This window comes from Anopheles cruzii, chromosome 2 (assembly GCF_943734635.1).
Source record: "Anopheles cruzii chromosome 2, idAnoCruzAS_RS32_06, whole genome shotgun sequence".
Classification (NCBI taxonomy): domain Eukaryota; kingdom Metazoa; phylum Arthropoda; class Insecta; order Diptera; family Culicidae; genus Anopheles; species Anopheles cruzii.
Window position 1 is genome coordinate 51982338 of NC_069144.1, and position 68508 is coordinate 52050845.

Consider the following 68508-nt stretch of genomic DNA (forward strand, 5'->3'; position numbering starts at 1 on the left):
GAGAGAAATCTTCTACTTTATAACGTTCCGTGTCCCTCGCGTGGAATGTGAAGCAGTGGCGGTGCGCACGCCATTCAGTGGGACCGGATCTGTACTGTGTAAGTAACGGAAATGAAGTTGTGAGAAAATAAGATTCAAATTTGTTATGAAAAAATAAGACAAAAAGCCGCTGAATGAGGGAGAAACACAGACCCATGAAAGTTTTATGCTTTCGACACTTTTTGCCCCGTTCGCAAAGGCTAATGTGCGCGCGAGAAGGTTGTATAGTTTTTGCAAAAGCTTCCCCATTTGTTTCCGGATTGTTTTTCACTATCGCTTTCAGAGTTTGGTCGGCGATTCGGGTTTTTCGGCGTTGGATGTCCGGAGGTCGCACAAGCCAAAAAGGGTGCTATCTAATTTATAGTGTTCATAACCTGGCGAATGTCACGTGCTTCGGTTGCCGTCGACCAAAGTGTCGGATTGGATTAGACGATAATTCGAGGTTTCAAGATAGTTCAGTGATGGGCGGCGTCTTTCCAGGCGTAAGCTGCCATGGAAATTATGCGTTTTCCGGGCGTATGGTGCATTGGAGAGAGTAATTCGGAGTATAACTTTTCCCACCCATCGGTCCGGGCAAGATTAAACTGTCAAGCTTAACGGGAAGTTTGAAAACGGTTATCGTGGTGGGCTTGGCTGAAAGTTTTCCCTTCCAAGCGACATTTGCACTAATGCTCCAGTGGCTGCTGTCGTTTCTCGAAAAGAAGGGCACGATTTTAATTATGCTTTTCACCCTTCGTTGATTTAATGTTTTGCCGGAAGCCACATGGATCCAAGGTATTCCGCGGAGTTCCTTTTCCGCGAAGTTCTTTGCTCGCCCATCGCTTCCATTGGCACATTTTTCCCGGAACTAGCGCTGGTTGAAGGTTGTGATTTTTTTCTCGATACAGCTGGGGTTACATATTTTATGCAGTGCGTATTTTCAAAAACCAATAATCAATCAATAAAGTGTATTTGCTTCCCTGACGAACTCGGCGGGCCCAATCACCGATAACTGCGGGGCCCTTTAATGATGGAAGATTCGCCCTAAGGTGCGTTCTTCCACAAACCATGCCAACAAGGACGACGGCTGGTAAACGGGTACCGGAGACGGCAATCGCTTAACCGCAACCGCTGGAAGGCACCAGTCAGCGAAGCGCGACGCTTTTGGATAGACTCTGATTGAGGAGCCTTTATCACCGCTGGGGAGGCGCATACAAAAACGGTGCCCGTCCAACTTCCCGAAAGCCTATAATTGGATCACTTGAGGGAGAAACTTTTGTCCTACGTTGACGACGGACGTCCTAGCCGTCCGTTGACGCCCCCGTTCGGTCGTAGCGCTCCGCATCACTGCCCCTCGTCCAGCGTGCGCCAATCGGCAAACATAATCATTCTCGAGGCGTTCGGGACGATGGAAATCCTGAGTAAACAGCAGTCTTCCCCGTAGTTTATGAGGAACCGGCAAAAGAAGGCGCACCGTTGTCTGGGTGAGTGAATGGTAAGTGGAAGAGGTCACTTCCATACAGAAAACGCACCGGGAGGGTCCGAAGTGACGGATGGTTTGTCTTGTTTATGGATTGGAGTAGGAAAAATCGTTTTCCTGCTCATCGTCGGTTGGTACATTTCGCATTGCGGAGCCATTGCGTGAAGAGGAGTTAGGAGCTCTCGGAGCTCATGGTAACGCCTTTCGATTGTGACTAGTGGCCGACCGACACGTACTGGCGACGGTGTGGTCCCTGTTACGACTTGAGACACCGGTGAGAGAGGGTTAAACATGAGCTGAACACGTAGGCCAACCTATGAAGTTCCTTTTTCCGACCAACTATCGACCAGCAGATGATTTATACCGTGCTGTAGGGGAGTCTGGAGTTCGGAAAGGCAACACCTGTCAACATGATTTGCGCACGCCATATCCACATTGCTATTTGTTATTAGCTTGGCCATTTTTGCCAACTTCGTAGTATCGAACTGTGACGCATAAAGGAGGATTTAGAGCGTTTAGAAGTTCAACAGGATGTAATTTGAAGTATTTAATGGGCATTTAAGCAATCGAGACTGGTGCTGTGTCCAACACACAGTCTCCTACGAAAACAGTGGTGGTTCGAACAGCGCGGGAAGAGGGGCAGCGCTGAGTCGTGAGTCAACATTAGCACACGGAACCGGGCGGCGGATGGGCCACCGGTTTGGACCAACAGAACAGAGTCAGCTAAAGAAACAGTTTCTCCAACACTCGGACTCGGCGTCCGCACGTTCGAACCTGGCCGGTGATGATTTGCAATCCAACGGTCCGGAATATTTGCCTTTATCTACATCAATCATCCGTTTAGCCCGAAGGCCAGCCGGCGGTTACATGCCGGTGTGCAAGGTTTTCCGTCAGCCTCAGCGAGCGGGACCTTGGGCGCCGGACCAGAACCGCTCGGAGTTGTTTGGGTTCGAAAAACTCATTTGACTGTTCGAGCTTTGGCTGCTGCCAAAAGGTCGTGGGACGAGCCATGAATTTAAATTCGCTTCGATCTCTGTTCGATGACCGTTAGGAGACGACAGTTGGATTACGGAACCGCACAAAAACGGGACTTTGGAGTTTGTTTTCCTTTTCCTTGCGAACGCGAAAGGGCGGGCTTCTTCCCGGTGATCGGGAATGGAACACGACCAATTGGAAACGGTCTTCCGTTGTTTAATTGGTGGAAACTGGACTCTTCGTTTAGTCCCGGCACCCCCCAAATGAAGGGCGGGACCGGATGCAAAGTTGATAAAAGCGTTTCTTGCGCTTGCGATGCCCGGGGAGAACCACTTGTGCTGAGTTCAGGGACAGACACCCCCACAAGCTGGCCTAATTTTACGGCTTAACTTTAATGGCCGATAATTGCCGGGCTCTGGGCTTCCTTCTGGTGGGCGAAAGGTATGTTTTACTTTTGCAAAGCGCAACCTAGCATGCTTCCACTATACACGCCAGGCAGACTGGTTCCGGTTTGGTGCATGCACTGCTCCGGAAGTGGTGTTTTGTGGCCGTTACTTCCGGCGCTTCCGCAAGGGCTTCGTTGAATTATTTATTCGCGAACCGTGAATTAGATACATTCCCGGCGGGCGCGTCGAACGGGAAGGTCCCAATTAAGTGGTTGCAACTGCTGCTCGCCGTGGCAACTGAAAGGGCGACAGACGACGGCGAGGATAAATGCGTCCCTCCGGCCGGCCTGGTAACGTTCCGCCGTTGGCAGCAGATATCGATCCGCGAGCACCTACTTTCGCGAGCATTGAAGTGTTTGTTTTCTGAATTTGGCTTTGCGGTATGTTCTGCCGCCGCCGCCGGTGGCGCCGGGTTCTGTCCGGGGTTTGGCGTAATGATTTTCATGTGCCTGTCACGGATGCATCCGAAGCTGGTCCCGGTGGGTGACGACTGCCGCACAGCGGCCCGTTGGCCTAATGCGGCAATTTATCATAATTAGAAGAATAAATAGAACACTCGGGTAGAGGAGGCCCGGGGTTCCTGGGCGGGAATTCCGAGCTAATCCGTCGGTGTCTGGTGCGTTCCTGGCAACGGGCATAGTTACGCAAGCTTGGCCCGAGTGTCCTGATTCGTCCTCGAGCGGAATGCATCGGTACGTCAGTCGAGCTTTGAACGGCGTTAGTTATGCGAATGGGACAACACGCTCATTGTTTCCAGGCATCGCGCAAACAATCCAAACTCGTCAGTTCGTACATCAAAGGAGTGCCTTCGGTACGAATGTGTGGCGCTGCCGGAGAATGTTGGAATAATATTTCACCGCGTTTAATGCGTCACGTAGCCGAGATTATACTGTACAAACTGCAAGAGTGTAGGGAATGTATCAATGGTTTGGCCATTCAACATTTATTATTTACAAAACAGGTTAAAGGTGGAAAAAGGAGTACGATACTGTACAAGCGCGTACCTATCTGAAGGAGCTAGCTGTTTTAAGACTATTTGTGGGAACTTTATGCGAGAACTTTACGTATGTTAGTTTTAAATCAATGATGAATACATGTTTAAAATCGTGTAAAAGAATACCGTGTGGTGTCTTCCGTTCTACGAAATTAACCATATCAGGTTGAGTAATTTCAAATACACGTGACGGAACGGATAAAAATATCATCTTGTCTAATGCTTATCGATCTACCTTACTGAATTTAGTATACTTAATTGTCCTTTATAATGTTTAATTGTCAGTTGAACGATGAAGTTCGTTCGTTCATTCGATTTTTTCGTACATTATAAATAGTAAACATCTCTTACTCTTACAAACATTTGTTTTGTCTAAATTCAATATTGGATGGAACGAAGGTTGCGAAGTCGGCGAGTAAAAGTGAGAAGACTTCCGTCCCTTTACTGTCAGCTGACATTTATTTTTCATTTTCAAATATATTTGGTCAAATGCCGAAAGCGATTGATGTTCGCCGCAAACGTGTCGTTTTCAGTCATTCAAATAAATTAGCTTTTTACAGTCTTGTGTATGCTGCTGAAATGACTGGGCTCGTAATTTCAAAGTGCGTTCTAGGAATATAGAAAAGCTTTTGGACGTTATATTTAAACATACTAGGAAGAACTATAAAAAACTCAAATGCGTTTTAGCATGGGTCTTCCTAGTAGGAAAACATCATTAGCCCATCACCGGGTAACGAGTTGTCAAACATTCTCTTCGTCTATTGAAAACCTGATAGAATTCTGTGAATTCCGAAATTATGTGAAATTGCCCGCTAATTGTCCATCAACAAAAAGTTGCTCAAATCTCGTGGATTCAAATCTGACCTCGGCAGAACTTCGAAATCAGCATGTTTACCGTACCGCAATAGCAATGGTTCGCCTAACCGTTTATTGATTTCTAATACGGCCCGTTTTTGCCATCAGGTATTGGTGCCGTCAGCTAATTCAAACACTTTTGACACATTTATAGCTGGTTCCACATTGCGTAAAATTGCTTGGATTGGGCTTTTCCACGCTAGGCGTTGATTACTTACGTTTAACTTGTTTGCTGTTGGCTAATCGCTTTCTACGTTTAAAAAAATTGTAACCTTCACCCCAAACACGTGCTTGTTTTCGTTCCCATTTTCGTACCGAGCCACGCCGGTTGTTGTTGTTGTTTCGCATCCCTATTTGTTTGCCTTGAAGAACAACAATGACCGGGGCATACGAAGCGGAGCCAATACGCTCCGTTTTGGGAGGTAACGGTGCCGCCGCCGCAAGGTTACGGGCGACAACTGGTTGGTCATCGACCGCCCATCCTTGCCGTGCGGTGTGTGTGTGTGAATGTTTTCGCTCCGAACCGAAAACCGGAAACGAATGAATGGAGCAATCCCACGGAGCCCGGCACGGAAATCCACGGTTTACCGCACGGATCGAGTTTGCATCGGTTTTTGCCGGGCGCGCCGAGCATGAATGAAATCGTCGATCGTCGGATCGTCGGATTGTCGATCGGTTGTGTCGCGCACCAGATCCGACGGAGTCGCGTCGCAGCGGCGTGTCGCGCGATTCGAGCGAGCTTTTCGCCTTAGAGCCGGTGCTCTAATTTTTCAAGTTCACGGAGTGTTTGTTCGCGCTCACGGTTTAGTCATCGACCGGTTTTTGTGGGTCGAAAATCCCCGTAATAACGACAAACATTCCTCCCGTGCCAGCTGATGTTTACAAGTGCCCTCAATTGATGTTTTTGCGGCCTGTTTTGGAAGCTTCGAAATGGGCCTAATGTCGCACTCGTATTATTTTGTCCAAGAACGTCCAGCAAACGGCCGCGGCAATTGGTCAGTGACGGAAACGGGCGCACTACCGTTTGCGAGTGTCAAATGGCAATTTAATTAGCGTTTGGCCATAGCTGTCCTGCGAGAGAGAGAGAGGGAGAACGGGTTGTCGGTGCGGTCATCAAATCAATTACCATCGGCGGCATCACTCGACGCAGGGCCCGCGGATCGCCCGCTGTCCGCGGTTGACAGATCTTGCGATGGGACTCTGGCTTTGACAACAGGACGAACGGGAGCACTGAATTCGTACCGCGCATGTTGTGGGGCACATTTTTTCTGTCTTCTCCAGAGCTGGCAACACTAATTTGTCGCCAATTGGACGTCTGTCGTGGCGTGGCGTGGCGGCGCCGCACATTAGCGCTAATGCCGAATCGAATATCGCGCTAATCAGAATCGCCAACTGTTTGCGTCCCGTCTTTGAATGAAATGTTCCAACACTGGCCGATTCGCGCACGTCACAGGACTGCACTTTCGTTTAGCACCTCGTTTGTACCGGCCCGTGATGCCGCCATTGTGAAAACTAGCGACCAGCGAAGAATGGTTTCATTCAAACGGTTTTCGCACGGAGGGGAACACGGGCTGCTGCCCCTTTCTGGGAAGCTCCCATTTAACGAGTTGCGATGAGTGCGCCCCCACGACAGCTCAATTAGCTGGAATTCGGGCGCCGAAATCGACGCGATGTATGACAGCAAAGATTATGACCAATTTGGCAACCCCTCTGAGGGGTCATAATCGAGAACATTTAACGTTCGCTGATGGCACCGGACCAATATCTTCTTTGTAACTCGGCTTTTGTCGTTTATATGTACGATATGAATATCGCTTGGAGCATTTTCGTTTTTCGCAAGCATTTTCGAAGAAACTCCGGTCAAAAAAGTCACTCGTTGTGGTGTGCATTGGCTTCTCTTGCACGACATTTGGGTTTTCCAAACCCCAAATACGACAATTATGTTTATTAACATAACCATCGAGGTGGAAATCAGCTTGAATGAAATGAGCTTTTCAAGTTTCGCACAGTTTAAGTTGAAGAATCACCTCTTTGGAAATAAGCTTTCAATATTTCACATATTTGACGTAAATCGGACCTTTGGAAGTATCTGAAATAATGTTTTGAATTTCACTCAAAAATAATGGATTACTTTTTCCCCAACCTTATATTTCCACATTTCTTTTACTAAAGTTTTTACTAAACTATGCAATTTCCAGAATGAAGTTTGACGTTTTAAAATCGACGGCAAGTATTCGGTAGTTTAAAATCCTAGCCACTAGACCAGCCTATGCATTTATTTCCCGTTCAACCCGGTTTCCCGGTAATGACCGACTTTAGCCTTCAACGCCAACAACGGCGACAAACGTAGACGAGAAATAGATGAGCCGTTAGAGTGCCGAGTTTAGGCACAAAAATGTTTGCTAATGGCCGAAGAAACACCGCACTCACACCCACCAGTACAGGGGTTACCGGTCGAAGCAGCGTCAAATGAGCGATCAAACGCTGGATCGTTCGGATCTTTCTACGCCCAAAAGTGGCACCCTGGAGGTCTTACGCACGTACGTCCGATAAAGAGCGGTGCGACTTCTTCGCCGTATCATCCGGTCGTCGCGAGTGTCTCGCGAGTCTCGCGACCGGCGGCCGCAGCTTGCCAAGGTTGCCGCAAACTCGTGCGCGGTCCACGACCTACAGCTGAGCTCTCGCGTGCGGCACCCTTTCACCTCCTTTCCGCACCGAAACCCGGTCACCTGGGCAGGTGACGCTCGGCACGTGAGTGACGCGTAGCGGTACAAGCGAGCGTGGCGCTCGCATGCATGAAGCGCATTCGCCGGATCACGGATCGAACCGGTTCAAGCTTCCTCGAACTGCATCGTTCCGCGTCGTGGTGGATATTCGTTTCGTCTTCGCCCCAGACCCCGTGCGCGCCTGCAGACCGTCGTACCGCTGGGTGTTCCATGTGGCGGTTCCATGTGGCTCATGATAGTGGCAGGCGCGGTGCCCGCGCGCATTACACCTTTCGCACGGTGCCAGGCGCCAAACATGGTGTGAATCGGTTTGAATCGGTTTCTGGCACTGGCTTCGGGCGCCGTCCAAGACAGCGACCGAGCGAAGAAAGGGCACAAGAAAAGCGCAAATTGGAAAGAAACGGACCCGCCGTGTTAAGTATAGGGTCGCTTGGCTCTACGACGGTGGCTAGATTGGCGATCGTAGTGCAGTCGACCCACGACGTGACACCGTACGCAACGCATCTGACCCGCGATCTTCTGCGTGGAACCATAAATTTGCCTTCCACCGCCGAGCTCGGCCAGAGTGGTGCGAAAGAATCGGGCGCGATAGGAAGTGTGTGCCGTAGTGACAGAGTTGTTCCGGTTCCGTTTTGTGTATCCGTGTGTATTCTGTGACCAGTATCCGTGGCCGCGAATGCATCATCTGACGCCCTATCTGGCCGCCGTAGAGCAGTTACCGAAAATTGTTATCAATTTTCGTGAATCTGCGCACCGGAAGCGCCAGTTTCGTTGAAGGTGAGACGACCGCGCTTGCACTTATCCGGATTGTTCCGGCGGTAGTACGTTGTTTATTACGGCCAGCTTCGGGGCCCTACGAAGGACTTTTTAATTTAACGCCCTAATGTTGAGCCACCGATTAGTTGGTGCGGTGGTGCTAACAAAGCTGCAAAGGCCACCTACCGCGAAGCACCAACAACGTGCCGACTATTTGTTTTTGCTCAAAACACCGGGCCACCGAGTGCGTTTCGAGAATGTTTATGAAAATTAACGACCAAAGTTTCCGTGTTTTGTTGCTTCACGTTTAGCCGCGCAAGACACGCCACATTCCGCGTGGAATTTACGAGCTTGCATGTCGATGACTGTGTCGCCTCCGGCAAATGATTGATGAGGCGTAAACCAATGGCAGCAGCTAACCAAAGTTCAATTGCCCCCGGGTCGGGTGGGAAATGGAAAAAAGCGGCAACAAATAGCGAGTAGTCCGGTAGGCCGAACCACTCGAGCGGCCGAGGCTCGAGTAGGGTTTTAATTAGTGCAATAAAGGTCCGTGACAGTTGAGTGGCACAGATAGCGAGCCTCAAGCGAGTCGAGCAGCATATCTCTGGACATCATAGCCTAGGACTGGAATTGGCCCGAAACTCTCCGGCAGCCTGCCGGAAGTACTTGAACACCGATAGCCGCGGATGGGGATGGTTCCATTCATCATCGCCTTTCGCTGGCTGGCTGGCGCCGACGAGGAAATTAAAATTCGTCAAGAAGATAGCGCCACGGGTCCAAAGTTCACCGCGAAACCCGCAAACAGTATATTCAATCATTGCGCCATAAATTTGGCGCCTCCTAAATTAAACGCTACGCAAAGTGATGCAAAACATTGAGTTCATTGGGGCAGTGTTTGATAAGACGCAATGCTTCCGTTATCGGTCCCCGCGATCCGGTGGCGATGCGTGGAAAAAGAAGATACGCACCCGCACGAAGTGCGCACTAGTAGGACATCCTTCCAGGCAGGCAGAGTGTCTTTTGGGACCAAGTCCAGTTCTGGAGTGGTCGGAAGGCCAGCCGGACGCGCGATCCGCTGCCGATTGTGACAGTCAATTAGTGTCAAACCCATTAACGGTTCACGCGAGAGAGTTGAGCGTCGAGTACGTAACACTTCAAGGAGCCGAACCCGGTAACGAAAACAGTCAGGCGTCGTCCAAGTGAAACATTTCTCATCGAACGCCGCCGCCAATTGGCTGCGACCCTGGAAGCTGTAATGAGCGAGCTGTACACAGCGAGCGCGTTGTCCGCGTTGCATCGTCCTCACCATCGGCTGGTACCGGGGCGGCTGGTTAGGACCGCCCGGTAGAGGTTCGAACTAGATCTATCCTCCTCTAACTCAACCGATCCGGCTCACCGCTGGCCCCGTTCCGGCTGTGAGCGGCGCGCACGCGGGAGCCCTTCAGCGGTGTTAAGGTTGTCGGCACGCCATGAGCAGCGAAGGACCAGGACAAAGCGGAATCGGTGGGCCGGTGGATGAGTGTGGAAAATTTCGAAAACCCCGCTAATGACCCGGCGGGGACCCGGTGCACCCGGCTCAAAAATTGCCGCGGTGCCCGGGCGCAAGGTCACCGGGCACGGGGCCAGGCGAGGGAGTCTCCGGCCGACGATTCCGGTCCGGTTTGGCAGAAAGTTCAACACGCGCAACCAACACACGCGCACACGCCAACAATCCTGCCACGCACCGGACGTACTCACACCAGGGAGCGCGGGCCGTACGTCACTGAGGAATGCGTCGGGTGGGGAGTCGTTCGCGGCGCGATCGTTCTGATGTGCTGATGTGCTTCTGCGGGAAGCATCGAACACTCGAAAGCTTTTCACAGCCGCCGGTAGTGGGAGTGGGGGTGTTGGGCGGGGGAGGGAGAGGGCGCGAAGCGACACACCAGGCCGACAGCCGTTCGCTAATAAATGGCCGCGGTTCAATTTGTTGTTATTGAGTTTCGAATCTCGTCTCGTGCGGTGCAGACACGGACGACGCACGGAGCAAGCGAAGCGCAAGTTAAGCGAAAAGAGTGTCCAGTGTCCCGGTCCCCCGGATGGCGTGGCGTTAGATTGAGCCATTGTTTATGAGCTTTTCCCCCGGCCGCAATTCCCGCAGTGGATAAAGTGTTTGTGTGTGTGCGTGCTTTTTTTTCTCGTTAAAAGTTGCAAGTGCACAGAACTATATCGGACGCAGGACCCTAGTCTAGCCGGAAGAGAGCGGCTAAGCCAGCTTACGAACGATTCGTTTTTTTTGGGGAAAGGTTAGCTTTCTCTCCCTCTCTCTCTCTCTCTTTGTCTCGCCCGTGCGCTCGGCGAACGACGCAAAGGACAACGCGAATGCAATATAGAACGGGCAGCTTTGGACTTATCGTGCTGCTGCAGTTTAGAACGTTTCTTAAACATCGTGCGTTGGCCCACCGGAAGCGCCAGTTCCGTTGAGGTATGAGCCACCATTTACTGCAGCGTAGTTTTACTAAATATTATTGCATAATTCCCAATCGCACAATACGGCACTAGGTGGGCCAGGCAATGGCAAGTGCCAAACTTCGACACTCAGTTTACGGAACCCAAAATAATAGGAATTCATGTATACTTCAAATAATCTTTAATAACTCTCCTTAATCGATGCCTTTAACTATATCACGTGATGCTAAGTTTGGAAGTGGCGAAAAGTTCACGAAATGATCACGAAAATGTGAACTTCTTCTTGATTCAAAAACCAAGAAATATACATGTCCACAAGTACGGTATTTTTTTACTCCCAGCATCAGTCAAACGTTCATTATTATGTGATGATGATGATAAGTCCCACCTCTTACCTCTGCATAGGTTTGAGAAGGACGGATTTGAGATGTCATGACAGTCGAAGACAGTTGGAGTACTGGATCAGACAGGGAATTTCCAAGTTCTAGGATTGATTATGGAATATCTAGAAATTACCAAAAAGAAAGAGTTGCCTGAAATGCAACTTGTGGCAATGATCTGACCGCAGCCAGACCGATCGAATGCCCATCTAACGTGATGCCATCAAATCAATGGCTGCTGGTCAATTATTGTCACCGTATCTGTAGGTTTCACGCGGGAGACAGCGATACGAAGGTGTTGCGCAAATGCGATTTCTTCTTGCGGCGTGCCGTAGAAACAACGCTGCGAAAACGCGTTCGATAGTATGCCAATTGTTTTGTCGAACTGAATCTGCTGCTATCTAACACGAATCCGTGCAGACACACCCCGTGACGAACATTTCCGGAGAGTCCGCGGTCGCTTGTTTGAGGCGCGACCCCGATAACGGCACCGTGCGTCTTGCAGAACAGCCGCGGGTATCGGATATTTGTGTCTTGATGCCCAGTGACAGGTACTCCTGTTTTCGCGGTCGCCAGTTTGGGTGACTCACCTCAACCCTTCGCCGGTGCTAGTTGGGGAATTCCCGTATGCTAGACCGACTGGTGCCTCTCGACTTTCTACCGGAGCTGGATCATCGACCCAGCCGAAGGCTGTTGACGACACTCTGACGACTGGCTATCAGTCAGAAAAATACCCTATGCTACGATATGCTGGGCCGGGCTGTGTTTTCTTCCTCCGCCCGCGTTGCGTTGTGGGCCTCTTCACAACCCGCCACGTAATGATGGGGCGATTGTTTGGTGATAAGTCAATCAACAACGGAGCGTAGCTCGCGAGATGGCGCTCTGGAGAGGTAACTTTATCTAACCCACGCTCGGTCGGGTCCCCGAAAGGCGTCCGACACGAGCGCGCCGCGAACCTGACTGCCTTTCTGGAGTTTGAACTGGATCGATCTTCTTCGAACCCACCCGATCTGCAACAATACTGGACCGCTCCGGGCCCGATGACGACGACGGGACGATAAAAACCCATTTGTTGTGATCAGCAGCAACCACCCGTATCGAAGTGGGCGATCCACGTCATTCGCGGTAATTGAGGCCGTGTTCGGACAGCATTGTCCGGGGTGGGTGCTTTGCTGGGAAGACATGACAAATAGCAACTAGCCCGGGCCCCGGGCCGGGAAGTAGATAAAAAAGTTGCCTATAAACGGTTTCGCTCCAGATCGGAATGCCATTAGTCCAAGGCCGGCGTTCATCGAAGCGTTGCTGCTGGAGCTTTGTTTTGGACAATCGGCAAATGTGACACTCGGACGAAATAGGCCTACGGGACGGCTCGTGTGACAGACTTCCACCCCGTGGCTCCCGGATCAGGCCTCTGGCAAAGAATCTTCCCCCCCCCCAGAGAACCGGGCCACCGATCGCACCGTTCGAGTACGCGAAGGCAAACCAAGAAACCTCGGTGACCTTACGATTTTTAACCCCCTTCGTCCACAGGAGGAGAGTAAGCGCTTACGAAGGCCGCGCACATCGTCGTCGGTGGAAATGTAAATCATTCGCCCACGGACACCGTACCGCATTCGAATTCGAGCTACTGACAGCTTTGGTCCGAATACGTACACGACGCGACACCTGCCAGCGACACCCGTCTGCGAAACGACTTGCTGACAGCTGGCTAGCCTAGAGGCCTAGAGTACCACCGAAGGATCCGCCACAGCACCGTGTTTGCCGCAGTACGCCAGATCGCGTGCCCCGTTAGCTCCGCCCCGAGAGAAAGACAGCGAAACAAGATGGTGGCGCGTGGCCCCAATTCCTTGGCGTTGCGCCGAGGTACACCAATCATGATGATGATGACGGTAATCTTCGTTACGTTTGCGGTCTCGGTACGATCGGCATCACTCGGTGTCGGCGGTGTTGTTGGTGTCGGTAAAGATGAGCCGCCCGTGGACCACACCTTGGAAGCTGGCCCCGAGCTGGCCCAGTTCACCGTGTACGACTACCTGGCGGTCGGCGCTATGCTCGTCATATCGGTGGGCATCGGTAAGTGGATATGCAGGAAGCGAGGTGTCAGATCACGGGTGTAACGCGATCGCGATCTCCTCTCGGCAGGGGTCTTCTATGGATGGTTTGGCAAGAAGAAAACGGCGGACGGGCTGGATGCCGGTGGCAGCTCCGGCGACTTCCTGCTCGGCACCGGTATGAGTCTGTTCCCGGTCACGCTCAGCCTGACCACTAGCTTTATTACCGCCATCGAACTTCTGGGCAACCCTTCGGAGATGTTCTTCAACGGCACGCAGTTCTCGCTGATCGGTACGTACTGATGGGGAGATCCAGCCCTAGGAGCTCTCTCATTTTACCGACCGGTTCCATTCCCTACTTCACAGTGATATCGATGGTCCTGGTCGTGCCGGTTGCGGTTAAGGTGTTCTATCCCATCTACTACAAGCTGGAGGTTACCAGCTGCTACGAGTACCTCGGGATGCGCTTCGACAAGCGGATCCGAGTGTTCGGGGCCGTACTCTACATCCTGCAGGTAAGTCTAGTCACTTGGAATCCAGGGATGACCTTCCGCCGCGGGTGGCTTAGCTCGCCGCCGTAGCGGTTTCCGGAAGCGGGATTTTGTGGTCGCACCCTCTCCCATTCGCCTCGTTCCTTACTCCGCCCCCAGCTAGACCACAACCGTTCACGCACTTCACGTTCACCAATCTCACAGTCGCAAAGTGTCGGATCGTTTCGATTGTTTTGCGGGTTGCGGAACAGTTGCGTCTCGCGTAAAGGGCGCCCATTTAACGAGTGTAAATGCGCACTTTCCTCCGCCCCCCGGGGTCTGGCCTTGAACCCCCCTTCACGCAGTCACTGCGCAGTTGTGACGTTTCAATGTCGTGTGCAGCTGTGCGCGCTGTTCCAGGTATTCGCACCTCGCAATAAAAAGCTGTGGCTGTGGAATCCTGGGCCATTTCACCTCGGGCAAAACCGGGGACGCTGTACTGTAGGAGTTTTATGGGTGTGTGTAGAAGCCTTTTCCGCTCCACGTACCCCGAGCAGCAGACCAACCCTTTTTCGTTGGGGGCACTTTCCACCGGGAAACTGCTGGGCTGCTTCCAGCCGAGAGAGGCTTCGTACGGGAAGCGTGGTCGTAAATTGAATTCGTTCGGAGTGGCCCCAGTTGTGTGGTGTTACGAGGGGTGGTGAGGGGCGAAAGGTTCCGTAGGGTGCACTTGCGCCGATGCTTTTGCGTTGATTACATTTGATCTTGTCTCCGTTCTCGGCTGGGATGGCCGGGGGAGCTCTCGTTAAACCGAATCAAGCTGAAAACCACATTCCAACACACATACGCAAACACATTTGCCAGCTTCGCAGTTTTGGGCCACCCGCGCCGGAAGTCGGGTGTCGGAGGTGGGAAATTTATGTGCTTCCCCCGGCTCACCCTGTCCCGCGGTTCCGACCCCAAATCGCATCGCATTTGCATTTCTTCTTTCTTCGGCACTTATTTATGCTCCCGGCTCCCATGCGATGGTGGATGGCGGCGAGAGATAAACGCATCGCATTTGAAGGGTTCGACTCGGCCCCGGAACCCGCTTGACACGAGCGCCTCGCCACTGGAGGTACTTGGCTTTTTATTTCCTGGCGGGCGGCGGAAGTTCTTTAGCTCGTCGGCGAAGGTCGGCCCGGCGAATGCATCGGCGAATTTACGGCGAAGCAACCGAGGCCCGGGTGGCCGGCTCCCGAGAGCTGTTTAGTTGGAGTAGAAAATTAAATCGTCCTGCCCGCCCGAGTCCGTCCGCCCGACGAGCATATGGGTGGGTGGGTTGCTCCCGGGTGCTCGTCGGCCATTTTTTGCCGGTTCCAGTCGCCGGTTGCTGACTTGGGGTCGGGAACCGGCATCGTAAAAGCTCACATTAGGGGATTAGGCGGATTTTTTGGTTTTGTAATTGTATCGCCTACGCTCAGGCCCCCGGTTTTTTTATGAGTGATTAAGGAACGTGGATCCGGTTCGGACCGGGGTTTTCCGGAAGCTTTAATTTGTTTTGTGGGGCTTTTTGCACACTATAAAACCCTTGTAAAGTCTGCCAGACGGAAAGGCTACACCAAACGTGCCACGTGACAGCCGAGCACACGCCTTTGCCTGGGAAGCTGTCTCTTCTGTTCAGGCATCGTTGGGATAGAATTACTATTGTGGTTGAAGCCAACGAGTGTGTGTTGACTATTTTGGATCGAGTTTCAAGCCTCTCGTTGATTTTCGCTCCTTATCCGGACTTGTCTCGATGGGCTTATCCGTAGATCATCCGTCTGCGTTGCACCGATTCATCGGCTAAAGCCGGTGCTTAATATGGCTCTGTCCGTTGAATTTGCCCCGAGCAAAAGTGAGATATCGTCTTCTGATTGCTCAAGCGACAGCGACACAAGAAATTATAGCAAATGTTGACCAAAAGGGTGACCAAGTAGCCATGTAGAGCTTTTACTTTTTATCACGATTTATTTTGTTAACAACTTTAATCGTCAGAAGATGTTCCAAAAGTGCAAACAAAATTTGTTCTAAAATTCAACAATGTACCAAGAATTATTAATTAGCTCCATTACTGTGGCATACATGACTTGGTCGATGTCCCTGGGCTAAAGGGTCAATTTTATAGGAACTTGTTCTGTTTCCACTTCTAGTCAATTTTTTACCATTTCAGTAAATGGCAGACTGAAAGGGATATTGCTCTGTTGCATAAATTTAGAGAACATGCTTGCTGACCTAACACTTTTGCAAAGAAGTGAACCATTCCAAACCCTGCCCGCGTTCGTGGCACTTTTCCATTTACCGCCCTCAGACAGCGAGTGTTTGATTGGCAACATCATAAGTCAGATGTGGCGCAAAGATTCGGCGGCACACCGGACCATCAATTCGTCTCCGCAATGCTGGTTGGTCCCGAGATAAAACGAGAGAGAGAGAGCCAACCGCATCCGGGGGGTCCAGGGATTTAGGCCTAAGTTGTATATCCGAAGGATCCACAGACTGACATCGGGATTTGAACGACAAATCTCGGTCAAGGAATCTGTGGCGCCCTGCCCCGTGCCGGTGCCAGGTGTCCAGGGTCGGCAGTGGGCACCTGCTCCACCTTGCCCCACCTTCGCCGGGCCCGTTGCGAAAATGAACAAAACCCCGAAAAAGGTCCACGCAAGGGACTGGGCGGATATTGGTGATATTTGTTGTTACGATTATTAATCGAACAATTTGTGTGTTTCTAATTTCTCGGGGAACTCGGCGACCTTCGTCAGTGCCCCTCGAGCTGTGGCCCGCACGTTCCCGGCAGACGGGGGCAGGACGGGGCGATCGGACCGAAGGCAGATCAAAGTCTTATGGTCGGTCGTGTAACTCGAAGTTCGGGGGATTTTCCGGAACAGAGAGACAACGGAGCGAACGACGAAAGGGTCCGAGATTAGAGCGGGAAAGGTAAACTTTATCAAAGGTGGATTAACTAGGGGCTGGGTGGTTGGAATTTAGTTTGATTGAATTTTATTCCCCGGTCCGATTTCGGCTCCGGAGATTTCCGGAGTTTGGCGGGCCCGGTAAGATAAGAAGGCCAGGATTGGGCCGTTTCGAGGTCCTGTTTGGCTATGGTCGGTAGTGCTTGCGGTGCTGTTCCGGGGACTGAAGCTTCTCAGGCTTATCCCGGTTTGCTTAGTAATTTAAGCATTTTCACTCGCATCGCAAACATTTGCGCAGGCTCCCAAACAAAAGCTTCAATCTGCACGCTGCAGAGGATTAGGAAATAATTTGTGTAGCCTTGATGCGTCCGGACATCGGATAGGCTACCACTTTTGCAGGCCAAGGCTGCAGCTCTCGTACTCTTTTGATGCATTTCGCTAAGGTCCACAAAAAAAAAGACTCAGTTTGATGGGGCAGCCATGATGGTTTGTGTGCCGCTTCCCGGCGGATGTTCTTCCACGCGGATCGACACAATTGCTGTAAACATCGCTCGTAGCCTTAAACATTGCTAATCCTTGCCGTGTCCGGGAAGTCAACCGGTTGGGGGGTGCTCCGGCGGAGCTAAGAACACTTACTCGCGGCATCTTACGAACGGGATGTGCACCCTCCGTAACACACACCAAGCCGGAAGTGCTTGCTCTAACTCCTTCGTTTGCTTCTCGTTCTCTCTTTCTTCCCGGTGCACACACAGATGCTGTTCTACACCTCCGTGGCCGTGCTGGCGCCCGCCATCGCCCTGTCGGCGGCAACAGGTCTGAATCGGTACATCGCCGTCGTCCTGATCTACTTCGTGTGCATCTTCTACTCGTCGCAGGGCGGCATGAAGGCGGTCGTTATCGCTGATACGTTTCAGGTGAGCGTTTCTGGTGCAGCATTATGTTGCTAGCCCGGGGTCGGTCCGCCGGCTCCGGGCTCCGGGACATGTACTCCGAATACCGTTGTAACGGAAGGCGACCATATAGGACGTTCGCTTGTTGTGTTACATTCACTTTGAAGCGAACACCGGACGTGGGCGCGGTGTTGCCTTACAAGTCGGCAAGTCGAAGTCCGCCACCAGCAGTCTGCCGGAGTCTTCCTTAGAAAAGCATTCTCCTCGCAGCGAGCGTGGAACGCTAAAGGCAACATTTGTGGAAGAAAACAGCCCAAAGAAACAGCAGCAGAAGTTCTTTTAGGAGCGAACGGTAGGAGTTGCTCTATTATCTCAAGCAAAACAATCAAGAGCGGAACCCCGGTCCCGGTGCCGGTCCGCAATGCACAAGGCGGGGGAAACAATGTCAGCTCCCGGGGCCGGAGAGTGATCAAGTGATTGTCGTTTTATCTCCGACGGGCGCCAAGCTGCACCTTTTTATTTGACCGTCAAAAAGACTTAAAGGCTCTCTGGTGCAGGAGACAAACAGATCGGAACGAATGGATGTCCTCGAGGTCGGCGAGTGCATCATCCCAGGAGCAGGTCGGTTGTGTTGGTGCACCTTGAACGTGACTGCGACGTCGAGTCCTAGAGGACGCGCCGTTCCATCAACGAGACCCGGTGGGGGATTACATTGTTATTAAGGGGCGAGTCATTTGCTGGCGTCGGCGGCGAGCTCAGCTTCAAACGTTCCGAGACAGAGCTGCTTGATGTGCGCTGGGAAATGAACACATTTTTCATGCGCTTCCTGGGCTCTCCCCTCGACCCCGGGGTATGCCCGCCTGAGAAGGCCGGAGACACAATAGAGCTGCACAAACACACACACACACATACTGGATAGAGACTATCTAAAGTCTTGCAGATCTTTTGCAGGGAGTTACAAAAGAAACAACCAAACAGCTTCCACCGATCACCGAGTTGAGTGACTTCGCTGCAACAAATGAAGATGTGCGCATTCAACGATGCCGACGCCATCCATCCAATTCGCTAAACGGTGTCTCGGTGGCCAGTACGGGGTATGACAATGCTTTGCGCGTGTTGTTGCTACTTGATGATGAACGAACATCACAAACCCGTTGATGAAATGGCCCCTTGGTTTTTAACCTTTTCGCACACAGCGCAGCAATGCTCGGTCTCATTAAATGCACCAAAGTAACAGCGAGCTAATTGTAGCTGTTTTGCGTGGCATTTTCCTTAGGCCGATTGTTTCGCTGATTGCTTGTCAAATGCGCGCCATGCAGATCTGCGAGGAACTCGCGTCCTATTCTCAATGCAACGCAAACTGACTCAGAGTTCTCGATTATTTCGTGGGGGGAATATTTACCCACTGCCTACGGTAGCTTGCTGTGAATGCTCCAAGTAACTAGCAGCAGACTGCGGTTCCACAAGGCGAGCCGAGCGAGACGATTCCGGCAACGATTTCCGGCCGCAGTAACGCGCGGTTTTTATTCTCGACCACCCGGCACGGTACGGCAGCCTTCTTCCGGTGTGAAGGGCGTCTGGTTTGCGCCAAGCCAAGTGCCCCGCCAAGGCGAACGCCTTGCGCCTCCTTCGGGTGGCAGACGGCGCCACCGTCGGTGCCGCTTGCCGGTGGTTCGGGTAATTAGACAAATTATGCATTCATTAGCAACCCATCTGCCGAACCCTAAAACTCCTTGGATCGATGGCGGTGAGGGGGAGGTTGGAGGGTGCCCGACGGCGTGCGAAGATTCTGCGTTTGCCAAAGAGGCAAACATCAGCTCGCGCGCGCACCGCGAGGGGAACAAATATTTTCATAACCCACCAGGCACCAGGCGCCTCCATCGCGCACTTCCTGGCGCTGCCTGCGGTGCCATTTTGCGCACCGGGACCCCAGTTAGCGGTCTTAATGGAAATTTATTGTTTCTTTGGGGCGCGCGCGAGCGCACTTGTGTGTGTGTGTGTGTTGATAGTACCGACCCAGTAACTTGAGACATCTTCCGTGGGGAAATGCGCTCGGAAAATGCGACCGAACCCCGAATCCGACCAGGCTGAAAATTTGGCAATTGAAACCACGTGCCACAAATTTCACTTGACGTCGGGGTACGCGCGAAGGTGTGTGACGCGACCGTCGCTTTGAGGAACGGGTTTTGGGCGTTGCCGCCCACATCGGGCGATGTGCGAAGTTCGAATGCAAAGTGAACAGATGAGTGTAATCTCACCTGTACACATTATTAAGATAAATAGCGTGACATTAACGTCATTGACTCCGGCGGAGACGAGCGCGCGCCCCGAGCGTCACACACACGACACGGTCGCAGTCTAGCGGAGCGGGTAGCGGCGAAGCAGATACACGAAGGCTCCGGAAGATTGTTTTGCATTCCCGAAATACTTGCGTAGCGAGCGAGTGATTTATTGAGGCACCGAGGCGGTGGCGGTGAAGCGAGAGTGCCGTCAAACGGACGACGTACGGGTAGGACGAAAAAAGTGTTCAAATTGGAAAGTCGGAAGTCGGCTTGCCGGTAAAACGGAGCATGCGCACCACTCGTCGAGGCTAAGCAAATGGGAAAGGAAGCATTTTACAGATCGTTGCGTTATTCGATCATGCTGTTCTTTGTTTTATTTTAAACTTCGTTGTTTCATCCTTCTTTGACCGATTAAGAGTGTCCTTATTTTTGTTATGGACTAAGTTTGGGTCTCTTGTTGCTTTGCTATGTTGAATGGTTGTACCGAGGCCCAAATTTAGCGCTTCTTTGTTTCCTTTCATTGTTGATTGTTGCGTCCTTTCTCGATCTGTAATTTAAATTGTTGAATTGTTTGAAACCCTTTGGTGGTCGTTTTGAACTTTTTTCCTATTGCGTGGTTATGACAAATTCGTTTCACTCACCGGCGACAGTTGACAGTTTAAAGCGTTTAGAAAAATTCCGCTCATTTTTTAACAACTCAATCCTCGACACATCCTTCCCGGCAGCCAACTGGTGGCCAAACGGCCACCGAGCGCCCTGAAGCTCTTATTCTCGCCATTGGCGCTGTCCTGCAGATCCCGTAATCAAACAGGTGGTCGCCGTAGGTCGTCCGCCCAACGGACTCATGCTTCGTGCAGGACCTTCGGGGGAGTGTGAAATTAATTGCACGGCCATGACCAGCGACGACTGTGACCAGATAGATTAATTCAATTAACTTTCAATGCGAACGACGTTGGCCCACACTCACTACGCAGGACGCCTTTTTTTTCGCCCTGGCATTGTGGAGCGCCATAAATGATCCTTTGGAGGGGAATTGAATAAATGCCATCACGCCCCTTTATGCTGCCGGGCCGGGCCGGAAATTGAGCTTGACAAATATATGGCTAGGGAAATTTGTTTGAACATGAAACATAAACAACACGACTCGTGCATTGCCACCGCCGTACGGTGCGGCGCAAGTAATGTGGTACGCTTCTTCAAATGATTTATGCTGTTCTGGCCTAGCACGCCCGGCGCGCATGATATCAAACAAAAAAAGGACCTCCTAGTTCGTCCCGCGTCGGGAAGGGAAATCAAACAGCATCAAATGAAACATTCCTATGAAAATCAACAATTTCCTCCCTCCCTCCCCCTGCAGTGGAGTAAAGTGGCCTAGGAAAATCACACTCTCTCTCTCGCTCACGCTCTGTCTTCGGAAGCGGTGACAAGGATACGGAAGTGAAACTGATAGACTGAAGCTCGCCGTTGGGGAGCGAAAACTCGCAGTTTGCTAGTGGGAAAATTTCATCCTCGCGGCCATTCTCGCATCTGTCTCCGCTTGAAAATTCCCCACGCACCCCGCCCCGCCGACCCGTTCGGTCCTGATAAACGGCATCCGATTACGGCAATCAGTCATATGTAAATTCACCGCACGATAGATTTTTGCTTCGCGCCCCACCGTCTAACTCCGCGAGGCTATTCCCGCGGGGTGGACCTCCCACCGGACCGGCAGAGGTTGTAAATTGTGCTTCACTGCCACCCACAGGCGGCGACGGTGGCGGGGCCGGTACTTTGTATCGCGAAACTAACTCGCGCGCGCGCCAATCACGGCCGCGCCGGCCGTGGTTGGTGAAAATTTATTTCCTTCCGTCACTTTCGCAAATCGTTTGGCACCCGCACTTCCCCCACTTCCGGTGGTGGCCGGTATCCTTACAAAAAAACCCCCCAGCACCCACACACACACACGGGCGCACCGAGCCGTTGCCGAGCCAGTCAATCATTCAAACTCCATTCCACCATTCCGCCATTGGTGGCGTCGGTGGCGCAATCAAAGCCCGCACTTTCTTCTGGCCGCGGAAATGGATGGATAGCGGAGTGGCGAGTAGGGATGGAGGGGCAAAAAAAACATGCGATGAAATCACGACGCCGTTGGAATATGAATTTGGGACGAAAGCCGGTGCTGGGGGCCCGAAATATGGAATCGGTTTTCCACACGGCACCACGGCACGACGGGGAAAACAGAGAGCACTGCGTGTGAGAGTGAGCAGCGCCGCTCCGACCGAATCAGAGATCTAAGTAGATCGGAAGCCTCCCATTGTTTCCGGTCACAGCTGGTGGTGTCGGAGGCCGGATGGGTGTGAACCAGTTTCCGGGAAGCGAAAATTAAGTCACTTTTCTTCTTGACGCGTGTGTGCGTGGCACGACGACGCACATTTGGCGTCCTTGCGGGGGGCAGGACCACCCATATATGCTGGTAGAGGCCTTGGAGAGATAAGAGCCTTGCGCGAAGAAGTGAGAGGCCGTAGTGAGAAGCCGTAAAAATCACCTCAACCCACAAGATGAGCCGCTAGCGGCGGCCGCGGGGAAAGCAGGCGACCGGAAACCGGGCCAAAGGGGAGCGGAGAAGAATAAGAATCGAGCTGAGGGCTGAGTCGAAGGTTCTTCGTTTTTTTTATCCGCCACCACGGCTGATGGCAGCTCATTGAGCCAGATTTATGCAGAGCGTTTGATAAGCTTCTTCGCGGCGCACGGCGCTCTCGGTCCTGGAGCCGGGGCTTCAATGATGAGTTTACTTGTAAGGATGATTACATTTGGTCGGTTTCTTCATTGCGCCGTGCCGTGCCGTGCCGACTCGGCTTTCAGGGGACAAAACCGTGCACCCCAAAAATCGATGGCATCTGTCGTATTCATAAATGAATTGGCGTGGCGCGATTAGGAAGATTGATTTTGGGTGCGTTTCGAGTGGGTTTTCGGGGAAACAGGCCGGGGTTGTGCGAGTTCCCGAAGGTGTCGAACCGTCGCTTCCGCAGGGCAGAGCCTCGATGGTAGTGACGATTGTCGTCCCGTTCAGCAAAGGGAAGCAATTCTCCACCAGCTTCGGCAGCTAATTGTAATTTCAAGATTTGGTTCAAGTCTGCCGTCAAGAAGAATTATGATAATGTAAAACTCTACCGTCATTTAAATATTCTAAAAACGATGTAACCATCGCGGGCACCGGATGTCTCACGGCCCCGTCGCTGAGCATACGATTGATCGTGCTTCGCTCCGGAATTCCATTTCCAATCGCAAACATCGAGAAAAACAAACTGGTACCCGATTTTCCGGGTTTTTCAAAGGACTTTCTGATGTTGCGACCGCACGCTACACGCGTAGAAGCGTAAGCGTCACCCCAAAACGGCCACCAACCTGGCAAACATCGAGTCGTTCCGATAATCCAATTCCACGGCGAAACGGTTCGGTCGATGGGATTTGTTGGAAAATGTAATTCACCTCCAGAACGATAGAAAAAAAAAACAGACATGACGTTACGTTTGGGGATTCTCTTCTTCGCTTTTCCACACAGTAACGCACCTTCGTGCGTGCGTGCGTGCGTGGTGTTTCGTGGCAACCTTCGAGCTACGCGGAAATCGGTGTCGACTTAAAAGTCGCTTCATTTTCCGCCCTAGCTGTAATCGATTCCGGATGTGAGAATTACGGTTGACGTCACCATCGTCTTCGCCGTCGTCGTCAGTCAGGCGAATGGCGAAAATCTGATTTCACGAACGGCGGGCGGCGGAGTTGGTGCGCGAAAAACGCGTCGGTGTCACTTTCTAGCGAGCGAAGCACGTGAAGCGAAGCGAAGGGCTTCATGCTGAGTGGCGCGAATCGAAGGCGCAAACGTGTTGAACGCTTGCCGTGCCCCGAATCGATCTCCTTGGGGACACCTCCTTGCCGAAGGGAACTACAAACTTATTAAAAAGATAGACGCACCCGACTGGGGAAGAATAAGTGGAAACCCTGGGACGTTTGTTCCCTCGCAACCGGGTGAGTTTGTTGCCACAAAGGAAGTCTTGCAGTGGCTTACGCCTTATCCTTACTCTCCTGGGATGTGGATGAGATTGAATTCTTTGAAATCTAGATTCGCAGATAGTCGCACGCAGTCGGGGGCCGTCGCTGGCTGAAAACAAATCCTGTCGCGAAACGAATCGCTTCTGATGGTTCTTCGTGCTGGAGGGTGTGCTCCCTTCCCTTCGGTCCATTGATTTTGCGGTCCCAGCACCGATTCCGTGCGGGTTTTGTTTCTCTTTGTCGGAGAAACGCGTACATTACACTAGATGTAACGCACGCTCTAGACGTCTGTCAACATTCGCCAGTATTGCCAGAGTTGGGGTTCCCGCAAGACGCCGTGATCGCGGTTTTATTGCCCGTAAACACCCACCTTATTGTGAGTGTGTGTGTGGGGTTCTTTTCGTTAAATGTGCTCCCATAAAGACAGGCATTACTTTTGTCGCTTCCGATATGTTACCAAAGCTAATAAGTTGCTTCGCACAATGGCGATAACTAGGTTTATTTTTCTCAATGCATTTCCATACAATACAGTCAAGCAGCGTGGATTTCTCATGCACTCCTTTCAGATTGGTTTGGTTCTATTAAACTACGTGGGATCTTCTCAGTCATTCTCGAGGTACTGCATGACTACTTGTGCCTTTTGTCTTGATCAATATTGTCTTTGATTTGATTTTGTCTTTTGTCTTGGGTATGGTAGACTCTCTAGTCAACACGATCAGGAAAGTTCGCTAGCTTGCCAGTTTCATGAAAAAATGCATCGTTAGACCATTTTTGTTTCCTAATCTTCGTATAGCTCGCTTATGGGAGAGAAGTTCAACTCTTCATCACTTTCAAAGCTTGGGTAATATAAAATAGCGTTCGGAAACTGATTGAAAACAAGGCCAGACTACATTTAGACTACATCGGATGACATGTACTGGAAAGACCAATTCGTTTTGGTGCTGATTTCTTTCGTTCCTCGACCTTCGTTGTTATAACACTTGGTTATTTAGTTGACTATTGCCCTGCTTTTGCCAAATATCTTTGCATTGTCTTTTTGGTATTTTAAATACTAAAACTCATGTTCATGATCCCCTTTGTTTGATCAGTGAAACTGTACAATATTTTAACAGAACAATCTACCGAAGGATTTGATCATCATCCGTCGGCGTATTCGTTTCAGAAAAATATGTACATTCGTGTCACAAGAATTTCACGTCACAGTATTTGACGCAAAAAGTTCGTAACTTGGCGAGTTACTGTAAGACTTATGGGTCTAAGATTCTGCCTCCTATCGCTTAAGGACAAACAGTTTCAATAGAAACACTACAAAACTACCTTGTGTCGTAACTCTTTTGGGAAAGACATTTACCGACCTGATGTGCCCCACTATCGTCTGTGAAGCTGTGAAGGGTGTCGAAAAGCAGCACCTTGAGCCTCTCCTACGGCGGGCTAATCACATGTGCGGCCACTGTCACACTTACATCTCACTTAAGAGGGTTGTGAAGCTGGCCCGAGGCTGGTCCGTGATCGTGATAATCTCTCTATAAATTGGGCGCATCCCTTCGACACGGGGGCTCCACGGGATTGTGCTTCCCGCTGACGGGCGGATGCCCTAATGCCAACCGTTTCCGCCTTTAACGGAAACGCAACCGAGCGAATGGTAATATGATAATAAATACGAAAGTGCGCCACATAAAAGAAGATTAAACGACTTTTTGTTTGTTTGTTTGTTCGCAGCCTGGTGCTGCTCCTGGTTGGTCGGTTTGGCGGGTGTTAATACAATGTTTCGCTTGCTTCGCGAGCAAGTTTTCCGGCAATCCATGTTTTTTTCTTCTTGTTTTGGTTTCGGGGGAGCTCCCGAGGATGGAGACCGCGGGTTGTTGTCTGTTTGCTGGCGCCAGCTTTATTGCCCTGCCACCTCGATAAGTCCGTGCCCGCCCGTGATAAGCCCGGCCTCGGCCAAAAACAAAAACACAAACAGGCACAACAAAAATGTTGGCACGATGGGTGAAAATTGCTGGGCCGCCCTTTTGTTGCTGCCCCGGCGGCGATGGGCCAACGCAGACATCGGCCGTCGCCATCTCCCACCCCCTGAGGACTCAAATGTGCCGGACGTGTTTATATTCATACCCGCCGCCGCCGGGGGCACACCCCATCAAAGGCTGAAAGGGTGCCGGCACCAAGAAATGCGCCATTTATCGCCATCTTACGTTTTGTTTGGTTGCGATTTGATTAACTTTCAACCGCGCAACATGGGGTGCCGGTGCCGGGATTGCTTCCCGGCGCCTGCCGTGACAGTGAATCCGTTTTTAATGCTCTTCATTGCTTTATTATCCGAGCTTTGCTGTGGGGATTTCCCGGACAGCGACAGTTATAACTCGTGCCCCGAACCGGCGCTCAAGGCTTCTAATAATTGTCACAAATAGGAAGAAACTAATCGCAACATTATGGTCTGGTGCAAACGTCGCGGTTTCGAGTCGTACTGAAAAGGCGTCCCCACACACAGCAGTAATGGAACCGGTACAGTGCTGACTCCCGGAGCACCGGAAAGCAGCTGCACAGGACGGGGAACCCGGTCCCGGCCCGACTGTCTCGCTTGTCACAACTTTGACCGAAAACTTTCCCTCGCGGTTCGGCGTTGGCGTGGCGTGAGAAATGGAAAATCATCCACCCGACGGCCCCCACATTGGTCCAGGCGGGATGGGGCAGGCAGGATTAACGGAAGCGGTATTTAAAAGGATTCGTGGAAGAAGAGGAAAAAAGCACGGCCCAACTCAAGACTTGAAGCGTTCTGCTGAAAGCGAGGCGCGCGTGATTTAGAAAGTTTTATTGTTTTCTACGCGCTGACGGCCACACCGGAAGTTGCCAGGATCTCGGGGCACTCGGTGAAAATCCCCTCGGGTGATGTTGGGAGGGCAGAATGTCACGTTCAGTTTTTTTCTCAACGCTTCGACATTATTAACGCGGCCACCACGGGGATCCCCGGTCCCCCGCGGTCGGCAGGATGTTGCGAAACGAGGCTCACCCTAATTGAATGCCTTCGCCCCTGGCCCGGTGGGTGGTCTTTGCTAGAGAGGCGTGGAATTTCCTTTCCGTTTTCCGGGGGGGTTGGTTAAAATTTAGATAGGACGGAATTTTCCACGCCCACCGAACCGGGCGTATCATTTATCATGTCGGTCGGACTATTCAGTTGACAAAACATGGCTCCGGTTGTCCGGAGCAGCCTTATTTACAGCCCGGGCCGGGAGTGAGACATCCCCCATCCCGTCTGATGCTGATCGGCCGTCCCTCGGTTGAGTTGAAAGTGGAAGGATTGCGCCATTAATCCGTGCTCGGTCGATTTGGTGCTTGGTGCGATGCCGGAACCGGAACGTCGGCCCGTCGCTTTCTATTTCTGTTTCTATTTATTTTAATTTCCAAATGGATGCCGAGATTGCGAACCCATCGTGGTTCGTGCCACAATTCGCTCCTTATGTCTCCTGATGTCTATCTCTATTATAATTCCTTTTTGTTGTCTTTATTTCCCAGGCCTGCGTGCTGGTGGTGTCGCTGGTGTTGATTCTGGCCCTCGGATCGCACTACTCGGCCGGGCTGCCGGACGTGTTCAGCCGCGCTTCCGAACATGACCGGATTGAATTTTTCAAGTAAGTCTTTCCCTACAGTATGATCTCGAAATCGCGCGTCTTAAACAGTTCCTCAGGGCTGGTTCTATTCCGTTTTCGAGCCGTTTGTCACAGTTCAGTTTGGTCGCCCCGGATCGCCCTTCTGTCACTCCGTGCGCGGCGGGAACCACCGAAAGCGTGGTTCGAACATTTTATCGTCACCTGTACTCCGCTTCCGGTGACCCGGGGCGGGTCATGTTTTATTCAAGCTCTTGCTGCGGCTAGTTTTGTTCCTCTGTTGTTCCAACGGCGCTGGGCCGTCGTGTTGTTAATATTTGTTCCAAACGTCGCCCGAAATGAAAAGCGAGAATTATGTCTTTCGAGCCCGAGCCATCCCCGACCCACAGGCCATTCGTGCCGCGGTGTCAGTGTCGGCCGTGCGCCAACGGGAAAAAACGGTCGCCCCATCTTGGCCCCACTCGAGCCCGAACGGAAGTTCATAAATATTAATTATGCACATAATTTGCTTTTTTCGTGTCAACCACTGTGCGCCTCCATTGGGGCTCACTTTTCTGCCTTCGGTCTCGGGGGCACGGCGATCGAAACGACGATAAGCGGCCACGGTCGGTGTGTGTGTGTGTGTGTATGTGTGAGGGTCCCTCTGAGCGTACTCTGCCCTGGCAAGGCACGGTTTGCCCTGTGGCCTAGGGGCGGTCAAGCTTTGAGCTGTGCGACCCGCGCCTCGAGGATCACAATCAAGGCCAACGTTAAGTTGCTGTTGCTTGATCTTTGAATGATGTGCAATTTTCTGTCTTGGCGTTAGTGAAAATGCAGACAGTTCAAGAGGCAGAAGTTATATTAAGATTCATATCATTAGATTAGCGTGAAATATTAGACTGGAGAAAAGAAATTCATTATTTTAGACCATTATAACCTTCTATTACCACAGAACTCTTGGTCCTTATTAATGAAATCGATAATTTAATCCATCGATTTTCGATTTTCGTAATCGATTTTCACAGTCTTCTCTAGATTCCAATTTCTTATCCTTCATATATGGATCCCAATTTGGTGGATGCCTTAAAACTTCCCAACCAAGCTCCCGGAGTTTCGAGCGAGTCGCTTAAGACGGCCTTGTGTTGTCCTGATGGATCGCGACATCTCTTCTATTAGTCAAATCTGGCCGTTTGTGGTCAAACGGTTCTGGTAGCTTTAGTTGGTTTAGTGTTGGCAATACGGAAGCAACTCATACTAAAAGAGTTTTTTCAAGTCCTACCAAATACAATATACGTAAACCTTCATGTACGTTTGTGTTCTTCTATTTACTTATTCCATAAACATTTTCCTCGCTATTGATTACTGTTGCTCATTCTGATTTCTGTTTGTTTTTTATCTATTTTCATGCATCCGATTTGATGAATCACCGCTGTGTTCGCCCCGCCAACCATCCTCACCCGGATGATCGATCATCGCTGCTCAATCTGGACGGCTGAACGCAACCGTACCTCTTCCGGTGTCCGGTTGGTTTCCGCTTCGGCTCGGACAATGTTGGTTTTCGGTTCGGGCGTTAAACGAAAAACAACCCCCATCGATGACGAACTGCTGAAACGTCCTCACACACACACACGGGCGCGGGCTGGAACACAATTAAAAACAACTTTCGAAAACTTCCATCAACGCGACCGCGATCTCGTGATTCGCCGCCGCCGATTTTTGACAACATGCTGACAACACGGGATGTGACCGATGCAACCGATGCTGCCGCCGTCCCCCGGCCGCTCGATGGCTGTTATTTCCGGTTGTTTTTGCTGCTGCTGCTCCTATTGTCCGGTGCGGCACCCCACAGTTTTGATCCGAACCCGACGACGCGCCACTCGGTGTTTTCCGTCATCATCGGTGGCTTTTTCTACTGGACTTCGATGTTCTGCACCAATCAGGCGTCCGTTCAGAAATGCATGTCATTAAAATCGCTGAAAACAGCCAAACAGGCCCTCTACCTCTCCGTGTTCGGTAAGCTCCACTCGGGGACGTCGGGGGTTGGAAATTCCTTTTTTTGGCCTCACTCGCTGGTCACTCGCTTTTCCCGACTTGCTTTGCCCGGTTTTTGTCGGCTTCGGAAATCGACAAATCGTCGTCGCGCCACGCCAAATCTTGATCTCTGGCCGCGATTCGAGGCGAGCCTGTTTTCGTTCAATCTGCTGTTCGGTCTGTTTACGCGCTCTGTTTCAAACGGCTGCCGAACGGGGAAGTCCCGAATCAGGAGACCGGGAAGTGACTCTAATTGTGCCAGTCGGTCGGCGCGCCTGATGGGTTGATTTTAAGCGACTGCAAAACCAAACAGGCGGGGTCCACTCAACTTGTTTTCGACAGCCCCCCCCCGCCCAGGGTGGCCGACTTTACAACGCTGACGGTGACGGAGCCTGGCAATCTGGCCGGACCACATGCGGCCGCTGCGAGCCGCTGATTGTTTGCTAAAGTTAATTAAATGTTTGCGCAATTTGTGGCCACCTTTTTTGGGGCTCCCGCGGCGGGTGTCGAGATGGCTGTGGCCACGGCCACGGCATGGCTAAGCCAACTTTAATGGATATGTTTTCAGCAGCAGCATAAAATGTGGGGCGCACGGGTTTTTCGGATCTCCGGATTTCGCTTCCGCTTCGGCAAGTTTCCGAAGGTCAGAGTGACCAGCGTTTGGCGCGGCTTAGTTCATAGCTACGGTTCTTCGTGGGGCTGCTGCTGATGATGATGATGATGATATGTGGCGGCAACTCGCTGCCCCGACCACCAGACCGACCGTTTTGTTTGTCTGTTTTCCAACGTTTCCCAACGTTTGCTTGCTATCTCTCGCATCCTGCAGGATTGATTGCGGTGTTTTTGATGAACTTCTACACGGGATTGATGACTTTCGCGCACTACTCCGAGTGTGACCCGCTGGCCGCGGGCCAGATAGCGGCCAAGGATCAGCTGCTCCCGTACTACGTGATGGATGTGTTTGGCCACATCAAATTCATGGCCGGCATTTTCGTGTCGGGCATCTTCGCCGCCAGCCTGGGGTAAGTAATGAGGTCCCACTTTTCCCTCTCTTTCTTTTTTTGTTTCGTTTTGCGCCTTTTCGGGTACCTTTTTTTCCGACCCCGTTTGATGGGCGCGCAGGGATGTAACCCACACAGATGGTGGCGCCAATTAACGCAGCTTCTTCACAATACGCACAAACACAAAAAAACGATTCGGCCACATAAACCACGCTGATTGCGCCAATCGACCGGTAATATCTTTTTAATCAGCTCCACAATGGTGGGCAGGTTTTAAGGGCCCGCTCGCTTTGCAATTCGATTAGGTTCGCGTGCGTTTCCGGGCCGCGGATGCCACTGCGGCCGCTTACACTCCGTTCGCCCAACGCAGTTACTTTCCGGGCAATATGTTTGCGTTGCTAAATCGCTCATTAAATTATCATCCGTGCATTGGGAGTATGCCAATGAACCGCAAGCGTTCCATGGGCGCCCGTTCCGAACCCGACCTGGTTTGGTCGTATCCTCAGCGCGCGTGTGTGTTGAAGTGGGGTTCATTATGTTGGTGGTTGGATAGTGGGAAAAATCTACACCAATCAGTTCGCAAAACGCACGCATTTTCATGCAAGCCGCCCGGTTTGCTGTCCGGAATTTACCGATTCAAATCGAACAGCACAATCATTTCGGATTGCACTCAATAGAGCGTTACTTGTGGTCAGAGACGTCAGAGTTGTAATGATGACGGGTGCAGTACTGGCCATCGAATCCAAATCGATTTTCTTGCCCACTCGGCGTTCCAGTGATCCTCAAAAGCCGGCTCTTCCGGGTGAGCTTTCAAGTGCTGAAGAATTCAACAGGCAGCTGTAAGTTGCCAGGAGCAGACGTTCGGAGCCCCTAGCATACCGTTGGATTGATCGGGAATTGATTTAATTAAACGTTCTACTTGGTTGCACCTATAGCGCCCCGAACAAGATTGCTGACTGGGGCTCAAGACCGTTCTAAGGGACGACGTACAGAACATGCTTTGTCCAGCCCGTTTAAACTTTCTTTGAAGTGACCCTTAATGAGCATCGTTCGACGAGGGCGACCAACGAGCAAAAAAGTGAGACCTTGGCAAAGGTCAAACTTTTGTGCCCGCAAGCCAATTCCAAGCCTGAGTCTTACGTCGCGGCGAGTTTTAAGTTCCCAACCTGACGGCGGTCACACTCGGAAGTATCGCTTTGTGGCGTTAATTTCCGTAATGGAAACTATGCCCTCCCAATGGCTTCGTTTATTTATTTTCGTCACTCGCGGTCCCTTTCTCTCACTCACTGCTGACTTCACCCAATAATGTTGGAGCTTTGGGGTTTTTGCGGGTATGCGCGCTTGCCGCGTGTCTGATATTGACGAATATCGATAATGAGCCGCATTAAATCACCCGTCCCGCCGACCCGGGATGGATGGAAGTGAAAATGTCTGCCATTGAGTGCGTGGCTTTCGGGTGCAGACTACTGGCGGAGGCGAAAAAGCCCAGCATTAGCCGCCTGATGGCCGACCACTAATCATCGCCACTAAGCCCCCGAGGCATCCCGAGAGAGGCCACCATTTTGAGACGGCACCGACGACGCCGACACGCTTTCTTGGGGCATCTGCGAATTGAGCTACTAATCCCACCCGGCCCGGCCCGGGTCCCGTTCAGGGGCCGAAGGTTTGATAACTTTTTAATAGACCCGATTAATCAACTTTACGATCATCCATAAAAGTATGGCGCGCAGACGAATCGGCCACCGGTTTATGATATATATTTTTCTAAATTTCACTCGCTCTCTGTCTCTTTGTTGGGCAACCTTCAGCCTATTGTTTTGTGGGCTGCTCGTCAGTGGCTCGTAATGATTCGCGAATAAAACCAGAGGCCCCAGAGGCGAATGATAGAAAGTCCGAAAGCGGCTAGGTTTCGGTCCCGGAGGACTTGCTTCGTTTTCCGGTTGTTAATTTGGATTGATTTTATGCTGAAATAAAAATTTGGAAAACAAAATTAAACTCCCTGGACCCAAATCGGGCTTCGGCGAGTGATGCGGGCATCTCAACGACGACGGTCCTGACGTCTGGCGGGCCCGCTTTTCGAAATGTCACACAATAGATCAAAATTGATTTACCTTTTTTTTTCGGCCGCTGCCACCATAGAAGGACCAAACTGGGAAAATTAAAAATCCAATCCCACCGCCACCGATAGACTTGCCCGGCAGATGGTGCGCGCTGGTGTTGAAGAACGCAGTGGCAATAAACGCGCCCGCGGGAAAAAGGTTTTCCGGTCCGAACGATTCTTTTCCACCATGTTGCGCATCGCACGGTGTCGCCGGGAGAGTATCGTAAATTTCGCAGCTCACACAGCTTTGCGTAGGGATCAGTGTGAAGGAAGGCAATTTCCTGCCCCACCGAGCACGGGCCACGGAGATGGAGTGGCCAACAACAACCAAAATGGGGGAAAAAACACACCCAAATTGTTGCCCATCGAAGGGGATATAATTAGTGGAGAATGCGCTGGCACCCGGCACCGGGAGGCGGTCTGTTTATTGGATTTGGGGAACTGTAATTGATGAGCTATCTGAGCTTCGTAGATGAATGATTTACTTTGGCAAGCCCGGTCCGTCGCGGCCACCGGACGAACCAACCTTGGGGAGGCCAACAGTTTCGACAGTTTGTAGTCCGAGGAAGGTTCGAAATCTTCTTCGGAAATCAAGTTGCGTATGCCCAACACAAACAAAAAGCGAAAATCGTCCTGATTCCAGGTGCTCATTTTTCTTGGAGAATCCTTCTATTCCTCGACTCGAGTCCTACAAAATAAAGTCACCCTTTCCGTGCGGCTCGTAGCCGCATCAAAGGAAGCCTCGGGCCCCGATACAAAGTTTGCTTGTCGAAGTCGAACGACGCCAAGAATTGTCGAGACTCGGTTCCGCGTGCCTGGCAAGCGAGAGAAGCTCTCGAGCGCTGCCTCGAGTGCATGTTTTCAGCGTTTGATGGTAGAATAAAATTAACATTCTAATAAAAGCCCGCAGCCCGGAGCCCGTCACTCGTTGCGGCTGGCGACGGTCTTTTTATGCTCCGTGTCTTCGCCGTTCGCCGACACTCCGTCGAGCACTGGAGGCCCGGTGCATCTTGCCGCGTGCCAAAGCGGACGCAAAGATGCTGCTGCTGCTGCTGCTGCTTACCGGAAGTGGGTTGCGCTGGGAAAATTTCCGCTTTTCGCATTATCACTTCAACGGTGGCCGTCGTCGTTGTCGTCTTTTATGTTATTATAATAATTACATTCGCATTTCCGGCCCATCGCAGCGCATCCGTTCAAAAGGGGGTCGTCGGAGAGCGGGACAATAGTTCGAATTGTCACACCGTGTGTGTGTGTGGTCGACTGCAATTTCCACTTTATATTCGCGTACGCTGCCGCGCTTCCTTAAAGGTTCCTAATGCTTGTTTATGTTTTGCTCACACTTTCACCCCGCAGGACTGTCGCGGCGGCACTGAACTCGCTGGCTGCGGTCACGTGTGAGGATCTGCTGGTGAGCGGCATGGAGTGGAAGATACCGGAAGGCAAGGGGGCACTGTACGCCAAGTGGATGTCCTTAGGGTAAGTACACAGCTTAACGGCGCGCTGCAAATGATGCTCACATCTCACGCACACCCTGACTTTTGATGGCGCCGCGACTCCGTTACCACGAGGACATTATTTTCCGCCCGTGACATCACCACCAAGTTCACCAATTGGATTGGGTCCTTCGTCTGAAACTTCCCGCAAGAAACAATCGGCCCCGAAAACTTTCTCGCCAATTCGCCGAACAGGATCGATTGGGACCCGGCCTCCGGCGGAAACAAGTTTGTTGCTCGCCATCTGTTGGTGACCTTTTTCCGTTCCCTCTACAAAGTGTCACCCTAACTGAGATGGTGTTAATTTCACGCACACACACACACACACAACAATTTGCTTCGTGCCAAAAAGTAACTTTACGTCTCTAGTTTTCCGTCTTCCGGTGTCGGCGTCGAGAGGCGCTCGGTGAGAGGCTGGTGCCCCTCCCCCCGATTGATGGTGTTCGAGTGTGTCCCGGCGAGTGTGTCGGCGATCTTATCGGCCGGCGTGATGGCGGCTCGTGACGTGGCCCGGATGTCGGGTGGAGATAATTTTCGCGCACAACAAAATCGGTGGCCACCATAAAAGCCGTGAAAGCGATGCTCCTCACTGTGGCGGCGGCCCCGTCGTGGCCATGGGTGGGGTGGGGCACATAAATTCCATCAAGTGGCCGGTACCGAATGGCGCAATGAATCGATTAAATCGCCGCGGCGGGATGGGTTGGGATCGTAAACCAGTCCACAGAAAGAGGTCCGACGGTCCGCTTTGATGATGTACGGACCGACCGGGGGTTTCCTTTGGCGCTGGTTCTTGGAGCTGGGAGCGATTGACAGCATTAAGGCTCAACACGCTCAAAGCCTTCGACGTAATTCGTTCGCATCTGGCAGGGTGAACAAAACACAAACCCGCAAACGAATTGGCTGCGGGCAAAAGGTCCCGAGGAGACACCCGAGAAGTTCCTCGGCCCTCGATGTCAAACGGTCATAAGCTCCAGGCAGGTTTTTTTCCCGAGGCGGACACTTTGGTTTTTTGTTGTTGGGGCCCGATGAGTAATTTATGACCCCTGCTGGGTGCGACATGGAAACATAGAAACATGGGGTCCACTTTCTTTGGTTTGCTTTTATCACATTTATCTTGTCCGGGGGTCATCGACGATGTCGTGTTGCTGTGTTTTTTTTTGCTGTGTTGCCCCTGCGACTCTATCTTAACCTGGGAAAACTAAATCGAAAAATAGTTCATTACAAGCAACAAGCCGAGTCAACGAGTGGGGCGGAATGTTCGGAAAAGCGAGCCCGGCGGTCGCCATCGCAACATTTGGCGCTGCCAGGGCTTTTGACAGGGCGGAAAATAATGTCCCACAATCTGATTGAGCATTCCGTGGTTCGGTTTGCAGTGTGTGTATCCTGGGTGTAAACTCGTGGTGGTTCATGTCGTGAGCCAGATGCGAGCGTGGATTGTGGTGGATTCGGGAAAATCTGTTAATGTCACATGCGGTAGCAGGCAGATCGACTTTATTAATGGGTGGCTTAAAATTGGTTTTCGGCGACCGGAAACAGTATCGCTCTTGCCTGTGTGTGTGTGTCAATATTTTCCTCCGGAGCATCGTAGACAACGATTTTTATGGTGCACGGTGCTAAAATTTAACTTCCTGCGCCCGACCAAAAACGGGTTAGTTCGTAAAACCTACAATCGCTCTATTTGGCACAATCGGACACCAAGGATCGGGAGCTCCCGGGGAATCTCACCCCGAGAGTCGGTTATGATGGCTTTTTGCCGCCGTTTCCCAACCAATACCGAACCGATGCCAAGGACGTCAGCTGTGGAACACGGACTTTGTCGGGAGTATCAAAACAATGGCCACCACCCAAACAAAAAAAAAAAAAAAACTCGCGCTGCATAAAAGCATAAAAACTCGGCCACTTTCGGTGAACCGCGCAGCGGGCGCAAAAATCAAATGCATTGGAAAATATCGAAATCTATAAACGAGATAAACGCCGCCTGGCGTTTCGCTACCCAATGGCGCCGAAGAACCGGAACCGGAACCACCGGACCCGGAGCCCCGTGTGGTGCCGTCCGGTCTGAGTCGGTGGCCACTTCCTTTGTCCACCGTGGCCAAGGCCCGGTTCGACGCGCAATTCGACGACTGCTGGCAAAATCGCTGCTCCGTCGGTTGGTGCAGTTGATCGGAACAGATTTTCACCCTCACCCACCGTTGGCCACCACCTACGCAACCGGAAGCTTCACTTCGACAGAGGGTGGTGGCTCTATCTATCTCGCCCTTATCGCGGCGCACGGGCAGCGGGTTTCTTCGGTCGCTGCATCCTGGCGGGGTGCACCCGTTCGGTTTTTCGGCAGGGCCCGGGCGGGATTCAAATCGGGTTTTTATTTTGGGACCGCACCGTGATGACACCGCGGTACCCTGATAGGGCACCGGGGGCGTATAGAAAATGGCGGACGATTTTTCTCGCTTCGACGGGCGCAATAGGATAGGGTGCCGACTGGTGCCACGGCGCTAAAGGAATCCTCGGCCAGATCGGCCGGTCGGATCTACGAACCCGTTCGCCAACGACGACGACGACGACTGGTGGAGCTCCGCGGGGCCGATGCGAGGGTTGGAAAAGATTAATCCTGTTGTTTTTAAAAATTGGATTCTCGCTCGCGAGAAGCGCGCGAAGCGGCCGTTATCGTGCGGCAATCGGCCAACTTCCGGTCCGGTTCGGCCGGAGACGAAGCAAAGCCCGGGACCGGCCGGTAAGTTCGCAAAACAAAATAAAGCAGTCCCGCTGGACGAGGTCCAGGACACGCGCTAGTCGGTCCACGCCAGTCGTGTGGGCGGTTCCGGGCCGGAATGCCTGCCGAAACGGATGTAATTGGATTTTCACTCGATTTCACCTTTAACCTGTTTGAAATTTCATCTCACGGGCCACGGAATTGGAATTAAGCAGATGTGCTGCGAGCTACCCGGAAGGGAGGGGGCGGTTTTTTGTTTGAGAAGGTAAACACTCGGGATGGGCGGGATGTCCTTCTGCCGGTGACGGTGCCGGCCGCCGGTCTTGGAAAGGCGCCATTGGTCGTGTGATGTCGCAGTTCGTTCGCGTTTGTTTGCTGGCGACGCTTCGATGAAATATTTCGCCACCGTCTTGCCCCGTACCACCGCGCAGGCCCCCAATTCAACCCCTAGCCACCCGGAAAGCGGAGTTCAGCCGGGGCAAAAGAAAAGATCGAAGGCATTCCGATAGATCACCGAAGGAAACGCCACCACGCCACCTTGGCGCCACGTGGCGTGGCGCAAACAGCAGCGGAAGCGGAATGCCGAGGGGTTTCTCCGACACCCGGCCACCTTGATTGGGTTGTTTGAAATTCATGACAACATCATCGGATAGCGGGCAAGCAGCAAACTGGTCTTTAATTTGTGTTTCCTCACGCCCGACGACAGGCGGTCCGAGGCCAACACAACCCTCCTCTGCTCCTTTTTCTCCCGTGCAACCACCGCTTGCGAGGGTGAAGGAATAGGCCTCGCCTTTTGGCCGGGGGGGTTCGTGATTCGAAAAGTCGTTAGCCGAAAAATTAGGTGAATTGTTTGCCGTTTCTATTATGGGAAGCATAAAAACCATAAAAAAATCGAGTACCGCAGGTGAGTCCCAGCGCCCTGTTTCCTGGTAGTCCTGGCTGACCGACCGGCGGGGGTCGTTTGTTTCAAATCGTTTACTTTTACAACATAATTGTCGCCCATTGGAAGGGCGGCATGTTTTTGGCACGGGCCCGCCCGCGATTCGGTGGTGCCTTTTTCGTGCGATGTTTGGAAAACTAAATCGGCATTTCTCGTGGGCAGTAGTAGCTCGATGCACCTTAGGTTCGCCGTAGTTTTATGCGCATTTTTATGTCGTATTGATGAACATACGGAAAAATGCGAAAATAATTTTAGCTTTTATAAAATTCTTCATTTTTAAATGGATAAGAACTGATATTTGATCAGTTAATGACAGCATAAGTATGTTAAGAAGTAGTAAAAAACAGGTCTTTTGGCACGAACCTTGGCAGCAGCATTTGTGGTAAGACTGGCTTCATCTTCAGCCTACAGTTTTGATGTGATTACTTAAAAGTCAATGGCGTCAATCCGATAATCCGATAACAAGTATTCGATAATCCGATCCGAATAATCAGCAATGATAGCTTTATAGCTTGACAACATTTTAGAAGGCTTTCTTCTCAAGGAAGCTCAATATGTGGGCTCTATTTGAATGAATGAAGCAAAACAAAAATCAGCTTTCTAATGAAGCAAAACAAAAATCAGTTGACTCTTGAGCCGATTGTGGTGCGGATGATACACAACACAAGCGTACTCTAGGATCTGGCGGACAAGAGAACAGTACATAGCTTTTAGGCACATAACATCCGGATCTCAGAACTCATGCGATTTTTGATAGTTTATTCCGGATGAAAGGCTCTCGAAATGGTTTGAAAGAGGTCGCTGGTAGACCATACTATAGAAGTATGACCACTTCTACCTCTATAGTACTTTAAATAATCTTTACACAGACTACGATTTGCTAGCAAAGAGCACCGCATTTAATTGCGAGCTGAAGAAATGTTTGATATTCCGAACACAAATATTCGAATATGAGTCTGACCATTTGGCCTTTTTAGGTAACAAATGAAGAGGCTAATTTGATTTTTCTGCCCTATTCAAACTATCGTATCGAGTGTGTGACTTTATTTGAATCGGGTCATTTAAAATGCATATCGAAGGTGACAATCGTGAGAAGAGCTTTCCTGTGCTGTCGTGCCACACAATGGCCATACTTTCCATACGAAACCTCAGCATTGTAATGGGTAGACCGTTCCACAACCCATATGCTTCCCAAATGAACCGCACTACAAATGACAACTTCCTCCGAATTCCGCCTGCTCCGAGACTCGAGCACTTCCGTCGAGGGCCAGCTGGGCCATCGGGGCCGTGTGTGTCTCATTCGACGCTACATTGAGCAGGTTATTGCATTTCCATTTCATTGGTTGTGTTTCGATTTTCGATACGATCTTCGGTTCGCTTCTAAAATGAAATGAAAAAGGAAAACACCAGAAAAACTCAACCCCAAACTCGGTCGATTATGCCCGGGCCGGGAACCCCGGTTGGCTGTGGGAGGATAATATTTACTCTACGCTGTGTTCCGGAGCCAGTCCTCGGTACGCATGGCCCCGTACGTCAACCGGCCCTGGCCTGGATGCAATGAGCCATGGCCAGTGAAATAAATACCCTCCACTACACTAGATTGGATAGCACATGGGGGTTGATTTTGCCATGCTCTCTTCGAAGTGCCTTCTTCCACGCTGTTCAAGTTTTCAGACACACCACCACGACGCTCGGTGAAGTCTCCGGCCAACAGGACCAAAGACGCTGCCCTAACGAGCAGTGGCGAATCGATCGAAGGGATGGGTAGATTATGATTCTAATATCCCATTTTCCGGAAGCTAGAAATCTATCACAGGTGATACCACAGGGCGTCTTCCATCGGAGCCCGTGTGCGCCAAGATAAATAATAACTCGGCTCTGCTCTCTGTTGGGTATCATTTGCTCCGGTGATGCGGTAACGAAACGGATGCGTCACGTATCCGGCACGCATCCAACTCTGACAGCTGCCGGGTGGTGCGGAAAACCAGAAGTTAGATACGAGGCAAACAAGCTCCCTGCCGTGTGCTGTACGAACCGGAGACGGCCACTTTCTCACGTTTTTCCATTGCACCGATTTGGCGCAGGAAAACTTTTGCGATGTTAATAGTGTTCGGTGAGGAGCGAAAAACACAACAGAACGCTGCTCCGGCTTCGGTTCTTTTAAAGTCACGGCCACACACACTCGGTGACCAGCGCCGGTTTGTAGGAGGAAATTATTGATCCTTGCTTCGGCATCGAAGCTTCGAAACAAAAAAAGGATTTTCTTTCCCCGCATGAAGAATATTGATCTACCCAAAAGCGGCAGTCGAAAGGGTTTTCCTTGCGGTCCCCACTTGATTGACGTGGAAAATCGCAACGCACAACAATGAGACAGAAAAGGGACTGGGGTTGAGCGGGTGTGGTTGGTCTCAACATGCGCCATCGCTATGCGTGGGGATTTTTCATTCCTTCGCTTGACACTTTGCCGTACGCCGAGCCCGGAAGTTCCGTCGTCGTCGGAACCCGCGGTGTGCGATCTCGTGTTTAACAGTTGATTGAAGCAGCTTTTGGGCGGCCCGGCGTAACGCAACAATCGAATCCCGAACGGATATGGAGCGTGTGGAGCTCAATAAAACCCGAAACGGGTTTCAGCGGCCCTCCCGACGACTGCGATTCTGTCCGGATCGCCGTGGCGTGACACCTTCGCTGGCCAGTGCCAGTGGCGGTTTTCGGAAAAATAGGTCCAGGGCGTTCTCGGGTGTCGCAGATGGAAAAGCTCCGTAATCGACTCGGAAAAAGGTAAAACCACTGCCACTTCGTGTGCCGGCCCCCGGGGAAGGGCTTTCGAGGCCGTAGGGATTGATGGAGCTTCGTGCATTTCATTGGTTCTCGCACATTAGGGCAGCTCACGGAGGGGGCCAAAAGCAATGGAACGGGTGGTTGAACCCGCTGAAGATTGGTGTTTATATCGGCAATTTAGCTACTGCGCCTGATAAATTGGATTCCGGTTACGCGCCGCGTCCTTTTACGCTGAAATCCTTTCGTTCTTTACCTTCAAGCGATATGGGTTTTAAAGCGCGATCGAGACCACCTACAATAAAAAGAAATCTCGGAATTCATATTGTTTCCTGAACAGAAGTGCAAGTTCCACAAGTTGTTCGCCTGAAAAATCCCTGCGTTTTTGACGTTTTAATGTCTCAAAACAACCAAAATATTTAGTACTCCTTGTTCTTCAAAGTATCTTTCTTCTTTCATCTTCTTCAAGGCAAATACTTTTCCAACATTGGTAAGGTTTGCGAACCATTGAAACCGTTTTTAACACAAATTTATGTGTTTCTTGCTCATTCAAATCCATTTTTAGAATTCTGAAAAATCGTGAATACATGAAACGTTGCGAACATGGTTTCGGTTGGTCTTTGGCCAAAATGCCGTTAACTGTCATCTTTTTCACCGAGATAATTTACACTAATGCCTAAGCGTAATATCCGTAAGTTCTATTCTGCTTTCACATCCTTTCGAGCCACTAACTCGACGTAATTTTGCAATCTTAGTGAGGATATCAGTAACAGTTGAGCGTGACAGTTGACAGCCTGGTGCCGGAAGCACCACACGGCGGTCATTCCGGGAACTTTTTGAACAAGCTGGTACTTGTTTTAAAGCATGACGAACGATGCCCGTTTAAGCTGTCACGTTTGAGGGTTCCAAACGGACGATCCCGACGAACAGTAAAGTCGTGTTATCGGTTTTTGAATTTTTTGTGTACGTTCCTGCTTTTATTTGAACGTCGCATCAAATCGTGCGGCACACCAGAAGTTTCGCCACATTGCATTTGTCAAATGTGAAGCCTTTTTTGCATGGCCATTTTATTGGGGTCGCCCTCTATTGTCGTACGACAGGGAACGTACGTACAGGAAGGTACGAAATCATGCACCCGAATATAATGGAATCTAAAATTGCATCCGCATGACGGCAATCGATGCCACTGCTATCCATTGGCTCTCTGTTGGCTGGCTGGATGGGGTTGGAAAACAATAACACGGAACAGCGCCAGGCCCATACACAATGGAGATTGAAGCCGCCCAATAAAGCGATGTTTTGTAAGAGGTTTCAAAGCGAGTTGATTCGTTTCAGTTATTGAAGTACCTCGAAAAAATCACGTTGACAGATGATGATTCTTTGTGTGTCTGAGCCGGTGCAACACACAAAGCCCGCGATATTTCGATAATAACTTTGGCTGTTGGAGTTGGAGTTCGATTGTTGGTTCCGCGGCCCGATAGCGAAACCCCTGGAACGGCTGCATCTGCTGTCAACGCTGCCTGGTGCAGCTCATTTCTTTCATTTCGATTCGTTACGCATTTATGATTGCGGCGAAAGGAAGCAGACGTGGTCGAAGGAAGACCACCTCGCTGCTGGCTCGGGTTTGCTTTCGATCGGTGCTGGGCCACCGTATCTTGTCTTTCCAATCATCGTGCCCTTTCGCCTCGCGCTCGAACGAAGTAATCCGGCCACCGAAGTAAGGATTCCGGGTCGGGGCAGGTGGGCACTCTGTCATGATTTGAAAATGCCAGCCAGCCAGGATCGCCCGGTGCCCCTTTGGCTGGCTTTGCACGTTACCTTGCATTTGATCAACGGCGACTTCTTTCGCTCGGCGCTCCATTTCCCGGGCCAGCCGGCCACACGATACAAATCGTATGCATTATTCGTATTGCCCCCGGGGTTCTCCCGGCGCCCAGGAATCATCTCGTTGCCATATTTCACGCCTCGCCGCACTCGGCGCCCGCTGATTCATATTGCCATTGATAGTTTTTCACCTTCTCCTGTTTCGCTCCCATTCTTTTCGGCAGGTTCGGGTTGGTTTCGTTCGCGCTGGTGTTCGTCGTGGAGCGGCTCGGTGGCATCCTGCAGGCCACGCTCACGCTGAACGGGCTCATCGGTGGCGTCACGCTCGGCCTGTTCAGTCTGGGGATCTTCTTCCGGCACGCCAACGGCAAGGTAAGTGCCAAACGTGTGCCGCCATCAACCCGACGCTCGGTGGTTGACGGTTTCAAAAAATTCCCCTTTATTTGCCCGCGAGTATACCAAACAAGTTGGAGAAAAGCCATTAACGGACCAAGGGCGAAATGGCGCTCTAATGAACTTTTCGTATTGCCGGCAGTGAAAACGGAAAGTAATTCAAAAATATTATAATTAGCGCGTTTAGTAAGCAAGAAGGCTTTCGGGCGGTTCGAGCGTGGCGCCTGGCACAAATTATTTTCACACTCGACGGGCGGTGAAATTGAATTGGAACCCAATTTAAGTTGTTTAATAACAACGGGTGGCCCCGAGAGCGCCGAGGATTGGGCGTCTAATGCGTGCAATATGATTATGCTCAGGCGTCGGCCCGGGTGGTGCTAGCAAACGGGGCCGGAAAGACAAACCATTAGGACAGTTCGTGCGTGTGTGTATGTGTGCGCTAGTGATTACGAAGGGGATTAGATCGCAAACAGTGGCAGTGAACGTTGAAAGCTGAACGAAAAACACTCCACTTTATCCGATTAATCTCATTGAAGTGAAGTTAAATGAGCTTTTTATTGTACCCTGGTTTCGGTTGGGCACACGTACAGCCGCACACACAGGCACCAGCACGCACGTGACAGTGACAGAGCAACCAAAAAAATGGGACACCTCTAGCCGAAGCAGCAGCAGACCTCTTATCTATCGAGGGAGGTGGCGGGCCCCCGGCTCCCGGGGAAGTTGTCGCCACGACTCGAAGAGTCTCTCGAGCACGAGAGCCCGGCCCCGTAGTGCCGTGGCCCCGGGTGGCTTACGGGTCGACCAAAGTGACAACGATGAAGATGAGGGTAATCACGATGATGTTGCTCGTTGATATGACGCCGCCTTCCCATCTCGTGCTGATCGGGCGCCCTGAGCGAGAGCTAGAGAGGCGGGACAGGGAGGTGTAAATGAAGCCTTGAACGTAAGCAATTCGGTGCGGGGAGAAGAAAGAAAAAAAGTGAAACCATGATGAGCCATCTTGAGGCCCCGATTGGGCGGACGCCCGTTGACGATCGTGCAAAAAAAAGATGAATGGAAGACGCTCCGCGGCGCCGGAACCGGCGGAGGAACCAGCGCACAATTCGCGTCGGCGACGCCGGCGGCACTCATTGTTGTCACACGTACACGCCCAAGGAGCGTCGAGGAGCGTCGGAGAGTGTAAATTGAAAATATGAAAATTTGATTACTTGTTAATACGCCATTTCTGCGTAATCGCTACAAGATGAGCGTTCTCTATGCGGGTCGCAATCATTGCGCGGGGCGGGTCCATCCGGGTCGCGACATCACTAGCGACCGGTGACAGAAGATGGGCCAGCTAGGAGTATCGCCTGGCGTAAAAAGCTTTCGTCCCGGATATTTTCTCTGTGGTCGAAAATGACAATTGATTACAATTTTGGATCCATGTTCCACAAACACTTATTATCGTGATGATCACCGAAACATCATGCGGATGAAGTTGACTTTACCTACTTTATATACTTTACCTACTTTGCATACAAGGTGTAGAAGTTGAAATTAGGCAAGATAATTAATAACAAGGTTAGAGAGGAAATAAGATAATTTTCAGGAGAACGTCAACATATTTTTATTCGAAGTAATCTCCGTTTGATGCTCAGACAGGTGGCAGATTCCTTTCTAATAAAACAACTGCATGTCCCATTGAAGCAAAAAGGCAATAATCTGATGGGGCCAGCTCTGGAGAATACGGCGGTAAAGGTTTTTAGTGCGCCTCTCATGGCTCTAGCGGCGTGCGCCGGTGCATTGTTGTGATCCCGTTTTAGTAGCTCATGGTACACCATACTCTTCCGGGTTCAACAAACCAAGAGAATCGACTTTCTAGCGCAACGCTTTGACTCGCCAGTGGATGGACTGGCTCCACCAGATGAGCGCCATCACTTTTTTTGCGAGGAAACGATGTGCTTCGAGTACTTTCTCTTCGAACGAATTCACAACAAATATCTACATTTTTGATACGCTGAAAAACAAAATTATGTTATTTTTTTGGAGAATGAAAACAAAACATTTTAAAAATTTCAAGTCGTATAAAAAAAATGACGTACACATCAATTCGGAGGAAGGCATAGAACCCTGCTAGTAACAATCTGAAACATCCACCCAATAGTTTCAACTTATACCTGCCTGGTACCTGCCTTTCCAAAAACTCTAAAAATTCGAGTGCCGAAAAAGCGGCAAATTTGGCAGCAGCTTCCGGTTGCATTCTGGTACAACCTCAACAACCGGCAATCCCCAGGGCCGGGGTACGACCACCGATGGTTTTCCAATCCTATCACGCCGGATTGTTGCTGTTCACACTAGGGAACTAGGCTTTATTTCGCCGCTCGCCCGTGTCCCCGTGGCGGACTTCATAATGCTGCGCTTCCGGTTGAGCTACCCGGAAGCGAGCGTGTTTCGGTCGCTCCAGCCTCCAGAACCATTTCGATTTGATTCCGATCCCATGCTGCGAGATGTCCCACGAAGGCGGGCATGATTTATCTTCTTCGTTGTTATTATTTTCACTTTCGAGCACACACATACAGGAAAGGATGTGCGCAATTTCCGGTCGCGCGCGTGTTTTTCCGATTTCCGCATTGTTGAGCGAAACAAATGAAATAAATTTAAACAATAAAACGGTGGGCAATGTGTGAAAATCAATAGTCGATTTTATCGATCGCACGTGGCGAGTCCGTTTTTGAGGCAGAGGTTTTCCGTTTTCCTCCCCCCGGCTGCACTTTTCGGTGCATCGTGCGGATGCAGCTGCGTAAGAAGGAACAAAAAAACAAAAAAACAATTCGCATTCGCAGCATTGAAATCAAAACCAACGTCAGGAACGCTACGGGTGCTTTGAGCGGCCGCGCCCTTCGGGGGTGCGCCTGATTTTGGTGTTATTTTTAACAAACCACTCCGCTATCAAAACATCGAACCGTATGGCACAATCAATTGTTAGTGCTTATGGCACCCTCTCTCTGCTGTTGTTTCAGCAGAGTTTTTTCCCCTCGAACCCGATCGAATGACATAGAAGGACATGTTCAATTAAATTCATTCCGATCGCGTCAATATAATTAATTCCTATCGCGAAATGCTTTTTATGAATCGTCGCCGCCGGTGGCCAATTGATGTCCGGTAAATTAACTTGCGTACCGGTCAATCGAACCAATACGTCAGAATGTTATTAAAATAGCTTTAACGGTGCTGGCGATGGAAAACCGCAAAAAGCCAACGCTGGCCTTTATGATTAATGTTCGGCCGTTGGGGTGTTGAAAGAGAACGTAGTTTCAGGACGCCCCGGACATGCCATGAATATTTTTAAACTTTACTCCACCCGTTCCGGTCCGATGTCGTCGTCGACCTAATCTGGTCGAAATCACATCGCATCGGGTGGAACTGATTACGTAATTGAGATGAGAAAATTTATGATTCATTTCGCTGGGCCATCTTCCGCAGGGCGCTCTGTGTGGTGGGATAACGGCGCTGCTACTGGTCGTCGTGGTCGGTGTGTTGGCGCAGCTGAACAACGAAGAACCGGCTCCATTACCGTCGTCGGTGGCTGGCTGCAACGCGAGCGTGTGGACCCCGGAGAACTATCCTCAGCACCCGGCGTACGAAGCGCATTCCTCGGATACGCCCGTGAGTCTTGCGTTGGCGCTATCTTTGAAGGAACTTTCCGGGACCGTGGACGCCGGCGGCTGGCATAGCGACGCTGCTTCTGAAAGCAATTTCTACAGGTGAGTTCGGTGTGATGGATGGCCGGTGGCCGGTGGGCAGACTACGTCGATGAAATTCGTTTCATAGAACCTACCCAGGGAATTAGATATTTATTGCTACGAGCCATAAAGTGCCTTAAAAGACTAGACGAAAGATTGTTCCGAAGGATGTCCGTGATTCCTAATTCATGTGCCCGAAACGAGACCAACGTCATACTTAACAATGAGTACTCACTGGGACTTCATAAAACGAATCTTGAAACAATTTTGAATAATGGTTAGGGGTTTTTGGCGCCACAGGATTAGGATTTGTTTTCAAAATTAGACGTGCGACTTTAACTGTTTTAAAACATCGGCAGTACGGTGACAGTAAGATCCCTCGGATTGTGTTTCTTGGTTTGATTCATTCCGATTGAAAGTGCATCTCAAGCATTTGCATAAGGTGTGCTGTAAAAGAATCCGTTTCTTCGCTACAACTTCTTCTCCACTTTGCACCGAAAGCTGACACCGAAATGAGTATCAGCCATTGAGTGAGACGCAGCATAAAAGCGTTGAAAGGGTGCTGGGTGAAGCGGGTGAAGAAGCTAGGTGCCAACAGGGCGCCGCGAAGACGCTGTTTGCTGGAGGTGTGGCAGCGAAAGTTAATTGAGAGCAAACACGAAACGGATTCCAACGGTTTCCTCCCTCGATCGGTGCTGCCGACTGGGGCCTGCAACGGGACCGGGCGTCCGGAAACCGGATGAGCGGCGTCAGCTGATGAACGCTGCGGCAAAGTTGCATCGTTCTACGATTGTGGGGCCTTCTTTTTTACCGTCCGCTGAGGGAATGCTGATTTCACCCAAGAAGTAAGCGAACGGCGGAGTCGCTCCTGCGTTAAGTACGCGAATGGCTTCATCTCGTGGATTGGAGTGTTGCTCTGACTCTTGGTGTCAAGAGTTCCATTAACGGGCTAGGGAACGCTAGGGAAAAAATACAATTCTCTGGCGGCACCTTTTTCAATCTTCCTAGAGTGGCCTCTGAAGTGCGCTCGAGGTCTCGTTGAAGGTCTTTTCAATGGATTGCGTAATTGAATAACATGTTCGGACTTGTCGTTACATAAAATTGAGAACTTTTTGAGCTGATCCGTTTCCGTTTCTTCGCCATTGCAGACAATCCGCGGACACCGCCGACAGTTCCGCTGACTCGGAGTCCTGGTTTTCGGCCGTGCTGCGCATCAGCTACATGTGGTACAGCTGCCTCGGCGCGCTGCTGACGATGCTGTTCGGCATTATCGTGTCGCTGATCTTCTCGGACGAACCGAATGTCTGCTGCTTCCGCCGCCGGTCGGCCGAATCGCAGCTCCCAGCGGTCACCAGTCCCACCGCCGGCACGGTGCGCGCCACGGAGTCGGGCGAGAAGCGCACCTCGAAGCTGAGCGTAGGCTCGATGGCACCGTTGGCGATGATGCTGCGCACCTCGGTGACGCTCAGTCCGGCCTGCGACCGAAAGCCACGCCGATCGCAATCTCGCGAGGACTTCGCGAACGCCGCCAGCATCGGCTCGAGCGTGGCGAGCGTGTTTTCCCTCGGCCAGCAAACCGTCTGCTCCGAGCTGGGCTCGTACACCGAGGTGGACGGTGAACAGTACGGCCGCGGAACGGTCGACCAGGACGCCCAACCCACCGGCCACAGCCAGCAGCCTCCCAACGCCATCGCCGCCGTGATGCAGGTGGAGCGCGAAAGATTTTAATTATGAATTTCAAAAGTTTCCGCCGCGAGGAGGGCCCACCAGCATCCCTGCACCCTGTGGGTGCACCCGAATCGGCACGGAGAATCAGAAGAACGGGAACTGCACGAACTGCAGGATTCGCAACGGAGTGCGGCACTCAGGTGAAGATAAGGCCAAAGAAGCGCGAATACACGAGTCGCTCCCATCGTCACGCTGCACCGCATCCAGCATCCGGCAATCGATGATCGCATTGACGCTCGCCTCCCCCCCCGGCACAAGGACGACGGATGGTTTTGGGGACAGTTTTATGTTTCCTTTCGTTGATAGCTTCCAGCGACCGGTACCATTATCGGTGCGCTCCGGAAGACTATTGGAGTTGTAACTGAGCGTTCTCGGGAGTGGATGGCGAACCGCCCGATCGGCGGCCCCGTCCTTCGGGCTTTTAATTGCTGCATATTATGGGAAAAGTGAAGCCCTGCCCAGGATGCGAGACGGTTGTGGCGAGAGCGTGCGGGGTAGATAATGAATCTTGCCATCGTAGACGAGCCGCGGGGCCAGTAGGATAGTAATAGATAGAGCTGCTGCGGCTGCGAGTTGGTTGGCTGCAGCGGCGCACACTAGCATAAGCGGAAATATAGAATCGGACCGAACCGGATATTTGTTTTTTGATTGTACGGAAAATTTCAATTTCAACAGCCCTGCGGCGATGATTGAAGCTTTTAATCAAGATCCCGGCCCGGGCCCAAAGTTTCAGCGCTTTGAGACCGATGGGTCTCGGTAAGTTGGGATAGAAAAATATTTATTCCTATGCCGAAGAAGGGTGCACACTCGTGCATAATGAACCGAGTCTGCTCAACTATGTGATGGTTCAATATCCGGCGGGCCCCGGCGATCAGCGATTGGAAGCCGGAGGGCGTCCGCCTGTTACAGCTTCCGGCCGAATGGGGAAACTAATTTTTCTCATTGCCCAACACAAATACGAGCTTTGCGATTGAAGGGTCCAATTATTGATTCAATTAATGGGCATCAATGCTCTTACCGATTAGCAAGAAGGACCGGTCGAAGCCGAATCTTGAACTGGATGGGTGGGTTTATTAGCTTTGTTGGACATGCGATAAGTACGTCGGTAATCCGCCAAACCGCACCGCTGACACGCTTAACTAATCTTAACTGCCGACACCGGGTCGGACCAACAGCATTCGAGTGCCGGGAGCCGTTGTTTTCGTTGTCCCAGCGACCGAATAAACATTGTTGAGGAAATATGTTGTCTCACTGTTACGCAAGTTTAGCGGCAACAGAAAAACGGACATGCCTTGGGTTGATTGATTATAAATGGACCGGGCTGTAAATGGGCTGGCCATTCGCTCTTCAAGCCCTTCAAGTGGTCTCGAAATCGATTACTTGGAGCTTGATTGGTGAAAAGTTCCTTTCATTGTAGATTAGCCAATCCAACAGAAGACTTGGCAGAAAGGCTGCTAGGAAAGTCAATCAACGCTCGTGGCCGGCCGGCAATAGGCCCGCCATACATCATTGATTCGTAATCCTGAAGCTTCACTAAGAACTGTGTCGTTCTATTGTAGTATGAAGGTAATGTGGCATTCTAATCTTACCACTCTAATTGTTCATTGTGACTCTAACCATGCTGAGGTGCATTAGAAATCATACAAAATGGCTTCTGTATTTCTTATCTCATGGAATGGAGGTACCCTGTAATTTTAAAGTCACTTCAGAACAAGACACCGGAATGAGCAGCATGTCGAAAGTTTATTCTAAAACGTGCCCTATGCATGAGATTTCTGATAGCCCGGGTTTTTTTTTTCTTTGGTGCCCCAAATTCTTCGCAAATCTCTACAAAACCATCCGGGTTCGCAGCCGGAAAGTTATGCACCCCGTAAGACAGATTGCATGTCTACGATGCTTCCGAAGCGTCTTCGTTCGCTGCAGAATGTGTCCATTGTCCAGGACCCAGGCAACCCAGTGGACGGGCCTTTCTCGTGAATCGTTTCATACACGTCATGTTTCGTAACTGGCCGGCCGGGATGCTGTTGAACCGGCTTCCCAAAGCCCCCCTCTCCCCAATCCAATTGCTCGAGTTGAAGATTTAGTCGAAACAAAGCACGACGTTGCATTCGAGAAGTCGCCGGGTTTTGCAGCAGCTCTGACGTAGCTCCGCTCAGTCGGTTATATGCAAACTGTACGTGTTTATCTCGTTAGGATTTATGGATTTTATTAGGCAGCAGATTTTTCCCACAAACTCTCGGCTTACGGATATGATCCCTGGCAGGGGGGCCAGATTGCAGTTCACAACTGGGGCAATCCGCAAAAACTTCCGCTCAGTTCGTTCGTTAAATAGAAGGGTCACTGAAGGAAGTATAGTTGCACACAAAGAAGGTCTTTATGTGACGCTCCATACATGTCAAAACATTGCCCGAATAAGCGGCCAGGTTTGGCAATATGTCGGTTTGTTCGCTCGAACATTGTCGGACATGTGCACCGGACGAAGGATGTGACGATTTTTAACTTCTCCGAAAGAACTTTTTCAAGAAAACTCGGCCAAACAAGTTTGCCTTTCGCTTCAACACGATGTGATGGTACGAAAGCAGTCTTGTTCGGGAGTTGCGAATTTCCCGAACGATTTGCGTACGCCGTCGACCAGGGCAACGATTGCAGCGACACCAGCTGTGGTTGTTGTCGGTTTGCTTGCGTTGAACAAAGTTACCCGGGGGTTTTGTGGCCAGCTTAGCCGTGTCGCATATATGGTATATGGTCTCGGTGTGTTTGGTAGCTGGTACATCTATTTTCTCGGCTCCTGAAGTTGCTCAAGAAACTCCTGAAGCTCCTTCTTGAATCCCTCGGACAGTACTCGGAATCTCAAAACTAACGTAAGTAGGCTAATGTTTCCGCCGTATCCCTGACATGTTGGGCAGCAGTTTTGTTGCAAAAATGACGCCCGAACTTTGCGTCACAATCTGTCACTCAGCGCGAAACTCGTACCGGGTACCGGTGAGCAAAAAGTTGTTTTTAAAGTTGTTTTGTTCCGGTGGGCGGAGAAGGACTTCTATTATTGAATGGCACATTTTGCTTACACACCAACCTGTCACCATGGTAACGAGGGGCAACTTCTGATGGTTTTGAAATTTATCAATTTCCTAACACAGCCCAATCCGGTCGCCCCGGGTTGACCAATGCCCCACCGTGACCCCAAGGGGGCCCCTATTAATTAATGTTCGTGGGTGAGTGGTTCGGGTGATGAAAACATAAATTTGCGGCCCGATTATTGTGTGCACAATCAAGTTTCCAATCAAATGTTGCCATTTTGTGCCGCGTTTCAGGCATTCCATCAACCGGGTGGTGCACTTTCTCAATCACGTCCGCGGACGTAAGGCTTCGTGGCAGCGTGGCGTGGTTGGTTTGAGTAGATGCAATAAATCAATCACGGGTTGCTACCGTGGTTGGGTGTAGCCATTTATGGCCACATTTATGAAGTGTTTAGTATTAGTGTGGGGCGGGACCGCCCTGTACGCTCTGTACAGTACAGGCTCACCTTTCGGTGGCTTTTAAAACAATCGTGTTGATTTACGTGGGTGAAAATACGTCCAAAGTCCTGTGGCAAACAAACTGCACGTTACATGCAGCGGCTGCAGCATTGATGGGATGGGATGTTAATATGTGTCGACAATAATTTTGAAAGATAACATAATTTGTTTAGAAAACCCTAATGAAATTATGGCACTGCAGTTGATTAATTAAACCTTCTGCCAGGCGGCCAGCACCGGAACCCATGCGGCCACGATTCGTCCTGCGCCCACGGGATGGCTCTCGCTGCTAATTGGAGCAGATGGTCAAACATTTCCGGTATTCGGTCAAAACATAACCTGGCGGGGCGTGCGTTTAGTACGCAACAAATCGATGTACCAAAACCTCGTTTTTTGCACACCTGAATTCCGCCGGCGCTCGGCCCACGTTGCTATGTTGGTGGTTAAAGGATGCGGTTAAAGCTTTGGTTTTCAACCCCCTGGCCGCTGGCAACCTGGTACCGTTGTTCGGCCACCACATTCCGACCGCATTCGAGCATCGCGCTAAGCTCCGGAGGGGCGCCCGGTTTGTGATGGGTAAAAAATGTGCAAATGCGGTTATTTAATTTACTCACTAAATAGTGCAGTGGCCAAATGTAGACAAATAGGGTTATCACAATCACGGGTGCAAATATTAGCTCAACGATGCGCAGATAATAAGCACAACGTTTGTTTCAACCCACCGTCCGCACCGTGGTCCGCCCGTGGTTCTGTTGCCCCGGGTGAATCGACGCGGTGGAACCACACCATAAACTGAGGTACAATGTGATTCCCGAATAAGATGTCGCCCGTTGTATTTAATTCGTTTTTCATAATTAAAAAAGTCCCTTCAAAACATGATAAACAAACAAATCGGGAGCACAGCATAATGGACGCACAGAAATGTTGGTTGGATATCATTTGAAAAGCTGCGAACAGCTTCTTTGCAGTGCAACAAACACAGGATTAGTAGTCTGTCATTCAGCCGTCTGCTGCTCGTCTGGTCCTAAGCCTCTCCATCATCGCGAACGTCTCCTCTGGCCTCGGGATTAGCGATTCAGATGGTGCGCCCGACGGTGGGCAATAATGATTCCGCCTGTTCCGGATTTAATCTGCATTTTATATTGTACAACACACGAGAGCCGAGCCGGAACCGAGCCGTACATCTTCATCTGCGCAATCCGTTCCGGCTAAACATGGCGAACACATTCTTTGTTTGGTGCGGTGCCCTGTTCCCTCGGCGGGGTGAGTTTCCAGAGTTTGGTGCAAATAATTCCCATGATTTATGACCGAGTTGTAAATCAGCAGGCCGCTGCCGCTTCGCACTTCGCACACGTCAAACTTCGACAGTCCGACGGTCCGTTGGTAGGAAAATCGTTAGTCAAACATAAATCTTCATACACTTCACGAAGATGTCTAGTCCCGGAGGTTTGACGTGCGAGGACTTCGGCCCGTGCCCGAGGACTGCCGGCTGTCCGCATGGAATGGCCGGCGGACTGGCTTCGAAAGCACTTGGACCGCTCATCCATCTAGCGATGCGATGATCTAGCGTCCCGTGGGAATCGCACCGTAAAAGGGGAACCCGACAGTTTCGGGTGGCCCCAACTTCCGACACCCGCGCTGGGAAAGGTTTTAACACCCTCGAAAGGGTCACAAAAACGAAGGATCCGGCTCGCAGCTGGCTGCCAAAAGGTTGGCTCGATGTTACAGGGCTGTTTATGACGTGTATTAACGGGCCGAACTGGCTGCATATGAGCCGCGTTACGTTACGAACAAGATGGCGAGCGCAGCTCAACGCCACTGCACGCTGGCCCGGGTGATGGATTCGAAGTTTAATGTAACTTGGCTAATCAAATATGAATTTTGCTAAAAAAGATTGAACGTGAAAAGAAGAGCGTGAAAAGCGCTTGCTACCAACATTGGAGCGGGTGAATTAATCGTCAGCAACGGCGATTGTTGAATAAATTAAAGGGGAGTAAGTGAAACACAGAAATCAAAGCCAACTACTACCGAAAGCCGTCGAACCCGTCGATGAAACTTGGCTAGTAGCGGAACATGCAAATCGCAATGTTTCTTTAGTAGATTATTTTTCATTTTTGAATATAACACAATTGTTTACTCGCTTGCTTTTGTTGATTCGATTTTTATGTTTTCTACAGTATTACGGAAGGAGTTGTATTAAATGTTCAAAAAATATCTTTTCCTTAATTTAACCTATACATTTGCTAATAAGTTTTGTAGTGCATAGTGTTGCCGTGAACTTAAATTTAAATTTATGTAAGCTTCATCCGGTTTGCTTGCGAGCTCTCTGTTGCATTTTCCATTAAATATCGTTTAATGGTTTAAGTGTTATTCATGTTAATTAGCTTAAAATATCATCTCAAGACCTTAGGCACTTGAAAGCTTTGTAGTGCAAACATTAACATCATACTTCAAGCTTATCACAACAAATTGCTTTGGGCTAAATACCTTCGGTTTCTCGTATCGATTTTAAATGTTACCGGCGTCTCACTGCTTGGTAGCTGCGTCAAATGCTTCATGCTTCTCTTATCCCAACAATAGTGGGGACGTCTAGCAGTTTCTATCGCGAACGTGACATAATTGTGTTGTAGCCAGCGTCCACTTTCAACAGCCAACACTTTATCGAAAGGAGAAAGTAGCAAAAAAAATCCTGACTCAGACCAATGCAAGAGGCGTCCGGTCGTTGTCATTACCGTAGCACCTCGATGCACTTGTAAATTACGTGCAACAAATTGACACCTGAATGTGTCCGGGAGGCGTTTGGCAGCGAACCTGGAAGCCTCCGTCCGAAGATTGCCGGCGCGACCAGCGCTTGGCGCGTCGCAGTTATGATTGAGCATCTTGTCTTGTCGGGCTCCGCAGCGGAGCTTGATTTGTTCCCCCTTCAGCCAAGGGCCCTGGGGCGGCCACTCGTCGCTGCTGCTGGCCTCGAGGTGCTTGGGTCCGAGCCGAAGAAGTCGAAACACGGCTCATGAATTTTCCAGTGCACGTTTGCATCGTACCGGGTATGTGTCGGTGTCAGAGCGCGTCACATCGTCAACACGGGGCCCATCTCGTTGCGCCCAGAGTGAGCCTGCCAGTGCAGTGCACGCCGTCCTTGTGGGAAAGTATTGTTATGAATTTGATAACGATGTCATTAGGAAAAGGATCACGTTTATTACTTGCATGGCTAATGAGAATCGTTTCGCAGCGAGCCTGGGCCGCCTGGCGAGTCTTCTGTGTAGAGGATGCAGGCGGTCTCCGCACTTCGGCTTCTCAGGAGCTCGGGAGCGTGCCTGAAGTCTACGCTGGTGGTGGACAGCGTCCAAGTGGTGTGCCGATGGGTGGCTATCGAAATGCGGGCGGACCGTCGTCTTCGTGAGCTGAAGCGGGCCGGCCGAAGTGGGGCTGCATTGACCTACTGGCTGAACTTCCACTTGGAGAGTGTGCTCCGAGCTGAAGTGCCGAATCCATAATCGTAGCCGGTGGAAATAGAGTTGCGAGAACGGTGAAAATGGCTTAAAAGTGTAGTGTTCCGAGTGACTCTCGGGTGTTCCAGGGCAGGGCAGAGGGCTTACACTTGCCGGCTGTTTCGAGTCACGAGTTCGCAGTTCTAATGGTTATTGAAGTTCAACTTCCCGCACTGCTGGTGCTGGTAGGCAGAAGAGGCTGAACCCACCGTGCCGTCGCACTGAGCGCTATTGATCGATGTGGAGCATGCTCATTTGGTGAAATATTCTAGATTTAACCTATAAGAAAATTATGTTTTATAAACTACACTAAATCTTGGACCCTCCAAACTTGGTTCTGTCTAAAGTTGATTTTCGGAAGTAAAAGTAGACATTTCTTTCGTGCAAATTCATAATCACGTCGTTTCTTTGCTTTTCAATACACCAATCAATCAACAATCAATAACAATGTTATTGTTTTTTGGCCTATGTTGATTGAAAAATTTGAAAAGTTGTAAAAAGTCATGCAATTTGAAAAAAGTAGTAGCACGAATCCTCGTATCAATCTAATGTTTTGACAAGAGGATTATGCTTTTAAGGAAAGACTCACATTTTTGCCGAAAGAATCACGGTTTTAACAAACGTTTCAGCAGAACCGGAACTGAATGAGCTTTTCTATTTTGTGAAACCAGCCATATGATTCTTCCTAATCCGATTCACAAAAGGCCGCAGGTCTGTGGGAAAAATGTTCGTACTATTTGGTAATAACACAATTTTCCTAGGGTCAAGGATTATGCGGATTGGTAATTGATTTTAGTCAAATTCGTATCCAAATGAAGTGTCAGGTGCCTGACTCTTGTACACATTATGTGCAAATCATGTCACTTGATGGTTATTTACAACGTCAAAGGAAAATGTCGGAAAGGACAAAATTTTATTGAACAGTCTTTTTAAAAACATGAAAACAAAAGTCACACCTAAAAATTGTTCAAGTTACATCAAAACGTAACCACTTCATAAACTTATGATGACGCCACTTTTGGAGCATCAGGCTAACACTTATGAATGTTACGTTCTTACGAAGTGAGATTCCGTTTGGCTCGTACCTTTGCCAAGCATGCCAGCCCACACTTTTAGCCAGCCAGCATACTACGCACTTCATCTGTCGCTGGCTACGGCCACATCCTCCAGCACCATGTTTGTGCTAATTGAGTTTCACATAGCGCAGTGCCAGAATAGAATAGTTCACCACTTTGACGTACGCACCATAAGCCCAGGATATTTACCACTTCTAGGACTACTTCCCGCATAACGCGTATTTCGAGACGCACCAAACTATCGATTGTTTCATCCGTCGAGTCATCTGTCTAGATTATAGCGTTATCGGGCGTATAGTCAATCGATTTTGGCGCGAATGGATGTTGTTTCCTTCTTCGCGCACGAACTCACTTCCAACAAAAACCACTTCCTCGTTCCTTCCAGTGGGATGATATTCCGGGCGGGCGGGCGGGCGGGCGAGTAGCTCGTTTACCGCGGCATTGCGTACTCACACACAGACCGGCGTGTCATTGGCGAGGTTTTTCTGTGTCGTTCGCCGGGAATGGTGCTTCCGAAAGAGTGGTCCTCAAATGTGGGCCGGAAGTTGAAGTTTTCAATTAATGCGTACGGTACGGCAGACAACAATCGATTTACTTGCATCTTACGGCACAGATTACACTTCATCGCACAAAAGGGGCCATTCGCTGCGCACTCTATTTGCTACTTCACCGAGAGGCAGCTACAACCGTTCCGATGTGTGCCGTTCAGTATCGTGAGCCGGCAGTGAGATTTATCTGATGATTCTTTGCCATTGTCTGTACTCGGGCCCGGCGTGTGAGGGCTATTGGAGTGTAGCGAGTCGGATGAAAAATGTATAAACTCCACCGAAGGCAAGGCACATATCGTCGGCAGACACAGCATCTCGAAGACACCGGAATGCTGGAATGGCACACTCTCGAAGGAACGACTTTTGAGGTGACGGAACGGCCATCGCAATGCTAATAGGATTACGGAGGCAAGGCGATCGGGCAAGAAAACAAATGATACTATCTTATGAATAAATTAAATACGCTTCTACCGCCCGGACCGGAGAAGAGTTTCGTTTCGTTCTGCACCGGTAATCGGGGTGATCGAGCGGTAGAAGAAGCCTTTAATAATGTGCTACAAATTTACTCCTATACTTCTGTCAACTGTACCCCATCACCAGAGTATCCTGCAAGGAGTTGGGAGCTCGTACGTCTGGTTCGCACGATAGCCGGCCGTGTCGATGGATTACGTATAGACATCCGGAGTTCATCTGTTTGATGGAATTTTAGAGCATCGGGTCCTCAACATTGCGCCATTTCGTTTTGACATTCAAACGGCAACAGCACAAAAATAGGGGAAGCCACCGAGCAACAAGTTCTCATAGGCCACAGAGTACAAATTAATAATTATTTCATGCTCGTTGAGTTCCGGCTCTAGGCGGCAGGCACGATAATTGGCAACATGATGCTACCAGACACGGGCGATGAAGCCTCCGGACGAAGAAGCGTCGTGTTTTATGCTTTCTTTCGGAACGATTTGATTTGTGGTCGAACGAGGTTTGCAAGCAACACATTCTCACAACCCGCGCCTTGTAGAAAACTTGTGTCTGGAAGACGGTTCCTGAATCCCGGCGGGCCATCCCGACTTTTGATGCCGCCGCCGTCAGCAAGATGCTTACGGTTAAGCCCTTCGCCGCCTGTCGGGCTCGCGCCAATCGACGGACGGATCAAACGAAACTTTCGGGGAAAATTTACACCGGAAAACTGTTCCCAGTGAGCGGCGGCATCGGCTGGAGTCGAGACGTGAACGAGATCCTTGTGGCTTATAACCTTCAGCCGAAGGCGAAAGTTTTTCGGATGCGAAAAGTGATGGAAGGCATGCAAACACACTCAAACGGGACCGTGTGCCGGTTTGTGCGGGTTGAACGGAGCAACGTCCCGCCATGGAGTTGGGTTCCACTTTCCATGATTGTATCTTCAAATGGCCCATAAAGGTGGGCCAATAAGTTACAGGTTACAGTAATGCCGGATGTTGTGCGCCTCATTTCATCAGCGGGCGAGTTGAATGTTTCGGGCGTCGATTGGAGGTGTCAAGAGCGCTAGTTGCGTGGACGGGCGAACTTCATGATGTCTTGTCGATGGAGTAAAAGGATCGTTGGCACTTTTGTGACGCATTTCTGCTTTATATTTGATCCACATTTTCCGTTCGTTCGCTTACTGTTAGCTTAGACGACTGCGCAACGGTAGTCAACGATTTGTTCTTTTGAAATTAAACTTCATCATTCTTCCAATAACACGGCCCCGTCAATGGCCTTTCGTGTGGCTCTTTTTTTGATCAACTTCTTGCCGTTTGCTGTTACTTTTTCCAATTAACATCACTCAGATGTGTTTGCTTTTTGCGTTCCGCCGAATCCACCACTCGCGGTGACATCAATTTGGATTCGTTTGGCTGCTGAATGGGAAGACTCCTTGGGGAGGCGATTTAAGCTGTGTCGTGACGGTTTTTGGCCGGTTTGTAATCAAATATTAATTCCGCTTAATTATCGGAAGAAAATTAATTTTCCCTTCAAACTGTTTTGGATTTTCTTTTCTTTCCTTCTTGCTTTGGTGGGGGTCTGCCGTGACGGTGGCTCATTTATTGGCCGTTACTAGTTAACGGAAAAGAAAACAAAAAAACGGTCAAAGTTCATCCGACGTGATGAAAGTCACGTTTTGCCCGCTGATTTATTGCACCGACGCCGACGGTCAATCGAAAATTAATTACTGGCCCTACTGGAACCGAACCGACAAATATTTGGACGGTGGTCAAAACTCTAGTTGATAAGAATGGCCACTTTGCAGCTTTTTCGTTCAGCCACACGTTCAGCCTTACGCTTGGAGTTTCCCTCCAGCTTCCAGCGGGCTTAACTCGGGGCCGTACAGCTCCCCGTTGTGGTGTTTTAGCAAGAATCGCGAATAATAGGAAAATGTTTTGCAAATTAATTTCGTAATTAAATTCAATACACGCCGCCGTCCCGGCCGGCCTTCGGGGCCAGCCGTCGGTAGGCGGTGAGCTTCCCACGAGTTTCAGTGATTAGCCAAACTACGGCCAGAGCTTTCGGCTCTCCCCGAAGGACGTCAGTGGCGGCGGCGGCGGCAGCGTAGAACATGTGTAATCTATCTTCGTAGAAAATTAGACGACACGGGTGTCGACTCCTGTGGCACCAACCATCAGACACAATATTTCCGTCTCCCCGCGTTCTCTCGCCCAGAGCTGCCAAAGATTGTGTGGCACCGTTTGCGGGCACGGTGGAAAAACTTTCGCCTCTCGGATACGGAGAACGAGGACGGCGATGCCTCACCGTTACCGTCGGAAAACAACTGGCTCGTCGAAGCGTTAACGGTATTTGCAAATTACAAATTTTCATCAACGCGTGGCTTTCGACGCTTCCGGCGGCGAACGGATTTGTTGGCATCCGGCGATGGCGACGCGACCGGAGGTTCCGCCGCTGCTCCCCCGGTGGCGTTTAGTGACTAATTTTCCCACGACAACACCGCCCGGGAAGCCCGGGTTCTTGCAATCCGTGCGTGCGCTTCCTGTTCTGAGCGCTTAAGCGCTTAGGCGAGGTGACGCTCACACCCCGTACCGTGTCGAGGCGGAAGTTGAGGCGATAGAAGAGATAAAAAGCCCGTGCACACGCGAAAGATTAGCGATTTCTGGGCCCAGTCCGGTTATGCTTTCAGCGATTTTACTCCTCCGGAAGCCTTTCCAATGGGGGTACGATAAAGTGGCACTTCCACTTCCACGGATGGTACAGTCTTTCTTTGTTTTCTTTACGGCGCAAATAGCTCCTTGGGGTGTGCGGAAAAGCCGGATGTTTAAAGTGGAGCACCGCGGTGCAAGTAATTAAAAAAGAGACAACATCCTCCATAGCCACAGCTCGGAACATAAATCATTCGCCCTTTCACTTATCTCGGGCCAGGCGTTCCGGAACCTGCACCAGCTTCTTGCTATCATCGTCACAGGGCATCGGTGAGCTTTCCTGTGACACACACACACACACACGTTGCTTCGAGGGCTCGGGACCGGGACGATGTGCTGAAGTTTGGCGCAGCGCAACCGCTCCAGAATGAAATGCTTGCGGTCGGTAGTCAAAGCTTAATTAAGTGTCAGCCGGTTCTTTGTGTTGGAAAGTTTTGGCCCGCGTGTGCGCGCCCGTGTGTGTCTGTGTGATGGAGCTGCAACTGGCGAGGCAGGAGCATGAAGCGGCAGGGCGTAAGACCACATGAAACGGGTGCAAGGAGCGCGCATGAATGTTTCTCGCTCCAAGTCTTCAGCATCAGTTCGCCTGCCTTCTAAGCGACGCCTTACAAGCAACACGGACCGGCCAACACGGATGCCTTTGCCCCGAGTGATGCTCGGCCGAAAGGGACAAGGACACACTCACTCACACACACCCCAAACGGGGGCAGCGAGTGCAGCAAACATCGTTTCGAGTTTATGATCGGATAAAATGTAGTTGAAGTTTATTTACGAGGTGTGATAAAATTCAAAATTAGTTGAAAGGGGCATGATTTACGAGCGACGAACACTCTTTCGGCTCGGTCCAGATAAAGAAAGTAACGTGAAGTTCTCGGGTGCCTCCAGCTCCCTTTCGGTGCCCGGGTATGGGTGACAAAGTATTGGGTCCCATTGGGCTCGGTATGGTCCGCGGACTTTAACAGCCGTCTGGTTCATGGGTGTGTTTTGCCTTAAACGCGAAGATTTTCGGCGTAATTTTTGCTGATGATCAGGACGCACCGAAACTTGTGCACCGATGCGCTGCAATATCTGAATTCCGGTTCCCTTCTTCCGGAAGCATGGCGCTCTACTCGCATCATGAACCTTTAATTATATCGATTTTTGGAAGGCTGAACTATGCTGGTTGAAGGTGAAATATTAATGCAATTATCTTAAAACACTGATAAGGAACGCAGAGACGTGCTAGTCGATAAGAGGCAAAACCGTGGTTATCAAGCAATTGCTGTCTGTAAAGCTCATGTAAGGATCCTCTTGCGTCCGCAGTCTTCCGTCCTTTAAAGTAATGTCCGACCCGGTTTGAAAACACCAAACGATGGACCAAAGGATGGACAGGTAGTAGCCCATTACTAACACCACTATTACGGGGAAGCTCAGTCTTGAGCCGTTTCAGATCGTGTCGCAAATGTGTGCTGTGCGTTGTCGTTTAAGAAACAATCGCCGACAGAGCATTACGGTGCTCTAGGCTACGATACGCGTTCGGGAGTCATCTGGAGTTTTTCGTTTAATTTCTAGGATTTTGGTTCTATTTTGGGTTGCGAACGGATTTGGATTTTTTCATTAGAGCGGTACGTACATTCTCTTGACATTGATGACGATTTGCTAGAACCTTCGGGGACCACTACCTGGAGGACCGCCGCACTGCTCGTCGATTTCCGGGGAACCCAGTGAGCATGCTACTGCCGTACTGCAGGACTACACTTTGTTCTACACGTTCACCGGAAGACCCCAAAAGGCCAAAATACACGCGCACAACCGTGCCGAGGTCGATTGCGGGGAGGCTTCCCAAAAAAAACCGCAACCGGGCCTGCCAGTAAAGCTTCCCGTTCGTCTGAGTGACGTTTCGGGTTGTGGTTTTTCGGATGATTTTCATTCCGGTGACACACACAGACCGGATGGGGAAGGCCTGGGCTGCTTAAAGATGGAGCCGATGCTAGCCGGGCCCGTTTTGGGGCCTGTTCGGTACGATGAGGGTTTTTTATGGGATGTTGCGGTCTACCAACCATCGGTAAGGCAGGTAATCCGAAATCGAATACTGAGCTACGGTTGGTTTTAATTAACTTTTGAGCTCAAACAAAAAACACGCAGACTTGTCATGGAGATAAATGACAAAACGTAGGACGATTATCAAATGGATTACAAAAAGAAGGTGTGTAGTTATTTCAACCTATGAACAAAGTATCGCCAATTTGGGGACAATTTCCGATTTTTTTTATGAAACGGGAACTAAAACCAATTTCAGAAGGCTGTAACCAATAATCTAATTACAATGTGAAGTTCTAAATTTGGATTGTTAGAGCAAGTGATAGTGCGAAGTTATCGGTGAATGGTCATCTATGAATCTTGGTCGTTCAATGGTGACAACGGTGGGATACAAAACTAAAGGGCCTATGTTGTGAACAATTGAAAGCAACTGTAATCCATTGGCAGACAATCGATATTAAAATTGGTGATACTTTTGTGCAAATGGAACGTCACAGTTGCGATTACGGAGCGCGCATGTACCTTCCGGTGCACGTCCACCGGGTCCAAACAGCCAATCGAGGGGTCCCACTAAGGCGTTGCGTAACGGTTCCGCTGCAGTTCAGCGGCGCCAACGGTTGCGGTCGTCTTATTGACATTGATTTCGACCGTGGTTCCCACGGGAACTCGCGGCCCAACCGGATGTGGCGCTACACGAACATTCTAATGCCCGGTCCGCTGTTGCCCGGTCGGTGGACAGCACGGCTTCCGGATCGTAAGCCGCTGCCAACGGGCTTCTTGCGAGTTGATTGCAGATTTGCTCACCATAACTCTTCCCGGCAACTAGTAGCCGGGACCGTTGCCGGGCGCGGTGGGTAATGTTTCACGATGCGTCCCCATTGCGGCGTTTCCGGTCCGATTCCGCGCCGCATCGTACCTCACGGCCAAGCCCCGGGGGCCCGGTCGGCTCGGTGAGCAAATTTATTTATGTTGCGCAATAAAATATTTATTTAATTATTATTGCTTGCCGAAGGGTTTCCTTTGGCCACGCGCGCCAAGTCACGCATAGACGCCGGGGCCGGAAATGGATAGAAAGTAACCGCGTACGACCGGGGGGAGGCGGTGGGAGGCAACCACAACTTTCGGATCCCAGCGAGCCAGTTTGAGGAACCGACACATTCGGCTAAAACAATCCCGAACCATCCCGGCTTTAGTTTCCCCGGGGGTCACTTGTGTTGTGCGAAATCATCGCAACCGTCATCACCGGCCCCTACACCCGGCCACCTGCGATGGGCTGCGGGCTCCCAATTACGGGTCAGTTGGCACTCACCGTGGGTTGCAGGTAGCTGCGTGGCGCAACATTAAAACGTCACATTATCGTTGATTTATGCATGCATGACATTTGTGCGCCGGCGAGAGGCAAAGAGAGAGAGAGAGAGAGTGTGGTCGAGGCCCGGCCGTTTTCGGTGGCCGGCACCGAGATAATGGCACCGCCGAGGACCTGAATCCAATTTGCCACCTCCCGCAGACGCCGCCGCCACGCTGGCCATTTTTCACGGAGCGGGCGGGTTGTACGGGGCGATGGCCAAAAACCAAAGTTAATTCTCTCGACCGTAAAGCAAAACACAATCACACTCCGCTCCGGCCGATCCGGTGGCCAATATGGTCGTCGTTGATATCTGTTTATGGTCCACGGCACCCGAACGGCTTCCGGTCCATTTCCCCCGCAGCCCGCAGGACGAGAGGCGCAGGGCAGGGCGCAGCGGATTATAATTATTTCGCCGGGCGGGGCCCAGCGCCCGGAATTCAATATGGCCATTGCGACGACACCGACACCGACGACGGTGACGACATTAATTAGACGGCACGCTTGCGATTGCCGGCCCCGGTGTTGAGTAGCTACTAATAAACTGGGGTACCGGTTCCGTTCGTTCCGCTCCCAGCATTGATTTGTCAGCCGAAACCTAGTGGAACAGGACGCAGGGAGTGTTATGCAAAGACCCGGCCCGGGAACGACCATTACGAATCGCGTGTGAAAGATCTCACCTGGAAAAACTAAATGCCAAAATAAAACGACTCAGCACCCTCAGCAGGAGCAGGGGTGCTGTCATGTAGGACATGGCTACGTTTCCGCCACACACACACACACACACACACGCACACACTGTTTGGGGTGTTTGGGGTGGCCCAAAGGCACCGGCAGACCGTCTTGCCGGTTGCGGTTTGATTAAATTCACACGACACGAACTAATTGAACCGTGCCGATGTTTGCGGATAAGAACAAGTCACGAGCACGTTAAATTGGGCACCTCGCGTGGAAAGTGTCGGGAAATTGGCGGTTTCCCCGTTGGCCCGGCGGCGGCGGCACAAGTAACCGAAGCGATCTGGAAGGAATCGATGCACTCCCCGGTGGGAACATGTTGCAGGTTGCTTGCGAATCGTTGTGGCGTGTGCCAACCTAGAACCCGACCAAATTGATGTTTGGCTAGCGGATTTCGATCCAACCGAGCCGGGCCGTGCTGTTTGCGGATGGAACCGAACAGAACGGAACGAATGTATGCCGTGTAATGGGTGTAGTGCATTTACTGCAGAAAACTAATTCAGAAAAGAAGCGACACAGTTGGAAGAAAACGCCAAACAGTTGGAAGGACGCTGCTACTTATTTATGCTTCAAAAATCACCGAAACGTTTGGGACGGAAACGAATCCGGCGTACGATTCTCGCAAACCGATCGTTTACTCGAACGGCAACAAAGATAACGCAATAAAGAGCTCCTATCACGCGGTCGTTCTAAGATGCATTGAAAATAACCTTAAATTTAGAATATTGAGAAAACGAAACGTCTACTTGAAACGATTGTATTCAAAATGTGGCCGTTTGTAACAGTTTCGAGCTCGACTACTTATTATTTTGCTCGATTATGCTGTCATTTTGACAAAATTATCTGCACAGTATAATTTTAGGCGTTGGAGGACGCACTCTGCTGTACTCTTGGTCGCTCTGGGCTCTGGGCTTGGTCGCTCTGTTGATGTTGGATCGATTCCATTGAAGCTGCACAAAGGAGATTCATGAGAGCAATTAGCTTATTAGCTGACCACGTTGATGGTCAGTATTTGTTGTCTAATAACTACCATGTGAACGTGATATTAGAAGGCATCACAGGTACGACCTGAGCATATATACCTGTCAATCTTATTCTGCACGCAACCTTTTAATTGGTGGTTCCAAAAAATAACCGTCTGACATCATTGGCCCTTGCTTTTTGTTTTACATTGACTAATCGTAGGAAAAGTACAGGATATCGTGTTGGAAAATCATCGAGTGATTGAAAAAGAAAAAGAGTAGAAGGTCTAGGCTTCTCATTGGGCAGTGTAACCTATATTTTGACTGATGTATTGAGTTTCAGGTTCAGGCTAACAATGAAAACAAAAACGCATTCGAATGCAACTTTCTCGGCAACATTTAGAGCGTTTTCGAAAAGATAAAGTGGATATTCTGCGTCGACTCATCACTATAGATGAGGCTTGGGTCTATCAGACATCGCCCAAGAAGGTGTTGACATAAGTTTCTTGGGATGCGAATGGAATTTTGTTAGCGGATCACGTGAAAATTGGATTCTGAATATTATTGTAACCTTTTAAACTAACTGAAAGAGAAAATTCGTGAAAAAAGACCCTCACTTCAAGGGTGGAATTTATGAATTGGAATCTCGTTGGAATATACTTGATATTGATGTTCAGAGAGACTGAATAAAAAAGTGTATTCCATAAAATTGTATTGCGACCCGTTCGATGAATGTCTTCACATAAATTAGAGGTTTCGTAGTACACCAACGGCGTCTGGTTCCATTACAATTGCTTCCGACGTCGCGATGTTCTCGATGCTACTACCTGATTGATGCCTACTGCCTTAGAGTGGCACTTCTTCCGTGAAACTCTGCGCCATAATCACAAAAAGGATTGTCTAACAAACGATTATTGAAGTTTCGTTAAAGTATCATTCGTCAGCTGGTGGCTCAGCGCTCTGGAAGTGTGTCGAATTGGCCACATACGCAAGTCCTTCGGTGGGAGCGAAATGGTTCCATTCCTACTTTGATCCGAAAACTTGTCCGGAAATGTTGTGCTGCCCGTTTTCTTTTCTGCACAAAAACCCTCCTCATTGGACAGGTGTTGGGATTGCAGAAATAGGACGGACGCCGAACGCGGGAACCAATTTGGGGCACAATAATGCTGCCAGTGAAATTACGTAAATTGGTGGCCCAAATCATGTGTCGTTGCGGGGCAGAGGCCGAGGTTCGCATTGGACGCGGTGCGGTGACGTTGTAATGTTTGCCTTCTCCACCCGGAAACCGGAACCGAAACACCGTGTACGGCAAACTCTCAGCTGACGTGCGGCCCCGTGAGCCTCGCACCCGCGTGTGTGTGTGTTGGTGCGTGCCTTCGGGCCGTGGCGGCCAGCTGAGCCCGCACCGCACCGGCGGGTGGCCCCCGTGTCTGTGTGTAGCTCAGTTTTGTAGCTCCACCGTAGTCCAGCCCGCAGCGCGGCACGAACGCGGTCGAGGCCGAGTCACGGTCGGGTCCTTCGGGTCGGTTGAGTCGGGACTGGCCACGAGCATGCGCTCCGAGGCGGATGGGCAGCATCGCAGCAACCTGGCCGAGCGGCACATTCGAGCAGTTGGTGCCGGACTGCTCGAACGCGCCGAACGTCGAACCGGAAACAGCCGAAGTTCGGGCCGGGCCAGGACGAAACCGGAACCCCCGTCAGTGCTTCAGTTCACGGCGACAGCCCGTTGCAATCGGTCGATGCCCCGCAGTGGTCCCGCAGTGGTCCGCGCCCCAGGAAGGCGCCCCAGTGCCGCTCGACGTTTCTGGTGAGCGCATTCCGCATGGGTGGCCGCGGGTGACGGGTGGAAACTTTCGGGTGCCAAGGGTGCCGTTGCGTTGTCCTTGCGCTGCGAAAGTCCTTGGTGGGCCACGACGGAGCGAGTGAGGAACGTAACCGACGGCCACGGCCGCTGGTGAGGATTTCGCTTGCGAATCCCGCGTGTGCGTGTCTGTGTTTGTGGCAGGCGCGCTGCAGTGGTGGGTGAAAGAAAGTGTGACAGAGAGAAAGAGAAAGAGAGAGAGAGTGAGGGGGTGATCTACAACCTACCGCAACCTGGTTCGCCACAGGACATTCGCGTGAACTGCGTGTGATCAGTGCCACGGCGAGTGTCCTTACGTAAAAGATGACAAATTAAGGGTGGAAATGAAGATAAATCGATGGCCGTAACGGTGCCAGGTGCGCGAGGGGCCACGGGGGGCCCGGAGGTTCAGGGTGACGCTAATGGTAATGGTGTGATTAACGGCGGCGACAGCGACCGCGGCGGCGTGACCCACTCGCACAGTGACAGTGACGTGCCCTCGAGGTTGACACGGACGACGGGACGCGACGGTGTGGCCGATCGATAGTCATCCCCGGCCTCGGTTTGGGGTGCGACGGCACTTTTTTAAATATTTACGCTCCACGTTTACGACCGAACCCGAGCGAGGCAACACGGTGTTTGGCCCACCGCCGTGGGCCAGGATGATTGTGTACCGCGTGTGTGTGTGTGTGACTCCAGTTCAAATGGACCTAAGGCGTAGCAGCTGCTTAGAGGTCCTCGTGGCAGCATCATTACGATCAGACACTGCGGGAAGCGTGAAATCCGATTAAAATCTGTTTTCCCGCCCGAGGCTCGGTGGCAGACTGCTAAGTAGTTGGCCTCGGGAAGGACCGAAAACAGAGCTATTGACAGCTTGTGGCCGGTGGCGGATTAAAACGTCTTCATCGCCACCGTTCGCCACGGCTCGGTAGACTGCGAAAGGACGACGTTGTACGGGTTGGGCGCCCCTAAGACGCGTTGCTTCGACGGGACCGGTCCCGTGAGAGCGTCCCAGGGTCGTGCGTCACCTCGGACGGCAGCAGGACAACGATTCCTTTTTCTGCGACACCCGTCGCCGGTCCGTTTTGAGCGAATCAACGCCAAGAAAGTGCGGTGACGGTGAATCGGTCGTAATCCGATTTGGAAGGAAGGTGCCCAACCTGGCCTCCTTGTTCTGGCGCGGAATAGGACCGCCAGGGCCAAGGGAGCGAGGCCGTGAATCCGAATCCGAGCGCTAGTGAATGTGAAATAATCATAAATTAGTCATCCATTTATATGCTAAACACTCGGGCCGGGTTTCGGGCCGTGCATCCGGGACCAAGGTCCCGGCACGCTTCCGGGGCTGCACCGTAGCACATCGAACGTCGCCGGAAGCAACACATAACACATTTTCCTTCCATCACACGGTTGAATTTTCAGCTCGGCCACACCACCGGTGGATGCTTTTTAGCTTAGCGCCGTCGTCGTCGGTTTTCTGCAAGCCCCATCATCATCATCATCATCAAGCGGGAGTTCCCCGCCATCAGCCGCCACCGTAGTCATCGGTGACGGTGGCGTAACAGTGTTAGCCCCCCCTAGGATTCAAAGGCGCCCTGGGCGTCAATATTTACCTTCGCGTCATCGATGTGTCCCGGAATACGGCGGAACGTTCGTTCCCGTTCCCCTAGAGGCTGACTTTTAGCCCCGTCCAGTGCGCCGTTGTGGGAAGAAAGTTTCGACGAAAATTCGCCATTCCGTCGCGGAGCGCGTGGCGGCGGCAGTTTGAGTTACAATAATCGTAAAACCCGGTGAATTCGGTG

General features: G+C 50.8%; 1 protein-coding gene across 1 annotated transcript; it reads left to right on the forward strand.

Moving 5' to 3' along the window:
• Positions 1 to 12949: 12949 nt before the first annotated feature.
• LOC128266921 (sodium-coupled monocarboxylate transporter 1) lies at positions 12950 to 48020 on the forward strand. Its single transcript, XM_053003710.1, has 11 exons — positions 12950 to 13148; positions 13218 to 13418; positions 13493 to 13641; positions 17276 to 17437; positions 27232 to 27347; positions 29152 to 29315; positions 30160 to 30355; positions 33789 to 33911; positions 42402 to 42549; positions 46033 to 46313; positions 47441 to 48020. Exons 1-11 carry the CDS (start codon positions 12950 to 12952, stop codon positions 48018 to 48020), a joined length of 2319 nt encoding a protein of 772 aa, XP_052859670.1.
• The last annotated feature ends 20488 nt before the right edge of the window (positions 48021 to 68508 follow it).

What these genes read in the sequence shown, in the direction of transcription:
- LOC128266921 (XM_053003710.1), top strand. Translation starts at nt 12,950, where the DNA reads ATGATGATGATGACGGTAATCTTCGTTACGTTTGCGGTCTCGGTACGA. An exon ending in TTATCGCTGATACGTTTCAG is followed by an intron (nt 17,438 to 27,231) that starts GTGAGCGTTTCT and finishes TTTATTTCCCAG; the next exon opens with GCCTGCGTGCTGGTGGTGTC. An exon ending in TCCGGCACGCCAACGGCAAG is followed by an intron (nt 42,550 to 46,032) that starts GTAAGTGCCAAA and finishes CATCTTCCGCAG; the next exon opens with GGCGCTCTGTGTGGTGGGAT.